Here is a 72,089-nt window from a genome sequence, read left to right on the forward strand (position 1 = left end):
AAAAAGAAATTGAGTCCTTGAAAGAATTACTTTTACATGCTTGAAAAGTTCATGATAAGTGGGAAGGAAGCACAAAGGTTCTAAACTTCCTTACTGAACAATCTGACAATAACATGAAGATGGGACTTGGTCATGAATGCTATAGTCGTAGAGACCATGATAAATGCAAATCTAATCCTTCTGAAAATGATTTCAGAAAAAGAAAATACGTTAATCTTCCAGAATACTTGATATGCAATTACTGTGGCTCTACTGGACATATACAAGTCAATTGTGTCAAACTTGCTTGGGATAAGAAAAAGAATGTCGAAACTGTTAAGACTTGTGATTTCATAGTAGAAGATGATGTCTCTACTATAGATGAACCTAACGACAACGAAGAGCGCAATAATGAGTTTAGATGGACTTATGATATGGCTTTTGATTACTCATCTGTTCCCTCAAAATCAAACAAAATAAATGAGAATCGAAAGCATACATACAAGCCCAAAATTCAAAACCCTAAACCTAGAGCGTCTCATGAAGGTACTATACCTAAAGCTACTTTTGTTAGAGCAAAACCTAAAGTACCTTATATTCCGATTGTTAGACAACAACCAAGACAACCCATTGTCAAAGCTAAGAGAATAATAAGGCAAGTATGGGTTAGAAAGGATCAAATATATAGAATTACTAACCATAAAGGACCCAACCTAGCTTGGGTACCTAAAAGTTGTATTTGATTCATTTGCAGGTAGAAGTGAAAGAAAATAATCTATGGTATCTCGACAGTGGATGCTCGAGACACATGACAGGAGACAAAAATCTTTTTCTTTCACTTGAGCCCTTCTTTGGTGGCAAGGTTACCTTTGGAGATAACAAGAAGGGTATGATTATTGGAGTAGGAAAAATTGGAATTTCAACCTCTCATTCAATCGATAAAGTATATCTGGTAAGTGGTCTTAAACATAATTTACTTAGTATTTCTCAATTATGTGACAAAGGAAATAGAGTTGTTTTTCATGCCGATGTTTGTCGTATCATAATTGAAGGTACTAGTAATGTTTTACTTGAGGGTCACCGTATGAGGAATGTGTATATGATTGACTTAAATGTTGTCAATACAAATTCCTTTGCATGTATGAAAGTAACTTCCAATGAGTCTTGCTTGTGGCACAAGAGGTTTGCACACGTTAGTCCAACTATTTTAAAGAAACTTAAGTCCATGGATTTAGTTGAAGGCTTGCCCTCAATTAATTTCGAGCACGAGACAATGTGTGACTCATGTGCCCACTGCAAACATGTTAGATCCTCTTTTAAACCTAAGAGAATAGTTAGCACTAAACGACCACTTGAGATGGTACACATGGATTTATGTGGACCTATGAGAGTTAGAAGCCGTGGTGGATCAAAGTATGTATTTGTTCTAGTCGATGATTACTCAAGGTATGTCTGGCCAATCTTTCTTTCCTCTAAAGATGAAACTTTCGATGAATTTGTGGTATTAATGAAGCTTGCCCAAAATAGATATGATAATAAGCTTATTTCGATTCGGACGGATCACGGCACGGAATTTGATAATCAATTATTTATAGAATATTGTAGGGAAAATGGTGTGGGGCATAACTTCTCCGCACCACGTACCCCACAACAAAATGGTGTCGTGGAACGTATGAATCGAACCCTAGAGGATATGGCTCGTACTATGCTTTTGTGTAGTGGCCTTCCTAGAAGCTTTTGGGCAGAAGCTGTTAGTACCGCATGCTATGTGCATAATAGAGCTATGATCCGACCTGATTTGAAAAGGACTCCCTATGAACTTTTAAGAGGGAGAAAACCCAATATATCACATCTCCATTGCTTCGGGAGCAAATGCTTTGTTCACAATAATGGAAAAGAAAATTTAGGAAAATTTGACCCCCGAAGTGATGAAGCTGTTTTTCTGGGATATTCGGATCATAGTAAAGCTTACAAAGTGTTCAATAAAAGAACCTTGCGCATAGAAGAAAGTGTTCATGTTTGCTTTGACGAAGATAATGTGTTTGATAAAGTTGAACAGGAAGAAGAGGATCCATATGAGCCCGATTTCTTTCTAGCAAGAAATGAGCCCCTAAATGAAGAGGAAGATATTCAAGGTATCAATGATGAACTAGAAAATTCTGCAAACAATCCTAAGAGAAGTGATGAGTCCATAGTTAATGATACTATCGACCCTTCCTTGGATAAAGAAAGAGATCTTGAAGTTATACCTAATGATGTTGTAACTTCCGATCCAAATCATGATATTTCTAATGAAGTTAGTGATGCTTCTGAAGAAAATCCCGAGTCCAACTCAGGGGGAACAAATCATGATTCTTCGTCTGCAGATAATGCTAGTCCATCAAATGATAATGAGCCTAGAGTTCTCAAAAAGTGGAAACATCAAAGCTCCCACCCTTTGGATAAAATCCTAGGGGATCTAGAGCAAGGCATTAAAACTAGAAGGTCCTTGAATAATTTCTGCTCGTTCTTTTCGTTTCTATCAACTATTGAACCTACCAATATTAAAGAAGCTCTTGCTGAACCTGATTGGATAACCGCTATGCAAGATGAGCTTCAACAATTCGAACGCAATAAGGTATGGCACTTAGTGCCACGACCTAGTGATCGAACTGTTATTGGTACTAGATGGGTGTTTAGAAACAAATTGGACGATACAGGACTTATTACAAAAAACAAGGCACGACTAGTTGTCCAAGGCTACAATCAACAGGAAGGGATCGATTATGACGAGACCTTTGCACCTGTAGCGAGACTTGAGGCTATACGTCTCATTATTGCCTTTGCTGCTCATAAAGGAATGAAACTATTCCAAATGGACGTTAAGACAGCTTTTCTTAATGGTTATTTGGAGGAAGAAGTCTATGTAGAACAACCTCCCGGATTTTTAGATAGCAAGTTTCAAAACCATGTCTATAAATTAGACAAAGCTTTATATGGTTTGAAACAAGCTCCAAGGGCATGGTATGATAGATTATCCAAGTTTTTGTTACAAAATAATTTTACAAGAGGATCTGTCGATAAAATCTTGTTCCTAAAATCCGAGGGTTCAAATTTACTTGTTGTGCAAATCTATGTGGACGATATTATATTCGGTTCTACAAATGAAAAACTGTGCAAGTATTTTTCTGATCTAATGACTTCTGAGTTTGAAATGAGCATGATGGGAGAACTGAAGTACTTTCTAGGCTTACAAATTCAACAAACAAAGGATGGAATAAAGATACACCAACAGAAATATATCAAGGAACTAATCCGAAAGTTCGGTATGGAAAATGCAAAATCATACGATACACCTATGGTACCTGAAAAGAAGATGACTATAGATGAACATGGTAAGTGTGTCGATGAGACTACATATCGAGGTATGATTGGTTCACTTTTATATTTAACTACAAGTCGTCCTGATATAATGTTTAGCGTATGTGTCTGTGCTCGATTTCAATCGTGCCCTAAAGAATCACATATGATTGCAGTTAAACGTATCTTGAGATATTTAATTGGTACATCTAATTTATACTTATGGTATCCACTTGAGTGTAATTTCGATCTAGTAGGATATTCAGATGCAGATTATGCAGGATGTTCTTTAGATAGGAAAAGCACTTCTGGGTATGCAACGTTTGTTGGACCTTGTATTATCACATGGGGATCGAAGAAACAAAATTCATTGCAATTTCTCTTTCTTTGGCCAAGCCGAGTATGTATCTGCGGGACTGGTATGTTCTCAATTACTTTGGTTAAAGCAACAACTATGTGATTATGGTATAAATGTAGGTCGTATGCCTATTATGTGTGACAATACGAGTGCTATAGTAATCTCTAAGAACCCTGCCCAGCACTCGAGGACCAAACATATAGATATTCGACACCATTTTCTACGGGATCATGTAGAGAAAGGCAACATTTCACTTGAATTTTGTAGTACTGAAAGGCAATGGGCTGATATCTTGACTAAGGCATTAGCTAGAAAACGCTTTGAGTTATTGAGACTTGAGATTGGTTTAATTAGTGATAATTAAATCCGTCATAATTATGTCCGGGAACCGAATGATCGGCTAGGAAGATAAGATTGTACGATTGTGTCCGTATATTTTTGTTGCAAGTTTAATTATGTTAAATAATATTTATTTTACGTGTTATATCTTGCTTATGTGTATGGTAGTATTTTATATTCTGCATAATCACATTTTCTTACAAAAATCGACAAAATCTACAATAAACTGCCTTAATATAATAAAGATATTTCTATCTTATTATATTCTTCCACAAATCCTGCCTAAACTCCATCACAAGATTTTCTTTCCTAATCTTACATTCAATAGGAGATAATACCGAAAAAAAAAAGAAAAAGGAAAGTGCGAAAAAAAAAACAAAAAAAAAAACGCACGAAGGAAAAAAAAAAAGGGAAAGTGCCGTGAAAAAAAAAGAGCACGAAACAAAAAAAAAAAAAAAAAAAAGGAAAGATGCCGAAAAAAAAAGAAGGAAAGGCATTAAAGAAATAAGGAAATTGGTATTATTCTCTATCTTTTAAGGAATCATATTCTTACCTAAACTCAAATTCCTTATGCTATATATACCCCTTTAATCTCACCATAATTCTCATCAATTATAATCCTCTAAACCCTAATTACCTTTACTACTTTCTTCAATTTTAATAATGACTAATCAACCTACAACCCGTTTTCAATCAAAGAAACATGTTGTTATTAGAAAGAAGGTAAGCCAATCACCGCCAAGAACCCGCTCAACCTCACCGGCCGAACCCCCTCGTTCCCCACGGTCCTTTGTCGACCAACCCGCCAACCTCACAAAGCGAAGAAAATTGTTCAAGGGTAAGGGAAAGATGGTTTCGGAAATTGAGGTAAGTTCAAAGACTGAGAACTATAAACTTCAAGATGGTTCTTCACGTATTCTTTACGCACAGCATATGGATGATTACACCAACAATGGACTGAATAATCTTAGACTAACTCAAGTAGAAAGAAGAGATGTCAATCAAGTTGCTCAATATCGCATTCACGCGGGACGAGTATATTCGATTGATTGGTTAAAGAAATACAAAGCACTTGGGTTTTTCAGAAATTTTCTCAAGGATCAAGGATGGGAAAATATTGTTGCTGTAAGTGGTCCTGTCTTTCCTATTGAGGTATATCAATTTTATGCTTCTGTTCATCTTAAGGAAGGAAATTTGTTTGCTGTGGTCAATGAGACTTCCATAAAAGTCTCACCTGGTGATTTCTGCGACTTGGCTCGAGTTCCTGAAGGAGGAACTGAGATCAATCCAAGCGTAGAATGGGGAGGTGTGTCACCTGAAAAAAGGTTGATAGTGAAACGGTATTTCAAACAAGATGCAACTTCGTCTGAGACTATCTTGACTGCAAAGTTGTCGCCTAAATTGAGGTTCTTTTTGAACTTTCTTTGGAATACCATTGTTCCTAGAAAAGAAGGTAGAGATAAATTCGGGGCACATGAGATGATTATTATGAAGGCTTGGCTTGAAGGAGAAAAGGTTAGTCTACCCTTGCTTGTGTTTCACAAAATTATACAAGCTAGTGTAACGGCTAAGATGGATGATTTAGCTTCTACTTTAAGTTTGCCTTATGGGAATTGGATATCTCGAATTTTGGAGAAGAAAGGAGTAATTGGGAAGCAGAGTTGTGGAGTTATCACTAATGACGAGATGAGCGATCTTTATCTATCTTATATGAAGCTCGTTATTAATGGCAACGAATTAGGTTTTGAGACAAAAGGAGAAAAAGGAGAAAAAGAAGGAAAAAGTAATGTGAGCTTTGAGATGTTGGATTCTAAGATGGATTCAAACTTTACTTCTATTCTTGGACGGATTAATGAACAAGACAAGAAATTGGAGGAATTGTTTGACCTAATTAAAAAGGAAAGGAGAGTTGATACTAGTGGACCAAGTGAAGTCAGCCCGGCTCACCTAAAAACCGTGTTGTCACGATTTGAAACACGACTCGACAGTGTTTTTAAGGCCGCCGTACAAACTCACTCCGAGTCTACTCAAATACAGGAAGGTATGGCTAGTTTGGTTAAGTTTGGTGATGATCTTTTGCAATCTGGGAAGGAGATGAGGTCTGAGATGCAAACTATATATGAAGCAGTTAAAGCAATGACTTTGAAGATTGGTAACTTCGATACTAGATTAACCGCTCAAGCTGCACTTCTCGACCATTGTCATGCGCGACTCGAGGACTTGGAATACCGCACCCGACCTCGGTCCAACCCGCCAAGCCCACGATACCCTTGACCATTTTGCCCTAATCCATTCAACCTACCCTTATCTTTTAATTCCTTTGCTCACAATAAAAATCCATTCTTATGGATATTAGCTTTTTCAATTCCGCATTATTCCTTGTGTGATTTCGGTTTATGATATTATTATGCTAATTAAGAACTAGATTGCGTTTAATATAATATGTTTTTCATGATTATTTCTTGTCTCATAATATATTATTCTGGTCGTTTTATGTTTGTTCTTATCTTTTCAATGATGTCAAGAGGGGGAATTGTTTTTATGATTTGCGGCCGTCTCAAAGTTAATTCTCTCATGGCGTTCTATAGTTATAACTTTGAAGAGATCATTAGTTTCTGCGCTCAACTGTTCTATAATTTGGGAAGTATTATGTTGTGGGGGAACTAGACTTAGACACAAATCATAGGAGACTTGTCATCATCAAAAAGGGGGAATTTGTTGGACCTTTAGTCCTAATTAATTGTTTTGATAATGACAGAAATGATTTGTATGTGGACTTAATATATAAATTTATGCGTGTAATTGTGTGCTTAAGTCTTTATTTAGAAAGGAACAATTACAATGACGCAAGCTTGAAGTTTGGACCAAGGAGGTATAACTTCAAATATACTTGATCGATGTTTTCAAGCAAGATCAAGATTGGAAATCAACCACGAGACTCAAGATGAGAGACTTGTGAAGAGACGATTCGTTTACTGAAGATCTACTGAAGATTAGATAGTATAGGTCGTCATCCGGTAATGGTTTTACTTTGTTTGATTTAAAGGTTAGTGAAGTTATGACCTAATAGACATAACTTCATTGCTAGACAAAAATGATGCGTTAATTTTTGGAAAATATATTTTTAATGGTTTATAAAAATAAGAGAGTATTTATTTTGGTTGGAATTAATTAATTGGAATTTAAGTTAAATAAACTATTGGTTTGTAACACGATATTTTTATCTTCATGCAACCTAGGGCTTTAACTAAATTCTATCTCGATTTGTTGCGGGCTTTAGAAGCAAGAAAGGACCGAAGGAGGCCTTGGGCCGGCCGAACCCTAGGGAGGCCGAAACCCTATGGTGGCCGAAACCTTAGGAGGCCAAAACTCCTCCTTCCTTTCTCTTCTTACTTGTTCTTCAAGTTTTATATTTCCAGAACATTCCTATGCCCTAATTCCAGAACATTCCAAACCCTAATCCTCTCTACTATAAATACTCTCATTCATTCAACATTAATTGTTGACACACACATCTACTAATTTCAAGAGAGAAAAATATTTTAAGCAAAAATCATTTGAGCTTTAATTCTTATTTTCATATTTGCTTATACAAAAATCACGCATCAAATTTGTCAATCACTCGAAGAAAAATCGTTATAGGATATTAAATACACAAGGGTATTATACTCACTCGCATAACGTGAGATTAGTATTTATCGTTGTATTTTTCTTATTAACGTAAGAGCAACTTAGAGTATTTAGCGATACTCAATCTGAGTTATAATCATATAGTTGATTATACGAGTGGATTGGTAATTTTTGTAATCCAGAGAAAGATACTAAAAATTATTAATCGAGAATAGTGGACGTAGGTTTCGACTTGTGAAACTGAACCACTTCAAAATCCTGTGTGTCTCTCTTTCTCTCTCTCTCTTTATTATTGTTATTTCGATTTTGCATTTATTGTTAATAATTTAATTAGTTGATTTTAATCAATAAAATCAAGTAATTAATTTATATCATATATTTCGAAAAAGCGGTCATCGTTTTTAATACTCAATTCACCCCCCCCCCCCCCTTTCGTATTCGATCAATAGACTCCACAACTAGACTATTCAAGATCTACTGAAAGATAACAACTAAAAACAAACTCACCTTGAGACGCAAGCTGATGACGACGACGACAACCCGACTCGATGACTTCATGCACAAACCATGTCGCTTCTTGGGTTAGTGTCCAAGACCATGTGAGAAGTATAGGGTGATATGAGAGGATTGGGAGAGAGAGAGAGAGAGAGAGAGAGAGAGAGAGAGAGAGAGAGAGAGAGAGAGAGATCAGGTTTAGAAAGAGAAAGAAACCGTCGAAAAGTGAATTACGTTTTAGACTCTGCGTTTTATAATAACGCGTTGACTAACGAGGTACTCGGTCGAGCATAGAGATACTCGGCCGTGTACGCCTTACTCGGTCGAGTATCATAACTACTCGGCCGAGTACTAATTCTAGCTAGGTCGAGTAACACACTACGTTGATCAACTAATCTATTCCGTATCCCTTTCTAAGGCTCTCCTTTGTCAATAGGTCAGTCAACAGGTCCTTAATCAGGGCGGTTATTACACGGACAATAGCCAAAAACGCCATCACCAAGAACAAACGGAACTCCATCCTGATGCATGCACGGTGATCGATGACAAGATAACCGGAGAGAGGGGAAAATCAATCGACATGACCACGGAGAAGAAAATTGAATCTAATTGGATAAGTGAAAACAATGGGATAAAAGATTAGAACTAAGGATTGACAAACGGAACATCGCCGGAGCTAGGCGAGATAGGCCAAGGCAGCCCCATCTCCGGCGACGGAGCAGGCAGAGAAGGAGCGGTGGGTGGATGGGGAAGGTGGAGGTTACAAAGAAGATTTATGGGGATTTGTTTTAAAGCGTATTTAGGAAGATTATTTTAGAGAGAGAGAAAGGAGAAACGTTGAAGAGTTGAAAAACGATTAGAAAAGTATGAGATAACTAATGTTTGTAAAAAGTATATATGCAACTGTCTTGTAGTTAGATTTACACAAAGGATCTTAGAGCATCCGCAAAGGTGAGGCTCCTCATATCTTCTCTTTCCTTTTCTTATTCGTCCACCTCATTTTCCACTAACTTTTCCATTTACCCTCCCCATTTCATAATTACATTTATGCAATAATGGGGTTCCCCAATTCACACACAAAATTTTGGGAACCTTCCCAAAAGTTACACAAATTACTTTACTTTTTTTTTGAGGAGCTCCCCTAAAAACAGTGGAGCCCCACTTTATGAGGAGGTTGGTGCAACAATAGGGTTGCTCATTTGAGGAAAGAGAAGGCAAATGGGGAGGTGATTTCTCTCCTTTGCGGATGCTCTTATAACCTTAAAATATGATGGGTAAAATATTTATGTTTTCCTTTTTTGGTATGTTCAATAGATTCTTTATATTTTATTTTTTAGGTCTAAATGAATTGTTAAAAAAACAGAAGTACTCTTTAAAAGCCACATGTATGTAAAGTCTTAAAAATCCATACCAAAAGTAAATTTAAAGAATCTGATAAATAGGAGGAACTATGACACTTTTTGGTTATCTTTGGTAGTTTGGTTTCACACTCTCATGTTTCGCACTCCTCTGTATGATTGGAGTTTTTTTTTTTTTTTTTTTTTTTTTTTTTTTTTTGACAAGTGGATTCACTCACATTCTAGCCCTATTAGCCAGATCATGAGCAATAGTATTACATGTCCTAGAAATAAACGAAAAACTAATACAATGAAAAGTCAAAAATTGGAGTTATCAATGTTTAGCTTCTCTTGTAATAACATTTTTAGTATCACAACAAAAAATGCATCATTTCTTTTTTTGGCGCTAAATACTACTCTCTTCTATGTAGTATTTTTTTCCTTATTTTCATTTTGGGTTGATCCATCTTTTCTTCCCTATTTTCTTTTTTTAGGAAGCTTTCTGTGGTCCAAATTCAATTAAATGTGGAGTGATGTGTTTTTTGTGGTACAAATTTAATTTCTTATTTCTTGTGCAAAAATGAAAGGAGAAGAAACGAGGAGTATGAGGGAGTAAATGTATAATTGGAACATTTTAATATTTTATTAGGTGTCAGATGTTACAGAAATTTTAAATTTCTATTTTTTCTATTTTTGACTTGAATGCTCACTTCATATAATTTAGCGTTATTCTCATTGATACCCTGGAGTTATCGACTTTTCTCACAGCCGGTATCCCCGCCTTTTCATAATCTCCAAATATGCCCCTTAACTTTTTTCTTTACTCCCAACTGTTACCATATTTTCATCAAGTACTTCCGTTAGATTTATAACAGCGTGTACAATATATCTCTCTCCCAAAATCTAGGATTAAAACTAAAATTCATATACGCCTACTACCTCAGCTTGTTTGTCCTATTCAACATCCTCTTTGCCCTATTCAACTTCCTCTACTTGTTTGCCTTATTCTTCGTCAAATTAATCAACACACACCATAATTTCAACCTAACTTCTTTGTTTATTTAGTTGATAATCCTCCATTTCAAGTAAGTGTTCTATTAGGAATGTTTTTTATCAATAATTTTCAATCTTATTTTGTTGATAATATGATATTATGCATATTTTATTAAGCGAGATTGTTGATGATATGATATTAGAGCTATTGAATCTTCTATAAGAAGAACAAAGTGTTCTATCAATTGTCATTATCATGTTCATATGAGATTTTCCTGAAATCATCTTAAAGTTTTTGTCTTTCTTTACCATTATGCAAAAGTTACGATCTTTTTTTTATGAGTGAGTGAAACTAAGTTAAGCATATGATCTTTTGTTGAAATTTGGTATATTCATGCATTTTTTTTTTCATTTTTTTCTGTTTTCATAATACTTCAAAATTATAGAAATGTTGGTAAAACTGTGGCAGGGTTAGTGTATTAGAATATGGTTTTGTACACAAACTAGTTTTAATCCCGTGCAAAAAATGCGGGTGATTTCCGTACATAATGTTGTGAGGTAAAATAATTCTCAGTATATGGTTACTTGAAAAATAATTCCCACCATATAGTTAAGCTAGGTTTGGATAACCCGATGTAAAAGGATTGGAAAGAACATTATACTTGGATTTTCTAGAGGTATTGTCTTGTAAGAAAATTATTCCCTACATATTGCTACTTTTATTTTTATTTTATTTTTAATTTTAAGAAGACATATTTAGGTATATATTATAATTATTTGACATATAATATTATATAGTAATAAAATTTAAATTATAATTATGATAAAAGAATTTAAAATATTTTATTTTTTATTTGAGTATATTAATATTAGTTTAAAAACAACTTTTTAATAGATTTATTTTGTGTGCTCGTAATATATCTTTTCATCATTTTCTTTTTGCAATAGTTAGCTTTTTTTTTCTTTAATACAATAAGGCAATATTTTTGATTTTGTATACTTAACGCTTGATGTATGACTTATTGCAAAAAAAAAAAAAAAAAAAAAAAAAAGATGAATCATAACTCAGACTTGTACTAGCTTCGATATTAAATTTTAATCCGACCATTTTGAACACACATATAAATAAAGCTAAGAAAAAAGTGCGAGTATAATTTTAAGTAATATTAATACACATAAAAAAATACATTTTAATTTTTTTTTATCATAATTGTAATTAGAAATTAAAGTAACAATATGTAGGGAATAATTTTGTTTATAAGACAATACTTAAGGAAATTTCAATTTTATTGTTCTTTCCATTCCTTTGCTTTGGATTATCCAATCCTACCTCAGCTATATGGTGGGAATTATGTTTCAAGTAGCCATATGATGAGAATTAATTTGTCTCATAGCATTATGCAAGGAAATCACCCAAAAAATGCACGGGTTATTTTTAATTCTGTACAAAAAATATGCGGATTATATTACTTTTAAATTTCTAATATATGAAATATATTAATATGAACATAAAATTAAACCCTAGCAGAGGCAAAAAATTTCAGCGGGGGTGAACGGGTAATGATATAAGGGAAACTCGAATTTTTTTCGAAAATTCTAACTAATTTTTTTGCGATTTTCATCCGCCAGCGCGGGCGAGCGCCCCTGCTAGCCCCCCCAAATAATGAAATTGTTAAACTTATATCCAAATTGTCATATATAAAAAAAACGAAGGGAGTATTTGCATTCAGTTGAATAACATTGTTAAACATATCTAGCCCATAAAACGATAATAAAAATAATGAAATTAAGAAAAGTAGTAATAATAATTCAAAATAATAATAATAAATACTTGTAATATTCTCGGGCCAAATAAGTTGTAACTCAATTTCCAATAATTAGTATTCAGTCGAATAAATTTTTTAATAACGACAATAACAATAATAATAATAATAATAATAATAATAATAATAATAATAATAATAATAATAATAATAATAATATTATTATTATTATTATTATTATTATTATTATTATTATTATTATCTAAGCTACCCAAATAAATTATGAGCAACAACAACGGTAAATGATGAAAACAAAAGATTGCTAAGTATATATTATTTTGTAATTTATTAATCTGTTATTTTTTTTAATTCATCCTTAATTAAGGAGTAGAAGTGGATTAAAAATAGAAGCAAAGATAGGAGTGAAAATTAATTGTGCTAAAAAATAGGAACCCACGTTTTAGTGTTGAAAAACTTTGTTCCCCCTAATTTTCAGGAGCCAATGAAATTTTTTTAAAGGACTTAGCTTTTATATATAGTAGATTTGTCATGTTTTTATTGTCCATTGCAGAATGAATAATCTTGTATTGAAAATGAAGGTTTTTCTTAATCTATGTGATCAACGACAGGTACGATGAGACAGAGAAACATGGAATGCCTCTGCCTACACAACCAACACTGGCATATAGTTACAATATGAAATCTGTTACCATAAAGAATGACAATGGTCTAATGTATATGTTTAGCATGTATAGGGAAAAAAACAATTGATATATGGATTGGTTGTGATAGTACTCCTTCCCATGTTCTGTTAATGGCTAGGCAACTTAGGGCATGTATTGATGGTAATTCAAATCAAGCTAAGGATATTTCAATTGGAAATGCAGTTAACTTTGATCTTTTTCAAAATATGATCATGGATCTAATTGTAACTCCTATAAATAAGGGTGATTCTTCTACTTTGGATATGAATTGTGATAGAGAGAAATTGAAAGTTAGGAGAACAAAAACAAATGAAAACAATGACTCTATGAAGAGTGTAAGGTTAAGCCAAGTTTGTGGTCCTTCATTTCAGCCTTCCTCTCAAAAATCTCAAACAGTTACTAAAGTTGGTGATCAAAGGTTCAAAATGCCTAAAGCATCAGCTAAAAGAAAGGGTATATATATTTTGATAAGACCCATATGCAAGAAAGAATTGATTGTAATAATAGTAGAAGTGCAACAAGAAGGAACATTCTTGAATAAGATTGTGAATCTAAAAGTTCTGATAGAGATGACCGTTGAACCATCTAATGGCTACTTTGTTGAGGATGAGGGTGATATGAATGATTTAGAGGTGGAAGATAACCTATTAATTTCCTCTCTAGATCGTGTTGATGATGTTTATATTCCTTTTCAATGAAATGAGTGGGAGTTAGATGAAGAGGGGTACTTGGCTCAGGTCTATGCCAATGATGAGATGTATGAAAAGAAGAAGTTTGGGGGAAATTAGATTAAGGCCGTGGATCCTTTTGTTGGATAATTAACATTTTAAACACGTTCTACGGGATTATTGTGTCCAAGAAGAGTTCTTCCTAATTGTTGTTAAGGTTGACAGAAAAACATATACTGCAAAATGTGCGACTCTCATATGAATTGGAGAATTTATGCAAGTGCAATTCGGCATGGGACAACGTGGGCATAAAGTCATTCAATAACATCTATCATAGTTGTACAAGTGTAATGAATCACAATCCAATGGCCAGTGCTTCTTGGGTTGCAAAAAGGTTAGTGGGGGATATAAGAGCAAATCTTGATATCTCGGCTCAATCTATTCAAGTCTTCTTATGGACAGATATGGGATAGAAATGAAGTTTTCTACTTTCTATATGTAATACCCGGATATTTTGGGACCCACAAAGGACTCCTAGGATGCGTGAGTGGACCCTCGGACTTGGTGAGACTACCAGAAGTAAAGGATGACCGTACACTAGACCAAGTAAAACTTATACTAGACCTAGTAAGACTACAATGAACCGAGTAAGACTTCTAGTACCGACTAGCGGTCACTCGGTCGAATAAGCATAGTACTCGACCGAGTGAGACTTGTCATACCGGGTTATAAGTTATTTTGGGATTCTATCTTATCCTATCCCTAATTCATTTCTATCCTTTTCCTTATCACTCTAAATTCTCTCCCTTCTCTCTAAGATCTCCTTAATCACCTTCTAATGAGATTCAAGCTTCGATTAGAAGATTTGTTCACCTTATATTATCTCCCTTCCACTTTGTAAGTTGAGATCTATCCCTTTTCTAGTCTTATGAACCCTAGATTTTGGGGTTTTTGTTATGGATAATTAGTTAGTAATTTGTATGTGTACTATGGGTAATTAGTGGGTAATTAGTGGGTAATAATAAGGGATTTTATATTGTGTAATAATGTAGGATGTATTGTGATGGTATTATGTGAATTGTTTAGGATGAGACGGAATCGGATTGGATTCGAGTGGCTTGTGAAGATTGCTAAAAGGTAGGTTAATCTTACTCGGTTTCAGTAAGTGTAAATGGTTTCATGTGTCATTATTGTGTTGTCATTGCATTACGACATGATGGTTGCGTATAATTGTTGTCAGTCTCATAGTATTGTTGGGATTTCTTCATAACATGATAATGAGTCATTAGTGTTGGTTTCAGAATGTCATTGGATTTGCATTATAACATGTGGTTGATGGTATACATGGGTATGTGGAATGATTGACATTCGTGATATATAAGAAAGAGGCACAATTGGTAAGAGTTATGCATATTCATTGTGAAATGGGCATATTGGCGTATTGTGATGCATTTAGTGATATATGTGGTGGCTCGAAATTGTTGGTGGTAATACTTGTTGTGTGGAGACGTAAGACGGCTGGAAGACCGTCTTACGCTTGAGTCGCCTTTTGGAGCTTCCCACTCCAAGAGGGTTGTGCACATTAATGACTTAAGTTACGGAGAGACTCGTGTGGTTGAGGCAGGGGGTCCGAGTCGCTCTCGGGCCCGGTACCACAGACGTGTTCCGAATACCTGATACCGTCGTTTTGTATCAAAATTAAATTTATAATTCCAAACTAAAACTATAGCTAGTGATAGTAAGGGTCGAACCATAGAGAGACAAGATTAATTTTGTTTGCTATTTCCAGTCTATAAAAGTAACAATTAAGTGGGGGTTTTGAAATTGGTTGACTAATTTGACTAATTGCTAAAATAAGAATTTCTCAACAAAATAAAAGGAAGATCGGGAATTTCGGTTCACCAAGGCTAAGGTCAGGTCAAAAGGGTAGTAGAGGTCTTATGATACGGTCTTAGGAAATATGAGCAAGCCTTTCGATCAATGCTCAAAATTAACCTTACGGTCTTCTAATTCCCTAGAATTTCTCAAAGCTTTCGCTCAAAGGAAATTCCAAATCTAATGACAACCTAACCTACTAATCTTTCAATCTAGCAAGATAGGTTTATCAAAAGGTAATAAAATCGATATGTAAGAAAATCATACTAATAAAATTGACCCTAACTCATGCCATGGCTCACCTTGTTCCAAATCAAGGCAATTAGCTACTCATGACTAAAACTGTAACAATTGCAAAATTAAAGGCAAAGAACAAGATTGACATAATTGAAATTGAATTAAAGACAAAGGAATAAAAGATGAATCTCTGAAAGTAAATTAATAACAACAAGTATTGAAATAACAAGAAATTAAAGAAGAAGGAATTTGCATAAAAGCTTACTAATTAGATGATGAACAAAGTATTCAAATTCGATTTTCGTCGTCCCTTGCGAAAACTAGATCTAAAGACAGTTCTTGAATATTGAAAAACATAACCTAAAATTGTAGCCGCGTTCTCCTGATAAACGATGCCAAAAGTTAATTACAAATTGGGCTTTTAAAAGTCTAACACGAAAAATAAATCTCAGCTGCGGGGCTTGGTCGATCGACTAAGGGGCATGGTCGATCGACTGGATAGTGCAGTACAGTAGCAGCTGAAGAAATTCCACGGTCGATCGACTGGTGATGCTGGTCGATTGACCAGCTGAGCTGTGCAGTAACCTCCTTTCCTCTTCCAATCAGCCTCTAAGCTCCATGCACGCATCCCGAGGTGAGTGAGTACGAACTCCCTTCTTCCAAGCTTCCCTGAAGTTACCTCCGGAGGACGATTTAGGCTTCATTTAGCCCACTTTCACTCATTCCTACAATAAATCATAGAAATTGCAAAGTGAACCATTTCGGGAGAAATAGTAGCCTTAAGCTAACAATTATGCATGGAAATACGTGCCAAAACTGCAAATAAAGTGTATAGAATATGCACGTATCAAATCTCCCCAAACCAAACCTTGCTTGTCCCCAAGCAAGCACTATGACCCAAATAAAAACCTAATGGAAAGGAGTATATCTCAGAGCTAGCTACAAGTCAATGCCAAACCGTTTAATGCACATAATCAACTATTGCAAAGCTCGAATCAAGTGAACAAGTTTATGCATATCATGGAATTAAATCGGGCGTTCGACCTTGCAAGACTCATAAATTCGGACTCTCCCGGGTCACTCTTCTCTCAGCAAAGCAAATGGTAAGAATGTATGTAGAAGAGAGGGAAGAAAAAACAGACTCTCACCTAGACTGCGACCGACAAAACATGTATGCTTGACTAGTATGAATAATGATTCTAGCTACCGTACATACACATAACCACCGTCAAGAACTATTACATGCCGAACTATTGCAAAATTTGGATATGTGAGGCTAAGTGGGAAAGAAAGGACAAAAACATGTATGGAAATGTGAAGGTAAGAGCCAAGCTAGTACCTAACAAACCATCAGAAACCGTATCCCGTTCCTCCAAATCGAAAAATAAACAATGCCTTTAAAAGTCTAGGCAACACACTATCTCAAAAACCGACACCTCCAATTCATGAAATAAGCACATGAGGTATATTCTTAACTCAGCTGAATTTTTTTTCTTATTATTTTTTCAAATCCCTTTTTTTTTTCTTCTTTTTTCTTTCTCTTTTCTGAACTGGGCAGTCGATCGACCAGAAACAGCAGTCGATCGACCACCACTGCAGTTCCAGTGCTCTCTGCCCAGATTAACAACTTCTCCTCTTTTTTTTTCATTTCTTCTGAGTTTCTTTCTTTCTTTCTTTCCAAGATGACACAACTCCTTCACTTCTCATAAATACTCACTCCATCAGTACAAAACGAACCAAAACCGCTATAATTCGGAAAGATCCTCTACTACATCCTAGCTCGGCACAATGGTAGGCTAACTATGGGATGTAGTTAAGGGCAACTGGCAGATATGGCTTATAGTGGAGTTAATGGGGCAAAATGAGAAACGGAGAGATGCAATAGTTCTCAAAACATGTAATACCGACCACAAACCGATGCGTATAGGCAATAAGCAATCAAAACTCATACACGTGCAAAACATGAAATGACGGGAGTACTACTCTCAATCCTAAATTAACCTGTCATGAATGTCACCAGTTATAGGCTCTATATCTCAGAAAGTATAAGTAGGTTGCCAAAGGTAATGAGTCAAGTCTAATTACCCAAAATGAATTCCATAACAAAATTTGAGAAATCAATTTTAATTCTCGCTAAGCAGCTGTGAAAAGGCAAGGAATGGCATAGTTGACTAATAGTGCAATATCATCATTAATAAACTCCAATCCGACTCGACTATATGCACAAGTAAGCGTGATATTGTTGATTTTTTATGAATTTTTTCAATTTTTTCAGTTTTTTTTTTTTTGAATTGAAAAACAAATGCAAGCTAAAATGCAATAAAAAACGTGTGACTGAAATGCAATAAAAAACAAATGCAGATGCAAAAGACATATGCAAATACCCTCCCCAAACCAAAACGCACAATGCCCCCATTGTGCTCAGCAGAAAATCACCAGTAGAAATAGGGAAGAATAAAAGCACAACAAAATAAAAGGGAAACTAATAAAGAAGGATAGGAAACTCACAAAACACGACCTCCCCAAACCAGCCAAAAACGGGGAGGTCACAAGCATCTAATCGCCACCGTCGTACTCGGAACCACTAGACTCTCCGGACCCCGAGTCACTCTCCTCCTCTTCCGCCACAGCAGCGGCGGCAGTAGTAGTAGTCGTGGGAGGAGATCTCCTGGCAGGCTGAGGGTAACCGCCCACCGGAGGGACAAAGAAGGACGGGTGAGTCCAGGCACCCTGTGGGAGCATTCCTCCCCGGGCGTACTCCTCGTAAACTGGGTACAGGGCTAAAGCCGTGTCTAGTCTGTGCTGATCAAAGCTCCTGCACAAGTCACCCAGCACACGTGACATCGCCCTTTGGTCCATGACCGCAGGGATAACATTAGCTGGAGGGGGACGGAAAGTGGTCGGGAAGCCGGTGGGAGCAGGAGTGGAGGGAGAGGGTGCCTGTGAAGAGGAGGCACGAGCTCTCCTCGAAGTGCTAGCAGTAGCAGTACCCGCCCCAATAGGGAGCCTGTAACTAGGCAAGGGCGGGCGAGTTGCCCCCGAAACAGTGGTGAGGGGCAGGATAGGAGGGTAGCCTAGGACAGGGATGGGGTCGCAGATGAAAGAATCAATCTTCCACCGACTCCTACTATCGACCCACTTCACAGACTGCGCGTAGGCAAGATCCATGTAGCGTAGGTCCGGGTCTATAGGGGCCTTCTCTCGAGGGAAAAGTAGAACTAGACGGTTGGCGATACGCGTCATACACCCGCCACAAGCAATACTGGTCAAAGTGCCCTCACTAACAGTCTGAAAGTGAGCGGCAGTCAAAAAGTGAGCGGCAGTCAAATAAGCGATGTTATAGATATGGGCTACCCGACTTTCAATGTTCAGATAGCCCGCCAAAATAGACAGTTCAATAGTATTCACATTATTCGACTCCTTATGGCCGAAAATGGTATTACCCATTAGCCGTAGAAAATAACGAAAAGGGGGCAAGTGGACGGAAGTGCCCATCCTCTTAGGCCCGTTCCAGTCACTAATACAGGACCACATGACTCGGTGAACATCAGAGGTTTCCGAGGTTTTACCCTCGAAATAAAGACCCAAAAAACCAGCAAAGTTGGCTAATGTAAGGGAATAGGTGACATTGAATAGCCGAAAAGAAATGCAAGAATTATTCTTATTTTCCTCAAAAGAAGCCGAGTCAAAAGCATAACACGAAAAGAACTCGAGGGTCAAAATGTAATATGTGAACTCAGCCATGTCCACAAGACCCGTCATTCCTGTCCCATTTAGTAGGGACACAACAGACTCAAAATAGCCTAATTTCTCTAAAGTGGGTTTGTGAAGAAATCGGGTGGCTGTTACTTTCATTTTCGCGATAAAAAGAGCAAACTTGCCACGCTGAGTAGAATTAGAAAAGACAACCTGCGGATAGTTAGGTAGACTATCCGTGGTGTCCTCAATCATTAGCGGCGGACCCCTAGGTCGTTTGACAGCTCCCTGGCTGGACTGCCCTTCGAACATATGCTGCTTTCCTTTTGACATTGTTGTTTCCTGCAAACAACAAATTAGTAACAAGCTTCCCTCAACCTTGACAATTTATGAAATCCTAACCAAAAATCAGAGATCAAAAATCAAATTAGGGCTTCGAAATTTTTGGGGGAAAACGGAATTAAGAAGCCCCTAGTTGCTAAATTATCTCGAAAATCAAGGGAAAAGGGTAGAAAAAGCAATTAAAGCATAAAAAATAACAAGAAATCAACCCCTAAATCGATTATCCCAAATCGATTTTTCCGTCTCAAAGGAACAATGCTCGAAAATTTGGCATGACAGTGCAGCGAGAATCAAATTTAAAGGGTTAAGAGTGGATTAAAGATATACCTTTGACGAGACCTTGAAGATTGTAGTAAGAAAATTCGAGATTAAGGGATGGATTCGCAAGGAAAAATCGCAAGAAAGGGGGAAGGAACTAGGGTTCGTCCTCTGATTTTTGGTTTTATGAATATGAATGAATGAATGAGAAAAGAAGGAAACTTCCCTTATTAAAATGCGTTCTGAACCCGCGCTGTGGTCGATCGACCACCTGACCCGGTCGATCGATTAGTCTTCACTGAAAACAGCTTCTGGACTTTTCTCTTCAGTCGATCGACTGAGTAACTTAGTCGATCGACTGCAAACGCTGGCAATTAAACTCAAAATCTTCAAAAATTCATTTTGCCACTTCGATTTCCCGTTCTTCTCTCATGAATATTCAGTAAACCACCCTACGCACTTTGCAATAAAATAATCACCTGCAAAATTCTCAAAGGCGCACATTTTTCAAACCAAGAAATTGCGAAATAAAAAGAAAAAACTAAAGCTCCTAATGCAAATTAAATGAAATAAAACCATTAAAATCCTAATTACAAAAAATTACAAGCCGGGTTGCCTCCCGGTTAGCGCTGGTTTAAGAGGTCCCACACGACCTTTTTACCTCAATTTGCATCATCCGATAACGGGTCGAAGTACAATACCTCGACTTTCCCAACAAACTCATATGTTCCGTGATAATGCTTCACCTATTGGCCATTAACTTTGAACCTTTCTCCAACAGAGGTCTCCAATTCAACTTATCCGAACTTTGTAATCTTTGTGACCGTATAAGGGCAGTCCCTCGGATTTCACTTGCCAGGAAATAAACGAATACGAGCGTTAAAAAGAAGTACCTTATCGCCAATATAGAACTCGCGCTTAATGATTCTCTTATCGTGCCAGCGCTTCGTTTTCTCTTTGTAGATCCTAGCATTGTCATAGGCCGGAGACCTAAATTCCTCCGGCTCATTCAATTTTGTGTCATGCGTTTCTCACGAGAGAGGTTAGGATCCAAATTCAAATCACAAATAGACCACCAAGACTTACGCTCTAACTCAACAGGTAAATGACATGTCTTACCATAAATCAATCGGAACGGAGACATCCCAATTGGCGTCTTAAACGCGGTTCTATAAGCCCATAAGACATCATCTAACTTAAGACTCCAATCTTTCCATGATTTAGAAACAACTTTAGCTAAAACTTCTTTCAATTCTCTGTTAGAAATCTCAACCTGACCACTGGTTTGAGGATGATACCCCAAACCTCGACGATGTTGGACACCGAATTTAGTCAATAAAGCACTAAGTTGTTTCTCTTTAAAATGCATTCCACCATCGCTAATGACAACCCGAGGGACACCAAAACGAGGGAAAATAATCTTTTTAAATAGTTTAATCACGGCTTTTGCATCGCAATGGGGAGTAGCAATAGCTTCCACCCATTTGGACACATAATCTACAGCTACGAGGATATATTTATTACCTTGACTGCTCGGAAAAGGTCCATGATAATCAATGCCCCAGACATCGAATATCTCAACCTCAAGAATGCCTACCTGTAGCATCTCATGTCTCTTGGAAATATTCCCCGATCTTTGACAAGCGTCGCACTCAGCAACAATATTGCGACTATCTGCTTGCAAAGTTGGCCAATAGAAACCAGATTGGAGTACCTTAGCTACAGTCCTGGACGGACCGTGGTGACCACCATAAGCAAAAGAGTGGCAAGCTTCTAGGATATCCTTCACCTCCCATTGAGGCACGCATCTGCGGATGAGACCGTCTGCGCATTCCTTGAAAACATAAGGATCATCCCAAAAGTATTGTCTAGCATCATAAGAAAACCGCTTCTTCTACTGCCATGAAAGCTCGGGTGGTATCTTACCTGTCACAGCAAAGTTAGCAAAATCAGCAAACCAAGGAGGTGGATAAGACCCTGAAGTAGTAATAGCTAACAGACTCTCATCAGGAAAAGAATCATTAATAGGTAACGAATCCTCCCTTTCTGTCAGCTGCAGACGAGATAAGTGGTCAGCTACCACATTCTCTGCTCCTTTCTTATCTTTGATCTCCAAATCAAACTCCTTCAAAAGGAGTATCCACCTCAAGAGCCTCGGCTTCGCATCCTTCTTAAGAAAGAGAGTCTCCAGCGCTGCATGGTCAGTATAAACAATAACCTTATAACCTACAAATAAGACCGAAATTTATCTAAGGCAAAAACTACAGCTAGAAACTCTTTCTCAGTGGTATAATAATTGATTTGAGCCTCATCCAGAGTTCGGCTCGCATAGTATATGGCATTCAAAGCTTTATTCTTTCGCTGTCCCAAAACTGCACCGATCGCATAATCGCTGGCATCACACATAATCTCAAATGGGAGGTCCCAATCAGGCAGCTGAATGATTGGCGCAGAAACTAGGGCCTCCTTTAACCTGTTAAAAGCGAAAAGGCAATCATCAGTAAATTCAAAGACATCATCCTTAAGGAGCAATTGTGTAAGTGGTTTAGCAATTTTTGAAAAATCCTTAATGAAACGCCGATAGAAACCATCGTGACCACGGAAACTCCTCACTCCTTTAACATTCACGGGAGGAGGCAATTGCTCAATCACCTGCGCTTTTGCTTTGTCAACATGTATACCTTTATCAGAAATCAGATGCCCTAACACAACTCCCTCATTGACCATAAACTGACATTTTTCCAAGTTTAAAACAAGATTAACATCAATACAACGCTGCATGACTTTATCAAGGTTAGCTAAACAACGATCAAAGTCATTACCATAAACTGAGAAATCGTCCATAAATACCTCAATAATGTTCTCTATATAATTAGAAAAAATCCCCATCATGCACCTCTGAAAGGTAGCTGGGGCGTTACACAATCCGAAGGGCATTTTGCGATATGCAAAAACACCCTGTGGACAGGTAAAAGTGGTCTTACTCTGATCGTCCGGATGAATATGGATCTAAAAGAACCCTGAATATCCGACTAGAAAACAGAAAAATTTGTTAGAAGCAAGTCTTTCAGTCATTTGGTCAACAAAAGGGAGGGGGAAGTGGTCTTTCTTGGTGGCGGCATTTAACTGTCTATAATCAATGCACATCCGCCACCCTGTCACAACTCGTGTCGGTATTAATTCATTTTTATCATTTTTAACCACGGTAGTCCCTCCTTTCTTGAACAACTGAATGGGCTAACCCACTTGGAGTTGCCAACTGTATAAATAATACCGGCATCGAGTAGTTTCATCACCTCGGCCATAACAACTTCCTCGCATCTTCGGGTTCAACTTGCGTTGACCCATGTCCGTAAGGCTTGTGGCCTTCCTCCGATCTATTCTCGTGCATACAAACTTCGGGTGATGCCCTTAATATCATCCAAAGAGTAACCTAGAGCCTTCATGTTTTTCTTAAGCACACACATCAAAGCAGCAGTGGTCATCATTAAGCTTAGCACTAACAATAATGGGTCTTGCTCTGTATCATCTAGAAAAACATACTTAAGATTAGGAGGAAGTGGCTTACGCTCTGGCACCTTTACCTCTACAAAGACAGACATAATCAGCTTCAATGGTATAGCAAGTGTTTACCAAATTCTCGTTGGCTAGGCTCAAGAGCATCTCATCTTCTTCCTCTGTGAGCTCGTAGCTTTCCATTAAGGCTACCAAAGCATCTGGCCCCTCAAAGCATTCTCCGCTGTATTACCTGCACACTCATCTAAACTGGTTAGATCAGCTAAGGGATCCTTGGCTAAGGATTCCCTCCAATTATAATTAATAGCCCTATCAACAATATCAATGGAATAACACGTATCATCATCAGCAGGTTCAGTGGCCTTACGAGCAAGACTGAACTCAATGGTGTCATCCCCTACCTCTAAGGTTATGATTCCGTGTTTGACATCTATTACAGCCCCAGCTGTATGTAAAAATGGTCTACCTAAAATAATAGGTATCTGATAGTCCTCTGCAATGTCCAAAACAACGAAATCGACAGGAATAAAAAACTTACCCACTCGAACGGGTACATCCTCTAAGACTCCTATAGGTCTTTGAGTCGATCTATTTGCCATCTGAACGGTAATATCGGTCACCTTAAGCCTACCAATATTTAACCTTTCGCAAACAGAATAAGGCATGACACTGACACTGGCCCCTAAATCACAGAGGGCCTTTCCAATTTCGTGGTTACCTATAGTGCAAGGGATTGAAAAACTATCCGGGCCCTTTAACTTGGGTGGTATATTAATTTGCGAAAGAGCATTGCATTCTTCCACAAAAGCAACATTACCATCATCACGAAAGTTTCTCTTACGATTCAAAATGTCTTTCATAAATTTAGCGTAAGAGGGTACCTGGGTAATTAGGTCAGTGAAAGGAATGGTTACCTCGAGATTCTTGACCATCTCCAAAAACTTACCATACTTGCGCTCCAGCTTAGTATTCTTTAAACGCTCTGGATACGGGACTGTAACACTGGCCGTAGGATCAGTAACCTTCGGCTTCCGTAAGTTTAAAACTTCCGTCAAATCATCAATAAGTGTAGAATCATGCAAACTAGTTGACGGATTTGCGTCCTGCACTGGAGACCCAGTCGATCGACTGATAGGAGTGGTCGATCGACCGATCTGGCTGGGTGTGAACAGTTCCTGGACAGAGACTTCTTCGTCAGGAGTCTCAGTCGATCGACTAGCAATGTTGGTCGATCGACTGCTTATGCGTGGTGTGAACAGTTTCTGATCAGAAACTTTTTCATCTGACAACCCGGTCGATCGACTGGTTGTGTTGGTCGATCGACCGCTGGTACTGGCAATTGAGCTCGTTTTTGCGCCAGAAATTAAACTAGCCTCCTTATCATTTCCCGAGTCTCTTCTTGGCTTATCGGGACCTTCATAGGAGAGGCCGCTTCTGAGATTAATGGCATTAATCGTCTCAATTGGCCCCTCACATTTGCTTGAAGAATTGGCGACTTGCTTAGCCTCTATATTCTCCAACTGCTGCACAAAATTCTTTGTAGATTCGATCCCGGCTGCTTCTATTTTCGCCACTTGAACCAAAAGAGTTTGGACCATTTCTCTCAATTTCGCGGTCTCATCTGAATTATGGACAGGAATTTCAACTCGTTCCTTGGAAGCTTCAGAGGTCTCGAGCTTCTCGAGACGGGCAGTAATAGAAGTAATGAGTGTCACAACGGCACTCATTTCATCACTTTGCTTGCGTGATTTTCCACGTGAACTCCCAAACTCAGCTCTATGGACTGCCATGTAACACCCCCATACTCCAAGTGCCTTACCAGGACCACTCAGGTATAAGGATACTACCATCTCGGTTGCCCGAGGCAATGAATATCATAAGACAATAAAGAAACGTACTTTAAAAGTAATTACAGTTTAAGTGATTATATGTTCAAAACCAAAACTGGTTAAAAGGAACTACAAGTTCTCAAAACTATCTACTATCAAAATACTATCAAGCGTCAGACACAGCGGAAGACTTCTAAACTGCAACGTGGTGACTCATCCCAGCTATCCCATACGCATCGTCTCATACCTGCTCAATAACTGCTCACCACCCCCGAATGGATCACCACAGTTTTTAAAACATTTAAACGGGGTCAGTACCAATCACATAATTTATATGATCCAACAACACAACAAACAACATAGCTCAAACAGTCACACACACAATCACACCCACTCCAATCAATCTCCGTCACCGACTGTCCACTGGACCAGCCCTGCCAGTGGGGGACCGCAGCCGTTCCCACCTAAGCCCCGCTCGTCATACCGAGCGATAACCCTGTCCCATTAATGTGCACATCCCCTTCCGTGGCGGGTTCCACGAAGGGCGAAACTAGGGCGTGAAGCCACTCCCGCAAGTGACTCCACTCAGCCGAGAACGCATCTCGAGAACCAGAGACAACAATCACAATCACAACCGTCACAACACAATTACGATATTAATCAATAATCACAATCAACCACCGTCACAACACAATTACGATATTAAACAATCAATCTCAACACATCAACAATCATCCCATTATGGGACTAATACTGAGTAGGAAATCCTACCTGGAAAGCAACACAATCATCAGACGATCTAGCAGCTGTCTCAAAACCTCTCCTTTACAAATCCTTCTCCTATCACATAATCACATAATCACAATCTTACCTTAACAAATCATAAAAACCCCCAATCCCAAAATTAGGGTTTAACGAAACTTGACGAAATACTATAAAATTGGTATGCAGATCTTACCCTCGATGCAAGGATCACAAAGGTGTAAAGAACGATGAAATCCGACCTCTCAAGCTCCGAGATTTGTCAACAACACGGATGAATGCAAAGAACGTAACTTGAATCTCCCTTTTAATGTTATTAGGTTTGTAAAGGTGTATTATGAAAGTGACGGAAAGATTTATATATTAATCCGTGTTTTTAAAAAAACCCGTCGAATTATCACCCCGTAAACCGGCTACTCGATCGAGTACCCAAGGACACTCGATCGAGTACCCACCTACTCGATCGAGTACCCCAGCTACTCGATCGAGTACCCAACAGGTCAGAAACTTTTCTAAAACGCAACTTACCCTTACTCGACAGAGTAAGGCCTACACGATAGAGTACCCCAAGACTTATAAATACGGAGTATTACAGTCTTCCCTCCTTAAAAAGAACTTCGTCCCCGAAGTTCAACCCATACTAAAAAACAAACCTACTAACTCGATCAAGACTCAACAACGTGACTAAGAACTCAAAACAAAACTCCAACCCAAACATGAACTCGTAACACCAACTCCACTAACTATTCCTACCTCCACAACATGGCTCACGATATCGTATCAACTCCACATATATATATCTCTCACGACGCCAACTCCATACATAACCAACTACCATCCTCTAATGTTGCTAGCTCCATAATATCATCCACTATCAAATCCAAAATCAAGACACTCATAGACACCAAACGGAATGTTACATGCCATCTCCTCAATAGTGTTCCAACCTTTATTCTGACCGGTATTGTTTTGGAACCTACCATTCACAGCTGCGTCCAGGATGACCTTGTAATCATCATATAAAGCATTGTAGAATAAGTTGCAAAGGTACCACTGCTGGAAACCGTGGTGAGGGACAGACCGAACCAAATTCTTGAAACGTCCCTATGCTTCACAAAATTCCTCATCAGGTCTTTGCTGGAAATTTGTGATTTTACTTCTCAAAGCATCAGTCTTTGCAAGTGGGAAGTATTTTTTGTAGAAGGCCAATGCGAGAGATGTCCAATCTGTGACTCCAGCTGCTACCCTATCAAGGTAGCGGTACCAATCTCGCGCAGAATCCTTCAAGGAGTATAAGAACATCACCCTCTTTTACTTCATCCTGAGTCACCCCAGCCGGTATAGGTATGGAACAGCAGTAGTCTGTGAAAATTTCCATATGCTTCAAAGGATCCTCATCGGTAGACCCAAAGAACCGATTTCGCTCCACTAAATCAATATAGGAGGAAAGAAATTCGAACTGACCAGTAGTAGGGGTAGGTAACACGTGCCCCTTTGGAAGGTGCTGCTCTTTTGGCTGAAGATTGTCATATATCGTAGTCATGTTCGCCAAACTGAGAGTACTCAAGTCTTCCTCTCAAAAACATGTCTTCTAACTGTGCAAAAGCAAAACTAGAAGCAAAGGTAAGCAACGGCCTCAAGGAACCAAAGTTCCTTGAGACAAGAAAAATAAACTAAAAATAAAGCAAACATAATTACATCGTCTCCCCGACAACGGCGCCAAAATTTGATACCGTCGTTTTGTATCAAAATTAAATTTATAATTCCAAACTAAAACTATAGCTAGTGATAGTAAGGGTCGGACCACAGAGAGACAAGATTAATTTTTTTTGCTATTTCCAGTATATAAAAGTAACAATTAAGTGGGGGTTTTGAAATTGGTTGACTAATTTGACTAATTGTTAAAATAAGAATTTCTCAACAAGATAAAAGGAAGATCGAGAACTTCGGTTCACCAAGGCTAAGGTCAGGTCAAAAGGGTAGTAGAGGTCCTATGATACGGTCTTAGGAAATATGAGCAAGCCTTTCGATCAATGCTCAAAATTAACCTTACGGTCTTCTAATTCCCTAGAATTTCTCAAAGCTTTCGCTCAAAGGAAATTCCAAATCTAATGACAACCTAACCTACTAATCTTTGAATCTAGCAAGATAGGTTTATCAAAAGATAATAAAATCGATATGTAAGAAAATCATACTAATAAAATTGACCCTAACTCATGCCATGGCTCACCTCGTTCCCAATCAAGGCAATTAGCTACTCATGACTAAAACTATAACAATTGCAAAATTAAAGGCAAAGAACAAGATTGACATAATTGAAATTGAATTAAAGACAAAGGAATAAAACATGAATCTCTGAAAGTAAATTAATAACAAAAAGTATTGAAATAACAATAAATTAAATAAGAAGGAATTTGCATAAAAGCTTACTAATTAGATGATGAACAATGTATTCAAATTCGATTTTCGTCGCCCCTTGCGAAAACTAGATCTAAAGACAGTTCTTGAATAATGAAAAACATAACCTAAAATTGTAGCTGCGTTCTCCTGATAAACGATGCCAAAAGTTAATTACAAATTGGGCTTTTAAAAGTCTAACACGAAAAATAAATCTCAGCTGCGGGGCTTGGTCGATCGACTAAGGGGCATGGTCAATCGACTGGATAGTGCAGTACAATAGCAGCTGAAGAAATTCCATGGTCGATCGACTGGTGATGCTGGTCGATCGACCAGCTGAGTTGTGCAGTAACCTCCTTTCCTCTTCCAATCAGCCTCTAAGCTCCATGCATGCATCCCAAGGTGAGTGAGTACGAACTCCCTTCTTCCAAGCTTCCCTGAAGTTACCTCCGGAGGACGATTTAGGCTTGATTTAGCCCACTTTCACTCATTCCTACAATAAATCATAGAAATTGCAAAGTGAACCGTTTCGGGAGAAATAGTAGCCTTAAGCTAACAATTATGCATGGAAATACGTGCCAAAACTGCAAATAAAGTGTATAGAATATGCACGTATCAATACCTATTTGTGAGGTATGGTGTCGTGGGAGTATCCCTGACACCGGTGGTTGTGGTTACGCCTAGGCGTGTCCCGGTACCGGCGTGGTGATTGTATAATAGTATCTTGTTCACATCATCGACATGTTGCATATATATTTGTATACATTGGATGTCGTGTCTTATGTTTAATTATTGAAACTGACGTGTTCATGTGTCTGTGTAAATTGTCACCTATTTTCGGGGTGACATGTGTCGATCCATATGATATTTCCGATCATATGGGGAGTAGGTTGAGTACAGGTTGGTTTAGTGTCACGCGGAAGACGAGACGCGAGTTGGACTTGGAGTCGAGCTACTTAGTTAGATGACTTAGATAGTGGTCGAGTTGTATATTTTATAGTTTACATTTATTATTCATTTATTTAATCATTTGTAAATCACTAAACTTGTTATCTATTTAAGTTGTTCTATAATTGGAGTTTTGGAACAGTGCCTCAGAAAACCAAGATGGTAACATCCTCTTATTACCTTGTTCGGGTAAGAAGGAGGTATTACAAAGTGGTATCAGAGCGACGATTTTGGAACCTATACCAATGAACCAAAATGAACCTAGGTGTGTCTAATAAAATGAACTCGACATAAGTACAATAGGAGATTGGTTTTGGATGAGTAGGCGTTCTCATATCAAAACTAGTGCACATTGCCTCGGTTGGTCACTACGTGGTTGGACTTAAATATGGGTAATGCTATGTGAAATGTGGTATGGTTACGTATATGTTATGATAATTAATGCATTCTTGTTGTGCGTGATCATATATAACATGAGATATGTAACATGTGGAAGTTATATGAATGAATGATGTGTATGTACGTGCATGAAGGACATTAATCCTGAATCTTGGCAGATAGATATCGTATGTGTGTTCGAACTTGTTAACGCTATCACTAGAGTATGAATGCTGATGATCATTGGTATAGTAGTTGCGTATATGAAGGTAATGTATTAAAGATGGCAAGTATGATATCGTGCGAGCTAACTCGGGACGAGTCACTGGTAGTCGGTGGACTCTTGAACTTTTCTTTGTGCTGCAGGGATACCATAATTAGAATTTAATCGATTATTTCAGACCTAAAGGAGTCACTCGAGCGAGTACGGTCACATACTCGATCGAGTAAGGGGACACTCGACCGAGTGGAAAATTCCAGAAAGTGGTAGATTTCTGGAAAAATTCACTTAACCGAGTGGATCTGCACTCAACCAATTGGACTTGACACTCGACCGAGTGAGGCTGACGGGTTTACTCACTCGTGTAAATCCTACTTTTTATCAATCCTTATCTTCTTCTTACCTCTTTTATTCCTCCTAGTTTTAACTTCCAAAAACCTCTAAAATCATTTCAAAAACTCCATTTTCATCATTTTGGTGCTTAGATTCAAGATTCTTACTCCATCTTACTCAATTAATCACCCTTAATTCGACAATGTAAGTAGTTCATCTTTTCTCTTGTTTTTCCCCAATTTTGATTTTTTTAGCTCTACACTAATTTACTCAAGTTTTGTCAACTAATTGTATGTTTTTGTTTAATTCATGATAGTAATAGACTTTCTACATCATTATTATAGACAAAAATCAAATTTTTATGTTGAAATCTTACCCAACATTGATGAACTTGAAACTTGGTGTTCTTGAGTCAATAATTGGATTTTATTTTTATTTTTTTGATAAAATGTGAGTATATATATATATCAAAAATAGGATTTACATGGAATGCAAATCCTTAGTTACATAAGGTTCTTATGGCAAAGCCAAGATACATCATTAGCACTCAAATTCTCCCTCCCTCTTCCTCTAATTCTAGCTTTCATACCATCATTTATCTGCAAGGCAACCTGTCTAGGATGCATTAGAACCATATCATTCCTGCACTTGTTCCTCTGGAACCAGATAGAATAGAGTGCCCCCAAGAACAAAGCAATCTGAACTCCTCTCTGGACAACTGTACCTCCTCTATTAGCCCACCACATTAGATCAACTGCCAGAGGAAAGCTGCACCCAGTGATCTGCTGCATAGCCATCATCACACGTCTGCTGTACTGGAAATCAAAGAAGAGATGAGCCAAGGACTCATTAGCCTGACCACATAGCAGACAGCAGGCATCAATATCCATCCCATATGTTAACAGCTTATCCACAGTATTTATAGCTTCATGTGCCACTAACCATCCCATGAACTGATTCTTAGGTAGTGCCCAACTGTTCCAGACAACTTTACTCCAGTAAGCAGGAGGACTAGCATTCCTGAGCCACTCATAACAACCACTAGGAGTGTACCCCGTGGGTTGAACCACCCAGACCCCATCCACAAAGCCATGAACTAATTCCTGCTTAACTTTACAGATCCTTCTCCAAACCCAGCTTGAGTTAGTTGAAGGACTGTACTCAAACCAGTCTCTCCCTCTGAGATAGTTACATTGTACCCACTGTACCCAAAGGGAGTCTCTCTTCTCTGCAATCCAGTTCACCAGACGACCCACCATTGCTTTGTTCCATACCTCCTAATCCTTCAGACCCAATAATTGGATTTTATGCTTGTTGTTGGGTTTAATTGATCAACAAAGAACTAACCTTTGTTGTTGGTGGTAGATCTTGTCTTGTATGTGAAAATTTCGTCTTAGAAACCCATCTTGATTTTCGGATTTTAGGGTGTTCATACCCAAATTTGATTTTTCATGGGTAAAACTTGATTTATTTTTCTTATAAGAGTACTATCCTTGTTAGTAATATGGTACCTTGTCTTAAAAATAAAATTTCACCTTCATATGTGACCCAAAATTTTCGAACCATATGGGTATGTGAACAAGCTTTGATTTCTACATCTTAGACATGGTTAATTGTGTTATTGAGCTAGAATCTTGTGGGTATGGATAAAAAACGGTTTAAATCAAATTCCTTCTTAAACAAAATTTAGTGACAGGATGCCCAAGCTTTGATTTTGATGCTCTTAACATGGCTTACTTGTCTCATGTAGTGTTAATCTTTTACTACCATGTCTTCGGAATCCGTGTGTTTCTAAAATTTTTCGTCTAAAGACACTCAAAATTTTCAAAAATGTAGAAGTATACCAAACAACTTGATCATTATATTCATTTGAAGTAACGGTGTCAAGATTGATAAATGTTTATCATGATTTTAATTGGAATTAGGTGATAGCATGATTTCATCAAAACTCCTCTTCTGGAACTTGTGTCTATTGGAATATGTGTCCTCCGACAATAATGCGATCACGACTGTTGATCATGATGATCACATGTTTAAATCTCATTATAAAGAATACAATTGGGAAGTAATATTGTTACTGTCAACTGGTCAACATATATCGGTAATGATTGGCTGACTAGAGTTTGACATTCGTCGATGCGACGGTGGTGATCAGTTGACCCCCTAGGTCATACCTAAAGGGCAACACTCTTAATTGATTATTTAATTAATCGTATAATGTTACGAGTTAATTAAATTACTTGAAAATTGACGGACGATTTTGGAAGTAAAATTTACGTATCAAATTGAAATGTGATTAAATGAGATACGGTTTGAGTAATTGAATTGTATCATTACTCGGATGAAATTATTGTTTACAGAAACAATTAAATTTGAATGAATTATTATAAATACGATTTATAAATTGGTAAAATATTTTGGCACAAGTAATTATGAAATTACTAAGTCGATTTTTGTTTGTGACGTATTTTTATTAATACGTTGATTTTTAATATGTTAAAAATTACATAACAAATTTATGTGACATGTGACATGTGACATATTGACAATTGACAAAAATAATATGGAATCCATATTAACTAAAGTGCCGAAAATGGAGGAGTATTAAGCTTAATATTGTGTTTATATTATAAGTGGTAAACATAATGATTAAAAGCAAGAGTAGCCATGCAACCCTATAAAACCTTGTGAAGACAAATGTGGGCATGCATTGGCTCCCCTAAACACCTCCTCCCACCCGGTTTTCCAAGAAAGAAAGGCAAGGGTTTTGTCTTATATTTTTCAATATACACTACTTTGATTTAGTTAGTGTATTCATTCATTCTAACACTCATCCAAAATACAATTTCTAGAGAGAATAAAAATCCTCCTCTTCTTCTCTCTATAAACCGAAATATTTAAGTGTTTTATAAATATTTTTGGTTCAATTTTCTACTAGATTAATATTATACTAGTACTTATAATACTAATTTGAATTAAGAGAAAGCCTTGGGTATTAAGCTTAGGGAGAGATCCTATACTTGGATCTTGTTCTTCCATCTTAGGAAAGCTCAAGAACAAAAGAAAAGGAGATTTCTTTTGTGCCCAATAAAACCGAAATCACCAATGTAAGAACATGATTTCTCCTCTATTTTATCATATTGTTTGCATGCATAAAATCCGTATTTAATTTTATGACAAATTAATTTAGACATATATGAGTATGCTAGTATGTATAAAGATCTACATTTCCTTCAATCGGTATCAAGAGCCACGGTTGTTTGCATGCAAATCGGTTAAAAGTTTTTCCGAGTTATAAGAATAACAAATAAAACTTGTAAAATTTGTGTTATTATGATATATCACGAAATTAATTCATGCATGTTAATATTTCTGGTCCTAAAATGTTTTAGGATATTTTGGTTAATTTTACGGATTTTTATTGTTCATAATTTACAATAATGGCATTTAAATATGATTTTATGAGTAAAAATGTCATTTTTGGTCTAAAATTAGCTATACTTCGAATTTTCCATTGATTTTTGGATATGTTGTCATATATATTATTTTGAGATAACCTGTAAATTTTCATAATTTTTGGACTTGTTATGCTCGAAAAATGAATTTTTCATTATTAAATTCGGATTTAGGTGAAACATAGGTTAATATGAGTTAAATTTCGAATCTAGTCATAGAAACTTAATATGTTGTCACATGCAATTTTATAAGATGTGTGTAAAATAATTGGCTATAAATAAGTCTTTTTGCATGATTTATGAATTTTTGAAAAAAAATAGCATAAATAGTGACATTATTAGTGAAGAACTAATAAAACATAATCTATGACTTAGGAAAAACGTCTAATATTGCATTTTATTATCTTTTTCAGATCTAAAATTGAAAAGTTAATGAATATAATTTTTCCATAATTTTATGATTATTTTTGTTAAAACCGATAAACCGCAACATTGTTTTTCCGGAAAAATTTCGAAATTTTTAACCTAAGATTTTGAACATTATGAGTGTCATGGTATTTTTCCAGAATGTTCATGAGTTTAAATTTCAAATTTTGAATTTATTTGAAATTTTGTGATTTATTTGAAGTTTATAGCTTATTTTTGTAATTTTTGGTCCATTTATGAACAATTTTATAAAATATGGGTTAATTATGGTCAAATTATTAGTGAAGACTAAATTTTGAGTCCTAAGAGGTTAGGGTAATTAACTTATGCATAAATATGAGTTTATGTATTTTTGTGATTATAAAAATGTTGAAATCACGCAAATCCGTAAAAACCGAGTAATATACGATATTGGCTAATTAAAGGCGATTTAGCATAAAATTGAGCATGTTCATACATATTATAATGCTGCATTTTTCTTTATGATTGTCATAATTTTAATTTATGTAATTTTGAATTATGTAATTTTACTTAGTATGGCCTTAGATTTAATTGGTATTTCCCGAAATGTATGGGAATATCGATTCGGTTGTAATTTTTATTGTGATCTCGTATCACCGTTTTATAATTTAATAGATTTATTTTATTTTAGTTATAAATGTATAATAGGAAATTATGTAATTTATTATGTAATTTTATTCATTCCGGAGTTCCCAAAGACGGATTTCTTCAAGAATGGCGATACATAAAGACGGTGTTACCTCGAGATGCGTGCCACAACCGAAGTTCAAGGGACCAATGGAGTTGGTTTCCGAATATGTAATAGTTAAATAGTTTTTCTATTTTAGGAGAGGCCATACTAGGATTTATTTATTTTTATGCTTGCATTTTATTTTATGTCGCATGCATCGCTAAATCGCCATAACTAAAACATGCATCTTTTATCGAGTTTATCGACCGTGTCAATTAGAATTATCGTAGTTCACCGCTTTAGTTCACTTAAAACGTGATAGATAATAAATTGACATGACCTCTCGCTAAAACAATTAATTGAGACATAGCCTTACCAAATAGTAGAAACCATGAAAACCTATTTCGCGAGGGAGTGCACTCGGCCCTACCGGGGTACAAACCTTGTTACGTAGGGGAAGTGGGTGATGAGTGTTAATCCACTGAGTTCATGTTAATGAGGGTTTCATCGGCCATACCGTGCCCAAGTTGATGTGGATTTGGATCATGGACACATTTATTCGAAATTTGGATTGAGCTCAACGGAAGTATTCGCGACCGTAGTTGCATGTGTTCCGGGCTATAGATAATTATTAGAGTAATTTTATCGACCAAGAGTTCTAAAAGTAGAATCGATTAAAACGTTAATCCACCGAGTTATATTGATAAAGGTTTCATCGGCCATACCGTGCCTAAGTCGATATGAATTTGGGTCTTGGAATCATTTATCTAGTTGGGTAGAGGTCACTAGAAAAATGCATAAAACTTGTTTAAATCATACATTTTTACGAGTATTATTATTAAAACGACAATTGTTTTACTCCTTATATTTTGTTTTGTAGACCACTTCTTTTTCATAACAAATGGCAACACCAACACCAACTCCTAATGCTACACCTCTCGCTAGTTCGTCATGGCTCCGATCCTTTATGGATCGATGTAAACTTGAAAAGAATGGGTCAAATTTCTCCGATTGGGATGCCCAACTCAAATTAGCCGCCGAAGGTGACGACAAGCTTCGTTACCTTACCGAGGCCTCTCCACCCGAGCCCTTCACTAGGTCCACCACGGCCACTAGGGAAGCATATGAGTCTTACCAAAAGGAGTCCGCCGCAATGAAAAATGTCTTGATATTTGCGATGGAGGCGGACCTCCAAAGGAGAGCCTTTAAAATGGGCAATGCTAATGAGATTTACTCGAAACTTGTGACCATGTTTTCACAAACTCCGCGGATCGTCCAATATGAGGCGGCCGCGGCATTCTTTGATCTCGACTTCAAAGAGGGCCAAAAGGTTAGCCCTCATGTGCTCAAACTATTGGAGCTTGTCGAGACCTTGAAAATTCAAAAGGTTGAAATCCCCAAAGAACTCATCGTAGATAGGATTCTACACTCCTTGTCCAAAGTCAAGGCATATGTGCAATTCCGGGTGAATTTCAACATGCAAGACAAGGATGTGTCTCTTGAGGAGTTGCACAAGTTACTTGTGCAAGCCGAGAGGGACATGGGGTTAAATGTGAACCCTCCCAAGGATGTGCTTAACATAAGCACTAAAAGTAAGGGGAAGTTCAAGAAGAATGGGACAAAGGGCAAGAAGCTAGCTTCCACATTCACCAAAGCTAGGCCTAATGAAGCTAGCACCTCAAAAGTCAAGAAGGGTCCTCTTGATAAATGCCATTATTGTAATGGCATGGGACATTGGAAAAGAAATTGTTCCAAATACCTTGGTGATATCAAAGTTGGAAAGATCACTCCAAAGAGGTAAATGACTATCCTTCTTTTATGTTTCTAATTCAACTATGGTATTATGATGCAAAGTTGTGATAATGTATCTCCCTTTTTATTGTAAATAGGGCCTCCACCAAGCAAAGACAAGGGAAAGGAAAAGCAAGCATGAGAAACCATCAAGAAGCTAGGGATAGCTTTTATGGAGCTTTGCTTTTCATTGTCTTACTTTAATTTATGTTTTGAATCTTTATAACTTTAAGTTTCCGTGTTCGACATGGAAAGGTATTTTGGATAATGGTTTGTATTTTGGATGATGGTGACTTGGTTTGCAACCCAAGTCACCCGTTTTATCATTTATCCTTTATGTTCTAAAATTTCATCTTTAAATGCTTGTTCTAGGAAACATAAGATTATTCACTTAAAGTGATCTAATAGACAAATATAATGACGGGTTTCATTATATGTCCACATGCTTAAGGCTTGTGTATGATCATTTATAAAGCGATTTTGAGTCTATGAACTCTCTTAAAGGAATGTCAATCACCAAGTACACATATGAAATCAATAACCATTAGTCTATCTATGAGATAGTTCTCCTTATACTTCAACATCATTAATTTGTGTCTCATATGCTATCTTTGAATCTATAGTGTATTTATTCTAAAGATAGAGTGGGAGAAAAATGAGGACACAACACACAAGACGAAATAAAATTGTGTACTTGTGTAAATGAAGATCTACGCAAGAGAGAATGATTTGAATGAAGGTATATCTATTTACATAGTATGCCGAATAGATGAGATCTATGGTCTCAAGTTAGTTCTATATGACTAAAGAGACCAAGTGAAATAATCATAAGAGTATATTCTCAAGATAACTACACGAGGAGACCAAAAGAAAGTTTTGGAAGAAAAATGACTAATGTAAAGTCTTAACAAGTTTTTGACTAAGTTTATGAAATATTTGACCAATAGTTTAAACCTTGAGATTTACTTAAGAGCCTAAACGAATCAAAGTAACATACTAGTTATGATCGAGTTGCAAAGATTGATATACCGATATCTTCAACGACCAAAGTTTTAACCACGCAAATGTCATTGCTTAACCTCACTATGAAATGGTTAAACCTCCTTCCAAAAGGGTATTTGCGAAGGACGTATTCTAGATATTGTTTATATTTGAATAATGACATTACTACACATCATTATGACATGAGTGTGTTGGAGATTTAAAATCTCTTTCCGTAAGGTTAAGATGAGACCACTTCAAAATAGGTATTTTGAAAGGATATGATGGGAACATATATGGTTTTATCCTAATAACTTGGCAATGCAATTTATATTTCAATTCTTAATAAAAGTTTCGATTGAGAAGTCAATTTCGAAATATGTAGAATTGAGTGGGAGTTAGGAAATTCTCATGTGAAGACATGGAATTTAGTGGGAGCTATCATCCTTGAATGTATAAAACTCATTACTCATTAAGGAATGACGAGCCAATATCTTCTTCACAAAGAAGCATTTGAGTTTTCAATTCTGGATGAACATGGACTATGATGAATCCAATTACATCAAGGGATGTTGGATTAGTATTAAGAGATACACATCGTATCAACATTCACATAGGTTATTTATGTAGATGAAAATGGAATTGCCATTAGCAGTCATGGTCGTTCATTGAACCTATGAACGGTTGATCTCATAATTATTAGTAACTAATGTTTCCGCCATTAGAATAATCATGTACATGTCCAATTATGAATCATATGCATAAGAGCATGATGATTGATTGGTGAGCCATAATAGAAACGTCATGAATTCTCAAGTAGAATCCGATGAGCGATTTCAGTGTTTGACAGAATGCTCTATTATGTGTCAAGAAGTTGCACATATTATAGAAAGTCCGAGCACATGTAAGGATTTATGAGAATCCCAAATCTTTCAAGCCTAGAAAGAGAAATAAGAAGTTTTGGAAAGATGCTTGGTCGAATAAGAAGTTATTCAAAAATAATCTTTCCTAGTTAAGCTAGGACTTGTGAGAAGTGCTAAGCTGTAAATCTTGGCAATTGTTACAAGATTCTACAAAACATATACCTAGTGCATTGTGTGTGGATGGAATACTTGATCAGTACAAGTTATATTATTCATCACAAATTCGTTCGTTATGTGATAGTCGATAAGAAAGTTCTTTCAAGTTAAAGAACCGAAACCAAGGTCGGGAACCTTGATGTGTACTTGGTAAGATTCATGCTATAAGAGAGAACATGAATGCAAAGGAAATTGCAAGTGTAAGAAGTTTGAACACATGGACACATGGGATGTTAAACTTCTATTGCAATCAATAAGTGTTTACACTTATGATATACATCACAAGGTTGTAATATGATATTGACTACCCGAGTGTGATGTCAACATTTGTCGTTTGAGTTATTATTAACTCACCTTGCACTTTGTTATATCCAAACGGGTTGTAGAGACAATTGAACCCCGTTAAAGTGAACGTGGATTAACATTGTATTTGCCCATAGTTACTTGTATGAGGTGACGTCTCGAAGTGACTAGAGTGTGATGCGATTGATGGCAAGTTCAAGTGCCATAGAGTCATGTGAGATGACTAGTCGATCACATAGGCATGATCGTTAGGAACATTTTGTCGGGCCTAATGACCGCTTATAGAGTTATGGCAAATTTATATAGCCTGGTCGTGGCGAGAGCTACTATAGTATTCAAATGAGTTGATTCTTTTGACTAAAGACTATTCGCCTAAGATGGCACGATTTGATTAACTATGATTTGTGTTACTACGACCTTCGTAAATGGGGTCAAATGGGCATATTTTGGGTTATGATGGCTGTGGCTAGTCCAAGGGAATGAGTGCGATAGGAATTGTCCACCCCTAGTCAGGGTTATAACAATATCTCAGGGCCACTCGAGGAGTAATGAACTGGAAATGCGTGGCCACGCTCGGAAAGTATCTATGATAGATAAGTCCGGTCAATCGGTTGTTCTCCGGATCGAGGAAACCACTCTCGATATGATCACTTGCAAGTACGACACGAAAGACACCTTGCATTGAGTGGGAGATAGTAATAGGACAAGAGAATTGGTGACGCACACTTGTCGAGGACAAGTGGGAGATTGTTGGAATATGTGTCCTCCGACAATAATGCGATCACGATTGTTGATCATGATGATCACATGTTTAAATCTCATTATAAAGAATACAATTGGGAAGTAATATTGTTCTTTGTCAACTGGTCAACATATATCGGTAATGATTGGTGACTAGAGTTTGACATTACATTGCGTCGTGCGACGGTGGTGATCAGTTGACCCCTAGGTCATACCTATAGGGCAACACTCTTAATTGATTATTTAATTAATCGTATAATGTTACGAGTTAATTAAATTACTTGAAAATTGACGGACGATTTTGAAAGTAAAATTTACGTATCAAATTGAAATGTGATTAAATGAGATACGGTCTGAGTAATTGAATTGTATCATTACTCGGATGAAATTATTGTTTACAGAAACAATTAAATTTGAATGAATTATTATAAATACGATTTATAAATTGGTAAAATATTTTGGCACAAGTAATTATGAAATTACTAAGTCGATTTTTGTTTGTGCCGTATTTTTATTAATACGTTGATTTTTAATATGTTAAAAATTACATAACAAATTTATGTGACATGTGACATGTGACATATTGACAATTGACAAAAATAATATGGAATCCATATTAACTAAAGTGCCGAAAATGGAGGAGTATTAAGCTTAATATTGTGTTTATATTATAAGTGGTAAACATAATGATTAAAAGCAAGAGTAGCCATGCAACCCTATAAAACCTTGTGAAGACAAATGTGGGCATGCATTGGCTCCCCTAAACACCTCCTCCCACCCGGTTTTCCAAGAAAGAAAGGCAAGGGTTTTGTCTTATATTTTTCAATATACACTACTTTGATTTAGTTAGTGTATTCATTCATTCTAACACTCATCCAAAATACAATTTCTAGAGAGAATAAAAATCCTCCTCTTCTTCTCTCTATAAACCGAAATATTTAAGTGTTTTATAAATATTTTTGGTTCAATTTTCTACTAGATTAATATTATACTAGTACTTATAATATTAATTTGAATTAAGAGAAAGCCTTGGGTATTAAGCTTAGGGAGAGATCCTATACTTGGATCTTGTTCTTCCATCTTAGGAAAGCTCAAGAACAAAAGAAAAGGAGATTTCTTTTGTGCCCAATAAAACCGAAATCACCAATGTAAGAACATGATTTCTCCTCTATTTTATCATATTGTTTGCATGCATAAAATCCGTATTTAATTTTATGAAAAATTAATTTAGACATATATGAGTATGCTAGTATGTATAAAGATCTACATTTCCTTCAGTGTCTAAGTAAACGTTGTTTGAAGGAAAACTCGTGTCAAGTGTTGGTCATTAATTTAAAGTGTTGGGGAAAAATTTCTATCCATTTCTGAGTTATTTGATTCTTACCTCTTCCATTCCGTATCTTGTTGTGTGATCCCATCTTGCAGCATGTCAAGGAGCACTATAACCAGTAGTGGAAGGAATGGTTGTGCCCAACATGAGGCACCACCCGCCATCACCGCTCCGAAATACCCGGGCATCGAATTCGAGAGTGAATCCCAAATGGAAGAATTCTTTGTCTTGGCCGGTAGGCGTATGGCCCCGACGAAATGTGTGTCGAGTGATGCTTTGATAGCCTTAGGGATCGAGAGGGAGGTACATGATATCTTCTCAGTTCTTGGTTTGAAAGGGTTGTACAACTTGGAGGAGGTGAGCTACCATAATCTCACCTTTGAATTCTTAGGCTCATTTACCTATGACGAGGATACCCATGTCGTGAGCTTTAGGCTCAAAAACACCTCTGTCAATTTGACTAGTGACGCCTTTGCCGACAAATTTGGCGTAGGAGAAGACTTGAGGTTAACTACGACAAGGTCGAGAAAAACTTGAAAGCTATGAACTACTTTCCCTTTTACACTAGTCGTCGTGGTGCCCTAGTAAGTACCATGAAAACAAGTGACGTTGAATACCCCGTCCTAAAGATCTTTTTGAGCACCATGACCAACCTCTTTTACGGGAGGAACTACTCGAGAAAGCTCAACTCTACGGAGGTACTAATCTTGAGTTCATACCTTAACCCTTACCAAAAGAAGCCCTTTTACTTCAATGTCGTGACTATGGTATGCTTAACTCTTAAAAGAATGACCGAATCGGACAAGTGCTCCTTAGATTGTGGAGCCTTGATAACTAGGTTGGCAAGAGACTTGTTAGACAATGAACTGGGAGTGGTGGATGTGCCTATGTCCGTGAAGGTGGTTTATTTTGATATTGTTTGGTTGAAAAACAAGTCTTGGATTATGGACAGGAAGGAGAAGGGTACTTATTCGTGGAAGGTGGACGGGTAATGATATATGGAACTTCCCGCCAATGGGAAGTTATTCGATACCTCGCATTTGGATACGGTGGGACCACCTCGCCCTCCGGTCCAATGTTACATCATCCCTAGTGGCCTTACATATGCACTTGATGATGAGACCATGGAATGGGCTACTCCTCCTCCACCTTCTTCACCCTGTGCTCCCGTTGGGCAAGCTTCTACATCGTCCACCATACCCATACCTACACATATGCCACCACCACCTTACACTGAGGAATGTGCCCAACCTCCACCGACCTATAACCTAAATTACTGCATGTCAGACCTTATCCAAAGAGTGAACAACGACCTTGTGATGCGTGACTTTCATGAAATGGTGTGGAATCAAGGAGCGCGACCCGCAACACCCTAGATATTGGACTTCCATGGGAGATACCTCCGGTGTTTTTATAACTTATGGAATCGCCCCGTCGGATTAGAATATTACAATTCCTCATGGTGCGGGGCACTTGTTTGGCCCTTGGGACAGACCTCACTATGCTACGAGGCACTACTTTGGAAATAATGTCTCCCAAGGAGGTGGAAGTGGGGAAGGTACATCCGGGTTGGCGACGGAGCCTATGGAGCATGATGGTGATCGTAAGAAGGAAGTGCTCGTGGAGGATGAATGTGAAGATGAAGAGGAAGAGGATGAAGAATGTGAGGAGGAAGAGGAACATGCTGGAGGAGGAAAAAGAGTGATGAAGGACCAAGCGGATTTGATGCAATGGGTGAAGGGCCCCGGCAACAAGAGGAAGTCATCCCATTAGTATTATGATTATGAGTCGGAACTTCATGAAACGTTTTGTTGTTGGTTCAACTTGAGCAATTTATTTTGGATGTTGTAACCTTGGTCATAAGGCCAAAAACTCATTTATATTTGGTAGTATGATGGTGTGGTAGCCACCATTGAGACTTAATTGTTTTTGTGTTAAAGATAGGTACATTTGATGGTCATTAACGAGCCAATGACACTTTCCTCAGGCGGCACTCGACCGACTACTAGTTTTATTCGATGAGTGTCACTTACTTGACCTAGTGGATCCCTTCACTCGACTGAGTAGGGCCATTGACAGAACCTGTAAACCTCCTGGAAATTGGGTACTCGACCGAGTGAGTTCAGGCACTCGACCGAGTGCATGTCACTCGACTATGTGGATTGGTTTTACCCCATTTTGCATCATTTCGACCAAATATCAAGTGTATACCATTGCTTAGTGACCATAATAGCCTCTTAGTAGTTTAGTGGGCCTAGTAAGACTTGCATGATCGATTTTCGTGAATTTTTTACATTTGGTAATGATACTTGGTAGGCCACTATTGCTTGGTGTATTAACATTAAAAGTGAGTTTAAACAATCAATGACGACATATCATGACTAAATAGACAACAAAAATATGTGATAATCGTATGTGACATGTGATGATTTTCGTGAAATTATAATGAGTGCAACTTATGAATTTCATAATGGTTGCTTGATACGTAAATGAGTCTTATAACGACTATAGATGAGAATACTTGCATGAAGTAAAAATAGACACAAATGCATGTGCGATCATGTGACACATTTGATGCGGTATATGCGTGGCATGAGGATGAGAATTGAGTTCCATTAGAATACATAATTTACTATGTGGCCTTCATCATTTTCTTCTTTGTCATATTTTTCGTAAGTAATTATGAGTATATCCATGTTTTGGAGCGCTGAACTTCGAGACGAAGTTCTCTTTTAGAGGGAGTTAATGTAACAATAGGAAGTTTAAGTAAAGGAAAGAATCGTGGCATGAGTGTAGGACAACCACGATAGGTTTACAAGTGTATACAAGTCGGGCAAAGAGATGTGCACGAGTGTAAGAGAGTACTTTCGGTGAAGGAACACGTGTGATTCGAGTGAGGAAGGTGAGAACCATATCGGCACGACAAGAGTGAGTGATTGGGAGAAGAAAGAGGCTTGAGAGCCGGTAATGAGACGGGGAGAGACTTGAAGGAATATTATGAAAGGAGAGTGTGAGGCAAACTTCGGGGACGAAATTCATTTTAAGAGGGAAAGAATGTAATGCCTGGATATTTTAGGACCCACAAATGACTCTTGGGATGCGTGAATGGACCCTCGAACTTAGTGAGACTACCAGAAGTAAAGGACTACTGTACACTAGACCAAATACAACCTAAACTAGACCTAGTACGACTACAGTGAACCGAGTAAGACTTCTAGTGGACTGAGTAGCGGTCACTCAGTGGAGAAAGCATAGTACTCGACCGAGTAGTGTTCACTCGGGCGATTGAACTCTTTACTCGACCGAGTGAGACTCGTCAGATCGGGTTATAAGCTATTTCGGGATTCTATCTTATCCAAACCCTAATTCATTACTATCTTCTTCCTTATCATTCTAAATTCTCCCCCTTTTCTCTAAGATCTCCCTAAACATCTTCTAGTGAGATTCAAGCTTGGATTAGAATATTTGCTCACCTTACCTTCCCTCCATTCCACTTTATAAGTTGAGATCTATCCCTCTTCTAGTCTTATGAACTCTAAATATTGGGTGTTTTGTTTTGGGTAATTAGTTAGTAAATAGTATGTGTAATATGGGTAATTAGTGGGTAATAATAAGGGGTTTTATATTGTATAATAATATAGGATGTATTGTGATGGTATTATGTGAACTGTTTAGGATGAGACAGTTTTATGAGACGAAATCGGGTCAGATTCGAGTTGCTTGTGAAGATTGAGGTTAATACTACTCGGTTTCAATAAGTATAAATGGCTGCATGTGTCATTATTGTGTTGTTATTACATTAAGACATGATGGTTGTGGATAATTGTTGTTAGTCTCATAATATTGTTGGGATTTCTTCATAACACGATAATGAGTCATTAGTGTTGGTTTCATAATGTCATTGAATTTGCATTATAACATGTGGTTGATGGTAAACATGGGTATGTGGTACGATTGACATTCATGATATATGAGAAAGATGCACAATTGGTAAGAGTTATGCATATTCATTGTGAAATGGGCATATTGGTGTATTATGATGCATTTAGTGATATATGTGGTGTTTGGAAATTGTTAGTGGTGATACTTGTTGTGAGGAGACGTAAGACGGTTGGGAGACCGTCTTACGCTTGAGTCGCCTCTTGGAGCTTCCACGCCAAGAGGGATGTGCAAATTAATGACTTGTGCCATGGAGAGACTCGTGTGATTGACGCACGCCGTCTGGTACGGGATCCGAGTCGCTCTGGGGCCCGGTACCACAGAAGTGTTCTGAGTACCTATTTGTGAGATATGATGTCGTGGGCGTGTCCCTGACACCGGTGGTTTTGGTTACCTTTGGGCGTGTCCCGGTACCGACGTGGTGATTGTATAATAGTGTCTTATTCACATCATTGGCATGTTGCATATTTGTATACATTGTGTGTCATGTCTTATGTTGAATTATTGAAACTGACGTGTTCATGTGTTTGTGTAAATTGTGACCTATTTTCGGGGTGGCCTAAGTCGATCCATATGATATTTCCGATCATATGGGGATCAGGTTAAGTACAGGTTGGTTTAGTGTCACGCGGGAGACGGGACGCGTTTTGGACTTGGAGTCGAGCTACTTAGTTAGATGACTTAGATAGTGGTCGAGTTGTATATGTTATAGTTTATATTTATTATTCTTTTATTTAATCATTTGTAAATTACTAAACTTGTTACTATTTAAGTTGTTCTATAATTGGTGTTTTGGAACACTGCCTCGGGAAACTGAGATGGTAACATCATCCCCATTACCTTGGTCGGGTAAGAAGGGAGTGTTACAGTAATAGAATGAAAAAAACAAGCTTTGAAAGAAATAAATGGTGAGTATGATGACAGTTATAAGTTATTGTCCGGATATTGTGAGTCTGTAACATGGTGAAGCTAACAAATCCCGGAATTTGTGCCCTTTGTGCCAGCTCTTTAATGGATACCCGAGAAAGAACCATACAGTTCAAAAGTCTTTCTATCTCATTTGACGCTCAAATTAAAGGTTTAATGGCAGGTTGTAGGAGCCTTGTAGGAGTTGATGGAACTCACTTGAAAGGTAATCATGGTGGTATCTTGTTGCTAGTTGTTGCATTTGATGGAAATAGTGAACTATTTCATGTGGCAGTCAGTGTAGTTGAGTTTAAGAACAAGGGCAACTGGACAAATTTCTTTTGGCACTTGAAGCAAGTTATTTCCATTTGTGAAAGAGGTGATTGGACAATCATTTCTGATAGACAAAAGATAATTTATCATACTTTACTCCTTATGTTATTTACTTAAATTTGTTTGCCTTAATCAGTTTATATGAAAGCTTATTATCTAAGATGTATCCCAAATTGAATAGGGTGTGGAGCCGGTTTTGGAAATTGTATAGCCCTAATGCATATAGAAGGTTTGTTCTAGGCATTTTGTTAAAACTTCAAATCTGAATACCCTGGAATAATGATTTGCACCAATTGTTTTAGAGAGTGGTTTACGCAACCTCACAGTTTTCATTTAAGAAAGCTCTTAAAATGGTTGTCCAAAACGTAGGAAGAGGATGTGGTTGGTGGTTCCTCGATTTAGGAGAAAATGAGCTTTGGGCGAAACACAAGTATGACTCGAGAATATGTAGTTACAGAATACATTTAACTTTGTAGAAAGCTTTAACGGTACACTAGGAGTACACAGATGCTTACTAGTGCCTATTCTTCTTGAAGGTGAGCTCTCTTAAATCTATGTACTGGTATTAATCTTCTTGAAAGTGAGTTTTCTGTTATATGAGCTGTAATTAACTAATAAAATTTATTGTAATAGGTGTTAGAAAAATGACAATGGTGAGACACGCTACAAGACAGCATGTAGTTGATTCTTGGCCAGGTGAAAGGATATGTTCTAAAATAATGAATATGCAGAAGGTGCTTACAAAAGATTCAAGAACATGGCAATTTGAGGTACATGACGGTCGTATTAAATAAGGGAACATGTCTTGTGGTCTTTGGCAAATTAGTGGCATACCATGCAAACATGCTATTAGGGCAATATTATTTGCCGAAAGGGATCCCATTGACTATGTGAATGGTATTCTGTTTGGAGATATAAGGAGGCATATGGTATGTCCATTAATCTAATACCCAATAATGAGTAATGTCCTGTGTTTGATGTCTCTTGCCTAGAACCTCCCACACAAAGGAGCGAGATCAATTGGGAGATCATCAAGAAATAGGAGAAGAGAACCAAGGGAGCAAAAAAAGGGGGAAAAGATCAACATTAAAAAAGTGTGCAAAATGTCAATGCTTTGGTCAAAACTCAAAAACAATAAAAATAGGTTACGGTGCAAAAGAGAGAGGGGAGAAATGCATGGTATGATTACCAAATGTTGTAACAAGGTAAGTGGCAAGTCACATATAAAACTTTTTTACACACTAGAAGACTTAGAGGGTGCAGTTTTGGGCAATATTGAAACAGAACTTGCAGCTGAAATTGTCAACACCAAGACATCAGCAGCGACTTTTACATAAAACATCAAGGGTCATAAGAGGAAGACAAGATGAAAAATTGTTGTTATAATAGGAGTTGATTTTGTATTATGTCTGATATGTAATGCTAGTTAGGAAGAAGACCAATCTCCTTTATGTTTTTTACAAGTTACTGTAAATTTTTGTTTTGGTTTTAAAACATGAAACCAACATGTTTTTACAAACAGGAAGACAAGATCAATAATTGATGCTATAATGAAAGTTTTTATTTGACTCATGCCTACATAAAGCTTTTATGTTGTAAAATTAAGAAACACATTCATTTACGTACTGTCAAATTTGCTAGATTCCCTCCTTCAGTTCCAAGTATCTAGCTTCTGCCTTTTTTTAAAATCAGAGAATCTCTTTTAAGACGGCATTATCTGTCTTAAACGTAAGACATGTCAAATAGCATACAACTCTATAATTTAAAACTCGTCATCATTTTGACTTAAATAATATCATCTTCATACTGACAATTATTCCCTCCATCCTATTTTTATTGTCCTCTTCTTATTTTGAAAGGATTTATGGAAAAGTTGTGAACTATCGATTTTATCCCTTAAATAAAAGAAGAGTCGAGGTCTCAATTTTATGGTGGATTGGTGGTAGTTAATTATCTAGAGGCATTATTGGATAAGCATTATTGGATAATAATTAAAGTTTTTCCTTAATAAATCTAGAAAGAGGGTAATATTTATGAGAAAAAATTTGAATGCAAATGATACAATAAAAGTGAGATGAAGGGAGCACTTCTTAATGTGGAATTTAATAAATTGAAATAAAAACATTGAACAAAAATCAAATGATGGTCAAGAAATATTTTGGGTTGGGTTAATCATATAATATATTAATCTTCTAATTTAACTGCTTACATGGCATAATAATATATCGTTATAGATCACATAACATTATGAGAGACATTCACACATTTTTGAAATTAATACTAAATTAGAGGAAGACATTTGCTGTTATTATGCCATCCAAATTTCAATCTTTACCGTATTTATATATACTCTTCCTTATATTATATACCCTTCATGGATTAGTAATGATAATTATTAAAAAAATCTAATCAAGACTTGCTATAATAAAGATCACGAAATACTGCCATACATGGTATCCCGGCCTTGGAATTCAGTCTTTCCCATGTTTTTTCTATGTATACCCTTAATTTTCATCGGTTTCACCTATTGCATGTGATGATCTTCAACACTTTCAAAGCACATAGAGATCATTCAAGAGTGGTTGAGACGGAAAAATTCAAAAGTTAGTAATATGAAAATTAATGGAAAATATAAAATCTTATTTTATTAATGATGATTTTAGTGTATATGATAATTTGGGGTGAAACAAAGTCCAAATGACTTACCTGGCAGAAGCTTCTATTACGCTAGAAGCAGATGAATTATTTTATACGAAGTAGATGATATTTTGGTGGGTAAAAAATAAAAATATTCTGTGTTGAGTTTATGGATTCAAGTACCTAAGAGGGGGAAGGGGTGAATTAGGTACTATTTAAAAATTTAACTTCAACTTTATTGATTTAAAGTGAGTTATAAGAACAAAATAGATGAGAGAATACTTCGAATAATATTGCAAGATTAAACGAGTATTAAAATGAATGTTTGCTGAAGTATGAAAGTAACAACTGTTCTGACTGTAGCTATTTGTCTCAGTTTATGGAATACGGACTGCAGACCAAATGTGACAGTATGATGAACTGTTACTTCGAAAGTTAAGCAAAGAAAGACAAACAAGATAAATAACAGCGGAATAATGTAAGAAGAATAAACACGAGATTTTTGAATTGGTTCGGCAAGAAACTCAAGTGCCTACGTCCAATCTACTTTTTATTGATTTCTTTTAGCGATCTACTCCGACTACTAAAAGACCCGTACAATAAAAGCACCAACCTACTCCGGTTGTAATGCGAGTCCAAGAACTACTGCGTTCTTGTGACAAGCCAACTCGCAACCTACTCCGGTTGCCAAAGAGTTGAAGACTACTTTGTCCTAAACTCTACACACACACTAATAATGTTTTAAGGATCAAGCTTCCACAATCTTATTCTTAACAAAGAATTGAGGTGGACAACTTTTACAAGATCAACAATTCATAAGTGAGAGAGTTTTAGTATATTAAAGTAACAGTAGCCAAGATTGTAACAACTTGAAGACTCTTAAAAGTTTTGCAACGTAAACACGGTTTTTAAGCTTTGAAAAACGATTTGCAAACTTGAAATAAATTTCAGAAAAAGTCTTAGGATTTTTAGAGGAAATGGCACGCCTTTTATAGAGGAAGTGAGTAAGGGAGTTGCTAGGGTTTTTGAAGGGTCAAGGACCATCACATGTGATGAGTCTCAACAACCTCCCAAACTTGCACCAAAGAAGGTTCTTAATCAAAAGGCAAAAGGTAGAAAGAGTGTTTGAAATTATCCCAAAAGTGACCACAAGTTTTCAGAAAACAAAGAATGTGAAACAAGTCACATGATGACAAACTTGCACAAAAATGGCAAAAGCCAAACCTTTCTTTAAGAAAGACCAAAGGGTCAAAATAGCACAAAGAGGAAATATTTTGAAAAAGATAATTACTCCAACTACCATTTCTTGAAGGCCAAATCCCTTTTAAAAAATCTGAAAGTTATTTTACCAAGTACAAGACACGTGAATGACATTTTGAAAGATAAGAAAAGAGTTCAAGTTGTTACGAATTGAGGCAACAGTCCAGGCAACTGTTACTTTTGAAAGTAACAGTCGTCTTGGCTGTTTCTATTACTCTAAAATACTTAACTTTCTAACTTGTACATTAGATGACACTAAAGACTCAATACAAAGGGATGATCAACAACTCAACACTTCTTAACCCATGCTTGATTTGATCATAAATCCTGAAAAGGTAAACTAAGATAGCACACATCAAATGGGCATGTTATCATCAATCAAAGGAACCCAACAAATTCCCCCTTTGATGATGACAAGCCCCAAACGAATGTATAAGCAATATAAACACCTTAATTCAAGATTTTAATCAAGCAAGATCATATGAGAGAAGGGACTATATTACCTTATGGAGCAAGAACTTAGATCATACTTACCATGACAATTTTACATTGCCCCAAAACAAGAGTAAAAGCTAAGAAGGTTAGGCCTAGACATTAGTTAATCAATATGAAAAGAGATTAAGAGCATGAGTTTACCTTTTCCCCCTCTTGACATCATCAAAAAGGATAGGAATGTCAAAGGCATTCAAGAGCAAACAACCATAAGAAAACACAAAAAGACACATATAACCGTGACAAGTGAACAAAGTCAACACAAACATATGGATTTAACATAGTCTAACCATAGTTCACCATGGCTAAATAGAGTTTAATATACACCACCAAGCACAAAATAACGAGTGAAAGAAAAATAGTCTTAGAGAGGCACAACAAGGTGGGACAAAATAATGAGTCAAGGATAAAGACACGAGGTTGAAATGGATAGGATAGGCTAAGGAGAGGAGGCTTGGTCACCATCTGAGTCACTACCCAAGGGATCTTCATCCAACGGGTTAACATGAGCATCATCACCATGTTCCTTTGTAGAGAAGAGAGTGGAGATTATGTCCACTTCACCACGAATCAGGTCCACGGTGGAGGCAAGAGTCGAGATGGCCATGTCCTTTTGACTAGCATCGTGCTTAATCCAAGCAATCAAATCAGCCACAGCTTGAAGAACTTCCCTCAAATTACCCGTATCAGCTTGACTAGACGACCCACCCTCTGGATCCGTCTTAATTTTCACAGAAATCAGTTCATCATTATCCACTTTGATAAGCATTTTCCCCATTTGACCATCACTCATGATGTCACACATGTCTAATGAACCCAAACTAGAACTCACTAACACCCCGTGTGCCTTGAGCACAATTGACAACCACATTCCATAGGGTAAGTGAAGCGCACTAGAAGAGGGTTTACGGAGTTTGGTCTAAATGAGATGAAATCGCTTAAACATTAACCCAATCAAATTAACCTTTTTATGTGTGGCAATGTGATATATGAGGTATTGTTGGGCTATGGATAGTTTCCCCCGATCACCCGAAGGGTAGATGGAGCGACAAAGCATGTTAAAAATAATTCTGAGAGGTGGGGGTATGGAGGTGTTGCTAACAGGACCACAAGTGACGATTTTAGGACACACAACTTGAGCGACACCTAGGGGTGAGGCGTAAGGTAAGGCAACCCAAGTTTCATAGGGGAGATTATCATAACCTCCGGTTGGGATATTAAGAGCGGTAGCAAAATCAGATTGAGATAATTTGAGGGGCTTACCATTAATCTTAGCCGTGAGGAAATCACCTAATTTATCCACTCGGACCGATGCAAAGAATTGAACCACTTCACTAACAAACACGGGTTCACGAAGTTCCAACAACTTTTCCCATCCTTGAGCCAAAATCATATCCCGGACACTGTGAAAGGCGGGAGACTCGAACCATGACTGTTTGTATACCCGAGGAGAATGGATGGCTTTGGGGTTCATCAACCGCTCACAATTTTTGTAGATGGAGGTGGGAAGATCCAAACTTTCTAGTTGTGCCCAAACATGAGCCACATCCCATTTAGAGATTAGGGATACCGAATCAGAAGGTGAAAGGTACACTAATTTTTTCTTTGATGATTTCGATTTTTTCGAGGGAGGTTCACTGGGTGTTTCAACAGGGGGATTGATTGTGGGGGTTTCAATGTCACTTTGCTCGACACTTTCAGAGATAGGGGGTAATTGTGATGAAGTAGCTTTCTCTTTTATTTTGTTACCTTGCTTTGCCGGAGCCGGAACTGATTCAGTAGACCTAGTCGGATCCTCATTCAAATCAATTGGAGTTTCTTCAATTTCATCGATATTTACAGTCACGGTCTCGGTGGAGGAGCTTGAGATAGTAGTACCCTTTTTCCGACCTCCTCGAGTACGACGCCCGACCATGGCGGAGATGGGGATGTCGTCAGATGGGACAGTGGTTGGTGGGACGGTGGAGAGAGGTGTTGGATGAGGGTTTGGTGGTTCTGGGTTAGGTGATGGTGAAGGAGTTGTGGCTGTGTTTTGTTGAGGAAAGGCATGGGAGATTTTTTGAGAAGGCATGGTTTGAGATGTCGTTGGTGGGTCAGATGTGACAGGTGGAGTGGTCATTTTCACGGGTTTGATGGGTATAGGGGTATTGAAAGAAGTCTTGACCATGGTGGGTTATAGGGTAGGTGAGATTGAGGGATTTGGGAGATGAAGGGAGATGTGGGTTATGGGTGTTCGGTGGGTTTGAGGGAGTAAATGGCCCAATAAATGAGGGAGGTGAGGTAGTTGGCCCAACTAATCAATTTTAATGCTCGAAATAAAACGCAAGGTAATATATTATAAACGTAAATTTAGATATGAGGTTGAGTGATTACCGACTCACGAATACGGTGTCAATTTTTGGTTTATAAATGATATGAATGCACTTAGAACACTTAATAACATATGTCCATTTTAGTTTAATAAATTAGGGAAATTTGTAAAACTCACATTAAAAATCACAAGCAATTAATTAACCCAATTTCTAGTCTAAATTTCTCAAAATGTTCTCTTGCAAGTGGCTTAGTGAAAATATCGGCAATTTGATTTTCGGTTTTGCAAAAGATAAGTTTAACATGTCCTTTTTCCACATGATCACGAATAAAATGGTGACGAATATCAATATGTTTGGTTTTAGAGTGTTGAATAGGATTTTTGGAAATATTTATTGCACTCGTATTATCACACATTATGGGAACGAAGTCAAAAATAATACCAAAATCCAAGAGTTGTTGTCTTACCCAAAGTAATTGAGAACAACAATGTGCGGCACTAACGTACTCACTTTCGGCCGTTGAAAGAGCTACCGTATTTTGTTTCTTTGAGCCCCAAGAGATTAAACAAGGACCCAAGAATGTTGCAATTCCGGAGGTGCTCTTTCTATCAACCGTGCACCCCGCATAGTCAGCATCCGAAAAGCCTATGAGATCAAAAGGACAATGTAAGGGATACCATAAGTATAGATTTTGTGTTCCAATCAAATACCGAAGAATTCGTTTAACGGCTTTAAAATGTGATTCTTTCGGATTTGCTTGGAACCTAGCACATAAACAAACACTAAAGAGAATGTCGGGACGACTTGCGGTCAAGTAGAGAAGTGAGCCTATCATACCTCTATACACCTTATCGCTAACATTCTTACCGAGTTCATCTTTATCCAATTTGGACCCGGCTACCATGGGTGTATCATGTGACTTACCATTTGTCATCCCAAATTTCTTAAGCATTTCCTTAATGTACTTTTGTTGATGGATCATGATTCCTTCCTTTGATTGTTTAATTTGGAGCCCAAGGAAGAACCCTAGCTCACCCATCATGGTCATTTCAAACTCCGATTTCATTAGTTCCGAAAAATATAAGTAAAGGAGCTCATTTGTTGCACCAAATATAATGTCATCAACATATACTTGTACAACCAACAGTTCGTCTGACTGTGACTTTAAGAACAATGTTTTGTCAACGGAGCCTCTTTTAAAACCATTTTTAATAAGAAACTTAGACAATCTATCATACCAACACCTAGGTGCTTGTTTTAAACCATAAAGAGCTTTGTCTAATTTGAAAACATGGTTAGGCAAATCATTGTTCTCAAAACCCGGTGGTTGTTCTACAAAGACATCTTCTTCCAAATATCCGTTTAAGAAAGCAGTTTTAACATCCATTTGGAAGAGTTTAATGCCTTTGTGAGCCGCAAAAGCTATAACTAATCGTATGGCCTCAAGTCTAGCTACCGGTGCATAGGTTTCATCGTAATCAATACCCTCTTGTTGGTTATAACCTTGCACCACTAGCCTAGCCTTGTTCCTTACAATTTCTCCCGAGTCATCAAGCTTATTGCGAAAGACCCACCTAGTACCAATAACGGTACGATTAGGCGGTCTAGGGACTAAGTGTCATACCTTGTTTCTTTTGAATTGATTGAGTTCTTCTTGCATAGCAAGCAACCAGTCTGCATCAGTCAAGACGACTGTTACATTTGAAGGTTCAATTTGAGAAAGGAATGCATTGTGGGCACAATATTCGTTGAGATGAGCGAGATTGTTGATGGGTGATCTTGTTCGAATTCCCGAGTTGAGATCGCTTGTGAGATTAGAGAGTGGATGAGAACTTTGGTGTTTCCACTTCTTTGGAACAACGGTTTCTTGTTCCCCCTCAGCAGCATCAATCACAGTGACTGTTTCTTTTGGCCTGGAGTGATCTTCCTCATCACTGTTTTGGGTAGATTCAGTTCTGGAGGTGGAGGCAACAGTCGTTGGGTCTGTTGCTTCCATAGAGGAAACAGCAGCAGGTGTGCTACGTGTTCCCCCTGAGCTGCTGATTTCCTTTGAAGGTGACAGTCCCTGTGTCTGTTGCAAGACAGCGTTGGAAGCTTCTTCATTCTCGAATACGAAGTCTTTTCGAACAAGACCAATCTCAAACTCATCGTCATCATCATCTTCATCATCCACGTTTTGTACCTGTCCAAGCACACTAGATTCATCAAAAATGACATGGATGCTTTCTTCAATTAACAAGGTTCGTTTATTATAAACTTTATAGGCCTTGCTATGATCGGAGTAGCCAATAAATACTCCTTCATCACTACGTGGATCGAACTTACCCAAGTTGTTTTTACCATTGTTATGAACAAAACATTTGCTTCCAAAACATCTAAAATATGAAATATTGAGTTTTCTTCCACGTAGAAATTCATAGGGAGTTTTATTCAATATACTCCTTATCATGACACGGTTATGAATGTAGCAAGCATTATTTACCGCTTCGTCCCAAAAGTTCTTAGGCAACTTACTACATAATAACATTGTTCTAGCCATTCCTTCAAGGGTTCTATTCATCCTTTCAACCACACCATTTTGTTGTGGAGTTCTAAGAGCCGAGAAGTTATGGTCTAAACCATTGTCATCACAATAAGCACCAAATGATGAGTTTTTGAATTCGGTTCCGTGATCGGTTCTCATTTAAACAAGTTTTAAATCAAGTTTATTTTGAATCTTTCTTAACCAAATTAGAAACTCATCAAATGTCTCATCCTTAGAGCTTAAGAAGAGTGCCTAAACAAACCTAGAGTAATCATCCACAATGACACACACATAACGACTACCACCTCTACTTCTAGTTCTCATTGGTCCACACAAGTCGATATGTAAAAGTTGCAAAGGTTAAGATGTACTCACAATTATTTTGGATTTAAAGGAACTTCTAACATGTTTGCCTCTAGCACATTCATCACATACTTTATCAAAATCGAACTTCATATTAGGAATGCCTTCAACTAAGTCGAGTCTTTTAAGAGTATTAAGAGTTTTAGTACTAACATGACCAAACCTTTTATGCCATAACCAAGGATCATTGTTCATTACACTCATGCAAGACATGGTGTGACCGGATAGAGTGTTCAAATTAGTTAAGTATACGTCTTTGACACGTCTTCCTTCGAGTATTAGTTCATTAGTAGTGGCATCAATTATTCGACACATATTAGCACTAAATTCTACAATGTTACCCTTATCACAAAGTTGAGAAATACTAAGGAGATTATGCTTCAAACCTTTGACAAGCCGCACGTTGTCGACACAAAGTAATGGTGACTTACCAACCTTTCCAATGCCAATCACTTCACCTTTCTTGTAGTCACCAAACCTTACCGTGCCACCATTGTATGCTTTAAGTGAGAGGAATTGGCTTCTATCACCCGTCATGTGACGAGAGCATCCACTATCCAAGTACCAATTGCGGCCGCCTTTCACAAAGCCCTACACGAGATTAGATTTTGAGTTTAGGAACCCAAACAAACTTGGGTCCCCTTTTGTGATCAACATATCTTATGGTGTCTTTCCTAATCCACATTTGCTTAATTATTTTGATGTTCTTGTTAATGTCATGAAATCTTTTTCTACAAGTGTTGAGGACATGACCATTCTTACCACAATAATTGCAAATAATGTATTCGGGAAGACCAACATACTTTCTCCTTCTAAAATCAGTTTTAGGCTTCTGGTTGTAACAGTCTGTCTGACTGTTCCATTTGAACCCCAAACCAGCAGTTTTGTTACATCTCTCGGTTTGATTCGTGAGGAAGTTTAACAAGTGTTTGACTTCCTTCCCATTTTTCAGTGATGTTTTTAGCACTCACAAGTTCATTGCTTAAGTCATTGACTCGTGAGAGGAGATGCAAATTCTTTTCTTTTTCCCTCTTGAGTTCATCATTGTTAACACTTTCTAAAGACAACCTTTTCTCACTATGAAGTCATGGGTGTGGTTGTTGAGTTTAGACACGAGATACATGATTCGTTCTTTAGACTCTTCATATTTAGACGTCATCTCATCAAGACGTTTGTTTAGATCAACGAATTCATCGGATCTATGATGAGAAGTAGATCTAGAAGTGCTACATTCGGGCATACCCTTTTGAAGGAAGGTAAGCCTTTCATGAAGAACTTCTATTTCTTTCTTGAGACAAGCTATCTCACCTTTTAGACACTTGTTTTCATTGACCAAGCATTCGAATTTTTCTTTGGACTTGTCTAAGTGTTTGTCGAAACAATGATCTCGAGACTGTTTCACTTAGGTCGACAATCTCAACCACAAGGTCATAGACTTCATTTTCGAGAGCATCTTTGTCCTTCAAAAGATCATCACGTTCATTGGTTAGTGAGGAAACTTGCATCACCAAGGTAGTGTTGACGTTTTCAAGGTCAGAGACGTCCGTGGGGGTTATCTTAAGACGCTCTAGTTCTTTAGTCAAATGTTTGTTTAACTTGTTGACTCTTTTAACTTCATCATAAGCTTCGAGGTGACATGATGTGTCTCTGTTGCTTTTAGTTCATTTTTAAGGTTGAAGTTCTCTTGAGCAATTTCCTCAATCTCATTTTGCATTACCTCAAGCTTATCATTTTGAAACCGACACTTATCAAAAAGGTGGTCAAGAAGCTTACATACTTTCTCTTTGGAGTAAGTTCTAGTCTTGGCCTTTAGATGGTTTACCTCGTTGTCGGAATCGGAGTTGGAATCGTCGGGATTAGCCATGAGGCATCTTAAGTGTTCAAATTTTGAGGTTTTTGAGACTTTTCTTTAGAATGATTTGTAAGACACATTTTAGCCTCTAGTTCCTCCTCGATGAGTTCCTCATCTTCCTCGGAGTCGGACATTCCCCAAATAACACTCATGACTCTATGTTTGTAGTCCTTTTTAACCTTTTCTCTTCTTTCCTTTGATTTGATATCATCCCACTTGGGACATTTTTTAATTTGGTGAGTTTTATCACCACATTTAAAGCATCCCACGGTGGAGTTAGGTCGTCTCTTAGGAAAGCGTTTTTTCGAGTAATTATTAGTGAACCTTTTGTTTCCTTGACCATTGACTAACCCGGCTAGGTTTCTTGAGAACATAGCAAACTCGTCTTCCTCCTCATCTTCTCCATCACTTGGTGAGGATGTGAGGGCGAGACTCTTTCCCTTTGAGGACTCACTAGAATGCTTATCGAGATTAAACTCGTGAGCCATTAGTGATCCCATTAGTTCATGAAGAGATAGGGTTGATAAGTCTTTAGCTTCCTCTATGGCGGTGACCTTGGGTTGCCACTTAGAGGTTAGACTACGAAGGATTTTTCGAATGATGTCCTCGGACTCGAAGTTCCTTCCTTGACTCTTAAGCTCATTAATAATACAAGAAAAACGTGAAGAGAAACTATTTATGGACTCGTCCTTTGACATTCTAAACATCTCATATTGTTGCATGAGAAGGTCAACACGGTGTTTTCTTACTTGGGACGTCCCTTCATAGGCAAGTACAAGGGAATCCCAAATAGATTTTGCCGTAGGACATCCGGAGATTCGACTAACTTCCCCCTCACCAACACAACGTTAAAGAATCGACATTGCTTTGGAGTTCTTTTCGGCAAGTTTAAAGTCGTTTTCATTGTAATTTCTTTCCTCTTTTCTCTTGGTGAAACCGTTTAAGATATCGGTTTCCTCAATGGCAAGAGGTCCATTTTGAATGATGTTCCAACATTGATAATCGATACTTTTGATGTAATGTTCCATTTTGAGTTTCCACCATCCAAAATTCGAACCGGTAAAGACCGGCATCTTGGAGTGTTTCTCGGAATCCATTACCCACGAATCAAACTCTAAGGCGATTAGCCTCGATTAAGAGCACGAGGCTCTGATACCAATTGTTGAGTTTATGGATTCAAGTACCTAAGAGGGGGAAGGGGTGAATTAGGTACTATTTAAAAATTTAACTTCAACTTTATTGATTTAAAGTGAGTTATAAGAACAAAAGAGATGAGAGAATACTTCGAATAATATTGCAAGATTAAACAAGTATTAAAATGAATGTTTGCTGAAGTATGAAAGTAACAACTGTTCTGACTGTAGCTATTTGTCTCAGTTTATGGAATACGGACTGCAGACCAAATGTGACAGTATGATGAACTGTTACTTCGAAAGTTAAGCAAAGCAAGACAAACAAGATAAATAACAGCGGAATAAAGTAAGAAGAATAAACACGAGATTTTTGAATTGGTTCGGCAAGAAACTCAAGTGCCTACGTCCAATCTACTTTTTATTGATTTCTTTTAGTGATCTACTCCGACTACTAAAAGACCCGTACAATAAAAGCACCAACCTACTCCGGTTGTAATGCGAGTCCAAGAACTACTCCGTTCTTGTGACAAGCCAACTCGCAACCTACTTCGGTTGCCAAAGAGTTGAAGACTACTCCGTCCTAAACTCTACACACACACTAAGAATGTTTTAAGGATCAAGCTTCCACAATCTTATTCTTAACAAAGAATTGAGGTGGACAACTTTTACAAGATCAACAATTCATAAGTGAGAGAGTTTTAGTATATTAAAGTAACAGTAGCCAAGATTGTAACAACTTGAAGACTCTTAAAAGTTTTGCAAAGTAAACACGGTTTTTAAGCTTTGAAAAACGATTTGCAAACTTGAAATAAATTTCAAAAAAAGTCTTAGGATTTTTAGAGGAAATGGCTCACCTTTTATAGAGGAAGTGAGTAAGGGAGTTGCTAGGGTTTTTGAAGGGTCAAGGACCATCACATGTGATGAGTCTCAATAACCTCCCAAACTTGCACCAAAGAAGGTTCTTAATAAAAAGGCAAAAGGTAGAAATAGTGTTTGAAATTATCCCAAAAGTGACCACAAGTTTTCAGAAAACAAAGGATGTGAAACAAGTCACATGGTGACAAACTTGCACAAAAATGGCAAAAGCCAAACCTTTCTTTAAGAAAGACCAAAGGGTCAAAATAGCACAAAGAGGAAATATTTTGAAAAAGATAATTACTCCAACTACCATTTCTTGAAGGCCAAATCCCTTTTAAAAAATCTGAAAGTTATTTTACCAAGTACAAGACACGTGAATGACATTTTGAAAGATAAGAAAAGAGTTCAAGTTGTTACGAATTGAGGCAACAGTCCAGGCAGCTGTTACTTTTGAAAGTAACAGTCGTCTTGGCTGTTTCTATTACTCTAAAATACTTAACTTTCTAACTTCTACATTAGATGACACTAAAGACTCAATACATAGGGATGATCAACAACTTAACACTTCTTAATCCATGCTTGATTTGATCATAAATCCTGAAAAGGTAAACTAAGATAGCACACATCAAATGGGCATGTTATCATCAATCAAAGGAACCCAACATTCTGTGACCGTCTTATAGTGTGAGATCGGTAGAAGCAACTTATACTGTCACACTTCAGGGTCAGGTTAACACTAAAAGTCAACATAACTAAGATATATGTGACGGCCTGACGGGTTAGTTGTGACAAGTGCCGTCGCATGTTAAGCCGTCCCAAATGTCGTCACATGTTTTTTTTTGGGACGGGTGATACGGTTACTCCGTCGTCGCATAAAAGAAGTTCATAAAATAAGATTTTGATTTATTTCCAATATACAATTTTATAAAGTTGTAATAAAATAATCACTTTAATAGATTAACGGGTAAGCGGGTGAGAAACAGATACAACACCAAATCTAGGCTCGCCCACCAGGCCACAACTCACGACGGGGGTACAATATTTAATATAAACATAATTGTTCCACGAACATCTTTAACTTTTATAGTAATGGGTGATGCGTGTCATTTATATGATGTTTTACACCCTATTTTACACTCATTTCAGAGCTCAATTGAGTAGTTTATGCTACTATTTCCCTTGTTTCGTGTATTACTTCCTTTTCTTGTGATTTTGTAGGAATATGAAGATTTTAGTGGAAAATAAGCCGAATCTGTCCCTAAGTACTTAGCATTGCATTTGACATGGAGTATTGACTCGAGGAATGAGCTTGGTGCACGTTTCAAGGCCTAAAGATAGCAAAACCAAGGGTGCGTACGAGTTTAACAAGCAAAGAAGCATTTCACGATATTGCAGCCTTGTTCAGATGGCTATATCTCAAGTTCTAGAGTGGATAATCGAGTGATTCTAATTGGAGGTGAAATCTTATCCTCTTAGATTTCCAACGCCACGTAGAACGCCTGATTTGACCAAGTAACGAAGAAATGGCAGCTATTTTAAGATCGGTGCGCTGCAGAATCGTCGAATGCAATTCAGACAAAGACCTTTGGTCGATCGACTGGCCTCAGTGGTCGATCGACCACCACGCGAGCTGATGCGCAAATTAAAAGATCGAGAATTAGAAAGCCCAATGTATTCTTAGGTTTAGGAATAAGAGTGCGTGATATTCCTATATAACTAACCTATGTTTTTGAGAATAATTATCGCTTTTTGGAGGAGAGACATGAGGTCTCGAGTTTAGCATAGTTTACATTCAAATACTTTAGTTTCTCAATAAAGTTCGCTATTTTGCATCTGGATTTCCTTTCGGCTTTCAGTTTCGGTATTTCTCAATCATAATTTCAGTCTTTAAGTTTATTATCTTCGTAGTTAGAATTGCTAGATTAGTTCCCTAAAGCCGTAATTTTCTTTATTGCGAATTCTTTCGTTAAATCGTTTTAATCATGCTTCCGCTTTTCTTTGTTTTAATTGCTTTCGTAGTTGTAGTTAGAATTATTATGAGTAGCTAAATACCCCGTGCTAACATGCGAGGGGGATCAGAGCGAAGACGACGTAGATTAGTAAACTCGATGTCGCCTTTGGTCGATCGATCGATTAGTCGATCGATCGATTGGACTGTTGGTCGATCGATCGCCTATAGTGGTCGATCGATCGACGCGCAATAGATTAGCACCGTTTCAATGTTTTAATTGCAATATTTGACAACGAGACCGAGAGGAGACTTGTTAAATGCTTAGTATTTGACCGACCCACAAGATCGAGAGATAGGGGAGGGAAAATAGATTAATAAATTGAGACGACTAAATTGCTAAGATCGAAAGATAAGTAATTTAGGTATTAGGAATCACTTTTCAGGGCGAGAGCTAGTATTAGTGAGACCTAGGGACCAGTAGCATAGGCTGAGAGGCGCCACTAGTTAAGAATGGACCGAGAGGACTTCTTATTTACCCACCTATCTTGATTTATCAGACTTACTTGATACCGTAAATGTCGCATGTTGCAGTTGAACCAATCGTCCTAGCTTCCCTTTTATTATTTTCTACACCTTTTTATTTAATTGCTTTAGTTATAGTTTTTATTTTGTTTTCGCATTTAGATTTAGTTATAATCCAATCCAAAACCCCATTGTTTGTTACCCTTAGACTAGAATTAATAACAACTATCATCTCCCTACCTCCTTGCGGATCGACCCTTACTACCGCTTGCTAGTAGTAGTTTGGTTTTATAAATATTATTTTTGATACTCACATCGACAGGTATCAATGGATAAATAATACTAAAATAGTTTACTGAGGGTACTCTCATTTGAGGTGCATTAGGGGTATATGACCAAAGAAATTAAATTTAAAGTCAATTTCTAAATACCTCGCTTAAAAAAAAAAAAAAAATAATAATACTATATATTTATATGCATGTTTGAATGGGTTTTAATAGATTAACATTTTCTAACTTACAATCATTTTAATTCATACTATATTCTTTAATTATTTAACACACTATATTAAACGATGCAAATATATACTTTATAAATATTTTCTTATGACATATATTATAACAGGTCCATGAATTTCACGCGTTTAAAACCTAGTTAATTAGTTATTTACTTGAACTGCTCGACTAACTAGTGTATCCTGAAATTTGAATTTTCTCGATTTAACTCATTAAACCCTTGACCTAAATTGAGATGGTTTGACGTAACACCATCAAACTTTAAATAATCTCAAACTACTTCAAAATTATATGATCATTGGTTTCAAATTAGCTTGTTTTTTAAACTCAAAAAACAACAAAATTGAAACCAATTATCATATAATTTACTTCAAAATTAACTAAAAATTGTTGAATGCTTCCTTATTAAAAGACAACTAGTCTTAAACCCGTGAAATTCACGGGATTATAATATAGTTTGTTTATAAAAAACATGTTCATATAAATTTTAAAAATTAAAAGTGATGATTTTTACAAACAATCATTGTTAAGATGTAAAGTATTCAACTATTCTAATTTTTCTACCAACAAAATAAATATTTAATTTAAGTAAATACAACATAATTCAACTAAAAAAATCATATATTGAGGTTCAAAATTTTTCACTTGCTAAAACTCATATGAGATGCACCTTTGTTATATTTCACTTCTTGTGTTCGCTAAAACCAATGGCTAATAAAGTTGTTTAATGTTTACTGAAAGATTAATCAATTAGACTCGACTTGCTTTATATTCAAAAACAAACAAATAGGCATATGTTTTAAAGATTTAACCTGCTAAATCATTATAAACCTGTTAATTAGGAAGCCAATAAATCCAGAAATACATTTAAGCCGACAATATCAAATTCTACATAGGTCGCATTAGATCACACATTCTGGATTGTGATCAAATATAACCCATTCATTCACGTCTTATTTAGTCCATCATCAATTTTACCAATACAAATTCCCGTTTATTGTTAATGCGAATAAAGTCTTACCCACCGACGTAGATTAGATAGAAGAATAAATATATAAAGAATAATAAAAGTTATGACATCTCTATATTGTACCCGTTTAAGTTAGAAAACTAATGCACCTGTCTTAAGGGAAAATATTACTTTACTAAAGTCTCTTTGAGGACAGTGATCACATCATATTACAGTATCATAAATTTCTTACTCATAAAAGAAAATTCTAAAACTTGCAATATTAATCTATTTTGTAGAGGAAACAACACAATGTTTGAAATAACACGGAATCTTGTATCTATTTTATAACTAAGACGAACAAAATACAGTATTTGAACAAGACCAATTACATGACACCGTAAACAATTTGATCACAATACAGTAAAAACAGTTTTAACTCTAAATAAAATTGTATTAAACTTATTACAAATACTCCAAATAAAATGGAATCAAACTCAATCAAAATAACATAACTCACCATGAAAGTTCAGCTTCTCCTTCATAAATGATCACAAGCAAGGAACATAGAACCAAAATTCGCAGTAAATGAAACAAAAATCAAAGCATGTACCTTTATATTCCTTTTTGAATATTATTGCTACCAATATCATGGAATTAATATATATAATTGATTGATACTACTATTGCGATATTCATATCAACCTAATAACTGGCCATATCGCCCACCTTCATCATCCCTACACCCATTGGGGCACTGGCGGCTGACAACTATCTTACTGTTTTTGATCGTTGACCTGGTGCGTCATAATGGGTATAGATCGCGTGATGGTGTGGGCCGTTGAACGGTGTGAGAAAGTTGTGGGTTGACGATGACCGACCTGAGAGGAGTCATTAAAAGTGTACCGTATGCAAAGACAGTCTCCGTCGTTCAGGTGGTCGGAACCCGCAAGCAGGATGCTTTAGCGAGGATTTGGGTATGACTCATGTGGTTGATGTCGGATGGCGCTAGGTGTGGTGGTTGTCAATGATGGGACTGGGTCGGTGCTTATGGACTGGCGTGTTAAGACGGTGGGATGGGGTGACGATGATGGAAGGTTAGGATATAATTATTTTTTAACCTATTTCAGTATACATTAATATTAATATTAATTAATATTTAAAACAGTATATCTCTCAATCAAGGAGGATTTAACATGTCATCCATTCTTAATTATTAGAGCGCCATGTGAGCGGTTTTCTTAGAGGATTAATATATAGATAGATTGTTCAAATGGCTATCTTTTAGTAACAAATATAGATAAAATTATTTCTCAGTATTCTACATTAATTTCTTTTGATTTTCTAAAAATGTACTTTCTTTCCTTGAAGATCATCCATATTTTCATTGAAGTCATTCGCAGAGATGTTCAACTTTCTTTTCATAGTATATGATTTGTGATTCTTATTATTTATGATCCCACTTTTTTTTTTTCTATATCCTCATTTTACTTCACGTTTTCTCGTTCTTTTTATTATTTTTCCCCAAACCAATGTGGGACAACATAAATAATGAGGAGTATACACTACTGTCTCCAGCTCAATTTGTTCCTCTCATTTGCTTTATACATGATTCTTAAAAAAATATTACAGTTAAATTAATAAAATTGATGGTGAATTAGTATTATACTAAACATTATTTTCCAAAGTACTTATAATTTGAGAGAATATATTATGATATAATTTTTTTTTTTTTGGGACGAGGGGTTGAATCCCCCCGGGCACATGCAATACCCTGCAAATCAAGTGTGCCATGTAAGACATCCTTTAGGATGACAGGTAACCGCAGCACTCCCGTGTAGGGAGTCGAACCCGGGACCTCTCAATTCATTGTCATTGCAACGCTTTGAGGCACTCCCGCTGTAACACCCCCATTTATTTAAGGGCCTGAACTAGGACTCCTCAGATAAATGATGGTGTTACCATCTCGGAAACCCGAGGCAGTAGATAACAAAGGAAAGAAACACAGTACTTTATTATAATGGTTATAGTGAAATTACAACTGAAACTAAAACAAAGTCTCCAAATACGACCAAAAGATAAGTCTGATAAAACTACTAAAAAGACTAAGGTGGGCTAGGCACTAAGTCAGTCATCCAAGCTCTCTTCCCGGCCAGCTCCGATCAGTCTCGAATACTGTCAACCGCTCCCCAATAATTGGATCATCACAGGCGTACACGAATACACGGGGTCAGCCACGAAGCTGAGTAGGTAATACAATAAACAGTAACATAAAACACATGCTCCTCCATCACCACCACCGCCATCACAACTCATAACCCGGACAACCCAGCCATACCGATCCCCGGTAGACTATAAATATCGACCGTAGCCGATCGCCACTCATGAGATGAGGACACCGGGGCAAGTCCTGCAGAACCCGCCTGGGCCTTATCACAACGTCATCATCACCACCTCCACCAACTCCAATGTAGTAATATAATAAAACAGTTCAACAATAGTACTTAACGGAATGAAGTCAGACAATCATATTATAACATGTAAATCACCGATTTAGTCAATCCAGTCACATAGTACTATATCAAGTCCAGTGTATTCCCCTACCTCAAATAGCGGTGATAAGCTAACTGCAGATCAGAAGTACTCCACCCGAAACTCGCCACCTAAACATATATATAACATAATTAATTCACTTAACTATTCCCGTTCCCATAATCAAGAGTTACTATAAGTAGAAACTTTCCCAATTTAGAAGTTACTAAAATATAAGTTACCCAAAATAGAAAGTTTCCTAAAATGGGAAGTTTTCAAAATAACAATTACCAAAAATAGCAGGTTACTAAAAATAGTAACCTTCCCGAAATAAAATCCCGACTCAAAAACTTAAATATAATATTCCGTCACCGCTACTTAATATTAACTTAATAATTACACTAATAATGTAAATAATAGAAATATATATATTCCCGACTTATTAAAATAAAACCCGTAACAAAATAGCCCAAAAAAACAACACACAACCGACACACGCACACCCCCCCTTTTCAACCCGTCACAACTCACCCCTCAACCACCAATCCTCACCGCCGACCACCAGGCTCGACACAGTGTCCGCCCGGTCACCTCCCACCACCACCAACGTGGTCGACCCACGCCGGTGGTCAGAACCACCACCACCAACACCCCTGTTTACACCGGTAGTCACCAAACGCCACAAACAAGCCCCCTTTTTAACCCGCCCGCCACCACGACACAACCCCTCCTGCTTACCAACCACCACCCCTGACACCACCGTAGAAAGGTGACCCTGACACACGTGGCACCACCGATTCGACCTCCCCCCAGTCCACGGTGGTGCCACCCCTTTACCCTATGTCTGAAATGTAACCAAAAACACCCAACCAACCCCGACACCTAAACACCACCACTGCAACCACCCACAAAGAACGACAACCACCCTACCTACCACCACCGGACTCGACTCACCACCGTAACACGTCCCACACCCCGACGACCACCACAACGGACCTACACAACGCACAACTCAGATCAATTTATCGTGACAAAATGAAAAACAGAGAACCTTACCTATGACGGCGTCGACTTTGTGCTTTTCCGGCCAGTACATCCACCCACGTCCACTAACAACGGCTTCCCTGGACTCACGGCAGACCCTACTCCCTCCACACTCACCGGCGTGCGCTCATTGGCCGTGTAGAAGGCTTGAAACGTGAAAGGAAAAGGGGTTGGTGTTGGTGATGTGAAAATGACGGTAGGGAGAGGGAATAGGGTTTTAAAGTTGTATTAGGGTTTGATTTAGGGTTTTGGTGAGGTAAAATGGTTAATGGGTAAGTGGGTAAATGGGCTATGACACCTTGACCCAAAAATGCCACTCAACTATAAACCCGACTCATCTTGCGATATGAATTAATCAATTACTTTTACGCTTTACCATTACCATAAAACATGATTTAATTACCCTTACGCTACCATTAAATAATAAAATCTCGCTCAGTCGATAATAAAATACGGGGTATTACAGTCTTCCCCCCTTAAAAAGAACTTCGTCCCGAAGTTCGCCCCCATACCAAACATGTCATCCGAATATAAAAGACATCTCGTATAACTAACACGGTCATACACACAGCTAGACTACATAAACACGAAATGTTACATTCTACCCTCCTAAAAAGAAAGTTACGTCCCGTAACTTACCTCAAGTGAACAGATGTGGATAACTCTCTCTCATCGCGGCCCCGGTTTCCCAGGTAGCCTCCTCTGCTTTATGATTAGTCCACAACACTTTCACTAAAGCAGTCTCTCCGTGCCTGGTCTTTCTAACCTTCCTGTCCAAGATCTCCTTAGGCGTCTCGATGTAAGTCAACTGCTCGTCCACCTCGACCACATCATGGCTCAAAATGTGCGAAGGGTCACTCAAATATCTCCGCAACTGAGAAACATGGAAGACATTATGTACCCTGGCTAAAGCTGGTGGTAGAGCTAGCCGATATGCCACTTCTCCAACTCTATCAAGGATCTCATATGGCCCAATAAACTTCTGGCTCAACTTCCCCCGCTTCCCGAATCTCATCACTCCCTTCATCGGAGACACTCTAAGAAGTACTTTCTCCCCTACCTGGAAAGAAATGTCGCTTCTCCTAGCGTCGACATAGCTCTTTCGTCGGTCTGGGCAGCCCTCATCTTCTTCGTCGAATGATCGCACTGTTCAACCATCTCCGAATCATCTCTCGGTCCCAAAACTACCGCATCGCTCGATCATCCCAACACACAGGACTCCTACACTTCCTGCCATATAGAGCCTCAAATGGAGCCATCTCAATACTAGCGTGGTAACTGTTGTTGTATGAAAACTCAATCAACCCCAGTCTATCCTCCCAAGACCCGCCGAACTCCAAAACACAAGCCCTCAACATGTCCTCGAGTCTCTGAATAGTCCTCTCTGTCTGACCATCGGTAGCTGGATGAAAAGCGGTCCTCATCTTTAACTGAGTACCCATTAGTGACTGCAACTCCTGCCAGAATTTGGATAGAAACCTGGAGTCTCTATCGGAAATGATGTCCTTAGGTACACCATGCAGCTTCACCACATACTGAACATAAGCCTTGGCCAACTAAGCTTTACTCCAAGTATCCTTCATGGGGATAAAGTGAGCCGACTTGGTTAGCCTATCCACGATCACCCAAATCATATTGTTACCTTTCTGAGTTCGAGGCAACCCAACTATGAAATCCATGGAAATGCTTTCCCACTTCCACTCCGGCACATCTAATGGTTGAACCTTCCCTTGCGGTCTCTTATGTTCACCCTTCACTCTCTGGCACGTCAAGCATCGAGCTACCAACTCAGCAACTTCCCTCTTCATTTTCGGCCACCAAAAGGTCTTCTTGAGGTCCTTGTACAACTTATCTCCCCCAGGATGAACCGAGTATGGCGTAGCATGAGCCTTAGTAAGAATCTTCCTCTTCAGCTCCTCATTATCCGGAACACACCACCGTCCCCCAAACCTCAGACTACCATCAGCATGGATAACAAACGTGGAGTCAACCCCGGACCGCTGTTCTGTTTGTCTTTGCGCCACTTCGAATTCTAGCATCGGCCGTAGCTCTCTCGATCTCCTCATATAACTCGGCTCAACGGTCAAATCCCCAAGAGTCTCTCCTCTCCGGATCATGTGGATTCTCATCTCCCGCAGCTCATTATGCAACCTCACCCTAGATCTGGCACTGCTCAAAGCATGGATAGATTTCCTGCTCAACGCATCAGCTACGACATTCGCTTTCCCCTCATGATAAAGTATCTCCATGTCATAGTCGCCAATCAATTCGATCCATCTCCTCTGTCTCATGTTCAACTCCTTTTGTGTGTAGATGTATTTTAAGCTCTTGTGATCGGAAAACACCTTGAAGGTAGCCCCATAAAGATAATGTCGCCATAGCTTAAGTGCAAACACCACTGCCCCCAACTCTAGATCATGAGTAGGGTAATTCTCCTCATAGGTCTTCAGCGCCGAGAAGCGTAAGCGATTACCTTCCCGTTTTGCATCAATACGCACTTTAGGACCCTTCTTGGAAGCATCAGTATACACCTCGAAATTATCATTCCCATCTGGTAGTGCAAGGATAGGAGTTGTAGTGAGTCGTTCTTTGAGGGTTAGAAACGCCTCCTCACAACTCTCATCCCAAACAAACCTGTTCTCCTTCCGCATTAATGACGTCAATGGCTTTGCGATCTTTGAGAAGTCCTTGAGAAACCTTCGGTAATAACCTGCTAGCCCCAAGAAGCTTCGGATCTCACCCACATTCTTAGGACTCTGCCATCTCGTCACTGCCTCAATTTTACTAGGATCAACCGACACCCCTTCCTTGGAAATCACATGTCCCAGAAAAGCAACTTTCTTCAACTAGAACTCGCACTTGCTCGACTTGGCATATAAATGGTTCTCCTCCAAGGTTTTCAAGACTAACCTCAAATGTTCCTCATGTTCCTCCTCATTGTTGGAGTATACCAGGATATCATCAATGAACACAACCACGAACTTGTCCAGGTAAGGACTGAACACTCGATTCATCAAGTCCATGAACACTGCTGGCGCATTAGTCAACCCGAATGGCATGACCACGAACTCATAGTGCCCATATCTTGTTCTGAAAGTGGTCTTAGGTATATCCTCGTTCTTAATTCTCAATGGTGATAACCGACCTCGAGATCGATCTTAGAGAAAACTTCGGCTCCACTCAATTGATCAAACAAATCATCGATCCTTGGCAAAGGATAACGGTTCTTGATGGTCACATTGTTCAACTCACGGTAATCCACGCAAAGTTTCAAGCTTCCATCTTTCTTCTTGACAAACAACACTGGTGCTCCCCAAGGTGAAACACTAGGCCGTATGTAACCTTACTCTGCTAGCTCATCCAACTGCTTCTTTAATTCCTCCATCTCCTTCGACCCCATACGGTAAGGTGGTTTAGAAATCGGCCCTGTTCCCGGCTTCAGATCAATGGAAAAGTCCACTTCTCTTTTCGGTGGTAACCCTGGAATGTCCTCCGGAAATACATTCTCGAACTCCCTCACCACTGGAATCTCAGACACCTTAGGGGTCTCCGACTCACTATCCCACATCTGGCACAAGATTAACTGATCCCCTTTCCTCAGACTCGACTTTAGGGTGTTAACAGATATGAATTTGACTCTTGGCTTGACCACATACCCCTTATAAGACACCCTAGTTCCCTTAGGTCCCCTCAAAGAGATTTTCTTCTGATAGCAGTCGATAAAAGCCTTGTATTTCCCTAACCAGTCCATCCCCAGAATCACCTCAAAACCCCCCAAGGGAAACTCTATAAGGTCACAGTGAAACACAACCTCTCCGATCTGGATTGGTACCCCAGTGTAGACTTTATCACAAGACACCGACTCCCCCGAAGGTACAACTACCGAATCGACAATTCTATCATATGACTTAAGGCTTAAGACTCTGGCATGTTCCGCAGATATAAAAGAATGTGTAGCTCCGGAATCAAACAACACAAAGGTGGGTTTAGAGTTAACAGGAAATGTACCAGTCACCACATGAGCGTCATTCTTAGCTGCCTCCTTGCCCATGGCAAAGAGCTTGCCACTGGACTTAGCCCCACTCTGACTTGAAGAAGTCGCTCCGGCATCGTTTGTTCCCTTCATTTGCAGTCTTCGAAAGTTGGTGCTCCCACTCTGCCGACTCTGCTGGTTACGGTTCGGTAGTTGTTGTAGCTTCCTTGGTAATCATTACTAGCTCCGGACCTTGCACCTCCCCCATAACAGACATAGGTGTGCGATAACTGTTATACCCAGACCCCACCGAACGAGAGCCACTGAACCCAGACATAGGTGCCCTGTATCCACCAGACTGATTCGCCCCAGATGATCGGCATTCAAATCTCTTGTGTCCTGTCTTTCCACAGCCAAAACAAGTAATACCCGCAGAGCTACCCCCTCCGCTGGTGCCCCTGAAGCCACCTCCACTCTGAGCTCTCATACCCCCTGGGGCACTGTTAGTGGAGTACCCGCCATATCTGCCCGAACTCGCTTCTTTGCCCCAAGATTATCGCTTGTGGTCTCCACTTCCTTTTCTCGGCCTTGCCTTTCTTATCGCCTTGATCTGTTCCGAGAGTCTTTCAAGAAAGACACCTGACCCTCAAGTAAATGTCCCGAATGTAGTGGGTGGAGCTCTTTGTGAGCCTCATCTTGATGTCCATAGTGAGTCCCCGCTCAAACCTCATAGCCAGCATAGCCTCATTCTGCCCAAAGTCATCAATGTATGAGGATAACTGTCGAAATTTCCGATGATAA

At 37.9% G+C, this 72,089-nt stretch overlaps 1 protein-coding gene and 1 non-coding gene across 2 annotated transcripts; one reads left to right on the forward strand and one right to left on the reverse strand.

Moving 5' to 3' along the window:
• Positions 1 to 27,180: 27,180 nt before the first annotated feature.
• Positions 27,181 to 27,289, forward strand: LOC141640466 (small nucleolar RNA R71). The gene has a single exon (XR_012542998.1). It is a non-coding gene; the product is annotated as a small nucleolar RNA R71 (small nucleolar RNA).
• A 3,610-nt stretch (positions 27,290 to 30,899) lies between these two features.
• On the reverse strand, positions 30,900 to 31,655 carry LOC141640412 (uncharacterized). The gene has a single exon (XM_074449215.1). It carries the CDS (start codon positions 31,653 to 31,655, stop codon positions 30,900 to 30,902), a length of 756 nt encoding a protein of 251 aa, XP_074305316.1.
• Positions 31,656 to 72,089: the final 40,434 nt, after the last annotated feature.

The sequence above is a fragment of the Silene latifolia genome, unplaced genomic scaffold, assembly GCF_048544455.1.
Source record: "Silene latifolia isolate original U9 population unplaced genomic scaffold, ASM4854445v1 scaffold_79, whole genome shotgun sequence".
NCBI lineage: Eukaryota > Viridiplantae > Streptophyta > Magnoliopsida > Caryophyllales > Caryophyllaceae > Silene > Silene latifolia.

Excerpts from the sequence above, each read along its gene's own strand:
- LOC141640412 (XM_074449215.1), bottom strand. The coding sequence starts at position 31,655 with ATGGTGGGTCGTCTGGTGAACTGGATTGCAGAGAAGAGAGACTCCCTT.